This window comes from Palaemon carinicauda, chromosome 25 (genome assembly GCF_036898095.1).
Source record: "Palaemon carinicauda isolate YSFRI2023 chromosome 25, ASM3689809v2, whole genome shotgun sequence".
Lineage (NCBI taxonomy): Eukaryota > Metazoa > Arthropoda > Malacostraca > Decapoda > Palaemonidae > Palaemon > Palaemon carinicauda.
This window is the reverse complement of record NC_090749.1, coordinates 103,253,650-103,318,563: the sequence shown is the minus strand read 5'-3', so window position 1 is coordinate 103,318,563 and position 64,914 is coordinate 103,253,650. Positions and strand designations below refer to the sequence as shown.

Here is a 64,914-nt window from a genome sequence, read left to right as displayed (position 1 = left end):
GCTATAGTTACTCAAGTGATCATCAAATGAGACGCTATAGTTACTCAACTGATTATCAAATGAGACGCTATAGTTACTCAACTGATTATCAAATGAGACGCTATAGTTACTCAAGTGATTATCAAATGAGACGCTATAGTTACTCAACTGATTATCAAATGAGACGCTATAGTTACTCAACTGATTATCAAATGAGACGCTATAGTTACTCAACTGATTATCAAATGAGACGCTATAGTTACTCAAGTGATTATCAAATGAGATGCTATAGTTACTCAACTGAGTGCTAAGGATTTTGTGTGCAATGTTTTTTATTAAAATTTTCCATGCTGCGATATACGAACCGTTGGTTATTTCAGGGATAATTATTTGTTCCTTATCTATTACATGAAGTTTTAGTAGGAATATGAGATACTAGATTAGAGTTTTGTTCATGTTCGTGTGGTATAGAAGGATCATATACAAAATAGGGCATTTAAAGGAGTTGTTTACAGTATTTCAGTTTGTTTTTTAGGAAACAGATAAAATTGTGTAATACAATCTAATTTAGTTCAGTTTTAGGTTATGTGTGAACATGTGGCTGGTTTTTATATTGCAAAACTTTCATAATTTGCCGCATATTTATTTCTTTCTATGAAAAAACAAAATGGCAACTGTCGGTCATTGTGGCAATTACAGTTTCAAATAATAAGGAAGTTTTTGGTAGGACCACGACGTCAAAAACGGCTAACGAAATGTCGTTTGATATTACATCTTCCACTTTAGCCTCTTCTTCCATCGTCGTGTCGACATTGTAAGGTCTCGTACGACAAAAACTATATCTGATTCAAGGTACACACCGTTTACAGTACGGTATATCTAGTTGTGTACGCACTTTGGATTTCTTTGAACTTGGAATCTGTGATGACCATCGCTTATAAGAGAACTACCTGATGTGTCATCAGGTGGATTCGTCATCTGGAATTCGTAAAATACTGTACTTTATCTGCTGCTGCTCTTGCCGGCAGAGTGTCTTTTGACAAGACAGCTTTCTTTCCGTTTGTTTGTTATTGAGAAGTTTAGACTATAGTATGACATACAATCTCCTGCAACAAATAGGAAGTAAGGTCTGGGGATAGTTTTTATCAATTTTAAGTCATTTTTATTTTCAATAGAATACCTCCAGTTTTCGTTTTCTTTAGTACTTTCCAGTCGGACTCAGGAGTTCCTGCCACACCTCTTCCTGCACTATATTTGGTTACTTACATCACAGTGAGGGTGTGAGAGGGTGCACCTTCTCAGAGCGAGGTATGCCAGGAATTCCTGCGTCCAGCCACACGTAGATAAATGCGGGGTCGCCAAATTACTGCAGCTTTTAACTAGAATGGAACTCTAGCAGCTACGACAGGGAAACTTCTGTTGTTGTATAAGAGTGTTGAAGCTGTGACATACTAAAGTGCTCAGTTTTTCTTTATCGTCATTTACTTTCAGGTTCTGTTTTCTATGGTAGCTCCTTGGGCAACTCGCCTATCGACAGTACTTCTGTACGAGGACGTGTCTCAAACACGTTTTGATTCTGGAACTTTTTTTGCATGCGTTTTTCTCGATAGAGATGTTGTTAACTAGTACTTTGTACGGATGTAGGAGGTCTTCAACTTGCAAACGTTCGTAGATACATACACATATACAACTGAAATCATAGATCTTAGATATTATATTAATATGATAATGAAATACTGTAATGAAGCAGTATTTTTTAATTTGATACAGTAAGCAAATGAACATTTGTAATAACCTGATATCACTTTTATATGAAAGACGCTGTTTGTTGACTTTTGCAGCTAAATATCATAGGCATGGGAGTTGGGTTAGTTCTACACAGGCCAAAATTTAACAGAATTTGCCTCACAAACAGTTTCTTGGAACCTAATAAGTTTGTGAGTTGAGGACCTTCTGTTGTACAATGCTTTTCTTGAAAGATTGTTTTAACACAGTGAAGTAAATAGGACGTAGAAGAACTAACACACCTTAATTTAAGACTTCTCCTTTTGGTGGAGGGGATCACTGGTAGCCGAAACCCTCAACGGGTTGCAAGGATATTTTCCGTTTAGTTCATTCTCGAGGTTTATTAATTACTGTGATAGTCTCTCTCTCTCTCTCTCTCTCTCTCTCTCTCTCTCTCTCTCTCTCTCTCTCTCTCTCTCTCTCTCTCTCTCTCTCTCTCTCTCTCAGTATTCTTTTATCGTTCAACCCTTTTGAAGATTAGTCCATGACATATTCTACGTCCAGGTATTTCTAACCCCCTAACGTAAGTCCGGTAATGTAGTAAACTATATATCGATAGAAAAGATATTCATTCAGCTATGTTATGCTTTACAGTATTTTTCTATTCCTAGCTCAAATAGCTTTTGGGTTAACATGAGTCGAGTAAGAAGTCCCCATAAAAGAGCTTGATGCACGAGTTGCAAATATATCCGTAGAGTTACGGCAAAGGATAATCACATGGCCAAAGATACATTTAAGTGGTTCCCTTACATTTTGTTATTCACCACTGTACTGTATTACTTCCGGATGGAAATTAAGCTCCCATAATGTTGAAAGCGTCTTTGAAATTGTATATTGAGAAACCTCTCGGTTCACGGAAGTGTTCTTTTGGGTGTCTGGCATTAGAATATTTATGGCATTTTACCACTATTTTTTTCTCTCTTTCTGTATACTATATATGCAGTACTTACATTAGGTAAGACAGTGAGTTTTTTCAGCAGATTGATCAATAAATTTACATAGTTATTGAGAATGTTTTATTTAACCCTCTTAGTTCAGCACAGTGAAGGTAACCGCTAGAGTGCAAATGGTACGCCATCAGTGATAACTCTTAGGAGTTATCCCACAAATTTATTATCACACTAATACACTTATTTGAATCTTTCTGCAATAAAGGATTTCCGGGCTGCTTTTGTTCTTATGCATATAGAAACCTTTTGTCCTTTGAAATAGGAAAACGCCTAAGTGTAGGCTACTGGATTTATGAACGGTAAGTAGTGCATGAGGGCGAGTGCAGATGCACTGTTGCGATTTTACCAAAGACTTTCTTCTTTTTATTACATCATAATTTCTTTAATTTTATTAATGAATGCTCTTAATATCTTTAGCGGATCACCACTCATTTTTGGTGGATGAAAATCTCGGGCCCGGTCATCGACTGAGTGTGATTATAAGTACGATGGGTAGCTGTTGTATTAAAAGCTATTCAATTTCTTCTTCATGAGATAGATTGCTGTATCCATATCAAATAGGTTAACACAAGTTTTTCATAGTTTATTTCTCTTGATTCTTATTTTTCATTTTAATTTATAGTTTATTCTTTATGTTTACTGGGTTACTTTAATTATTTGGGCTTTTAGACTTGTAGCATTCAGCTTTTCCAGTTAAAGCTGCAACTTGTCATAGAATGAATGCAATATAATATAGATATTTTATTAAGATTTAGTTCATTAAACCGATTACTACTATTTGCAGCCATTTCTGTGATTTTCATTGTTATTCATCCTCGGAAGAGAAAACATTTTCTTTTGGGCTACCAGCGCAAGAGCTTGTGTCGCACATAATAATAAAGCTTTAAAACATAAGCTAGTTACAACTCAAAGAGGTATGGAGAGAATAATGATAGGAATAACACAAAGAGACGGAAAAAGAGCAACATGGATACGAGAGCAAACTAAAGTAGAAGATACTCTAACAACATGTAAGAGAAAGAAATGGACATGACAGGACATATAATAACAATGATAGATAATAGATGGACATTAAGAGTAACAGAATGGGTCCCTAGCAATTATAAAAGAAACAGGGGAAGGAAGAGAAGACAATGGATTGACGAACTAAGAAAGATTGCAGATATAGATTGGCCTAGAAAGACCATAAACAGATGCAAGTGGAAGGACATGTCTGAGGCCTTTGTCCTGCAGTGGACTAGTAATACCTGATGATGATGATAGTTAAAATATGTTATAAGATTCCAATAATCATTTAATTAATAGTATTAATAAAAGACTTCGATATCGATATTCTTTTCCCAGCTCTGGTGGATTCCAATTATTGATACACTAAGCAATTTAACCCCCCCCCCCCCGCAAATTGGGGGAATACCTTACTAGATAGATTGTATGATAGGTACTTCTCTGGAGAGAGAGAGAAATTGATTTGAGGTTTCTATTGTGGCATCAAATATCTCTCTCTCTCTCTCTCTCTCTCTCTCTCTCTCTCTCTCTCTCTCTCTCTCTCTCTCTCTCTCTCTCTCTCTCTCTCTCTCTCTCTCTCTCCAGAGAAGTACCGGAGGCTTTTGTTCACTGCAGGACAAAGGCCTCAGACACTTCCTTCCACTTGCATCTGTTTATGGTCTTTCTATGCCAAGCTATATCTGCAATCTTTCTTAGTTCGTCAATCCATTGTCTTCTCTTCCTCCCCCTTTTCTTTTATAATTGCTAGGGACCCATTCTGTTACTCTTAATGTCCATCTATTGTCTGTCATTCTCATTATATGTCCTGTCCATGTATGTCCATTTCTTTCTCTTACATGTTGTTAGAATATCTTCTACTTTAGTTTCCTCTCGTATCCATGTTGCTCTTTTTCTGTCTGTGTTATTCCCATCATTATTCACTCCATACCCTTTGAGTTGTAACTAGCTCTCTCTCTCTCTCTCTCTCTCTCTCTCTCTCTCTCTCTCTCTCTCTCTCTCTCTCTCTCTCTCTCTCTCTCTCTCTCTCTAATATTTCTGAATATTTGCCCATAATTTTTTTTATTAGAAAATTATTACTTACATTATCCTGAGGTAAAATAAAAAAAAAATATTTATTTATTTATTAATCTATTTATTATCTTCGTATGGAAAAACACCCAAACTACTTGCATAAAACTTTAATAATAATAATATAAAGATTTAATATAGCTCAAATAAAATCAAAATTGAAAAAGAAAATCTACCGAAGTCTACCATGAAACGTTTTCTTTGAAAAAACGTTGAATCAAAACATTAGAATTTCACTGCCAGACGAACGACCAAAAGATTAGCTTTTTAAAATCCTTATTCACAATATACTAGATTCAAAGGCTGTGATGAAATGAATATAATTATGTATAATTTACATTTTACATCCAAATAAATATAATTAAAATGTCTTTATTTGTAGATAAACGTATACCAAATGTGACTCTGTACGACATTTTTCCTTATCTCCAAGCAATGTCATTCGTCTTAAACGTTTATGGAGTTCCTTTTTACCATCTGATATTCATCCAAATTCAACTTTAATATTCCACTAAAGTAAGTTTATATCAATAACCAATCACTTTATGATTATTTATAGTTAATTATTTATATATTCGAATATAGGGGTCAATGTAGTTAGATATCTTTGGGGGTGAATGTATTTCGATAGCACAGCAGATATATTTCTTATTACTTGGTAAATAGATTTTATTGATGGGGAAAATGTTAGTTTTACGATTTACGAAGTATGTCAAGAGTGAAGCCTGGTAGGAAACAAAGGCAGGGTTAAGAAATAGCCTTAGGATAGCCCAAGGATACTGCGGTCTAATGTGGTCGTAGGGACGTTCTCTCCCCTTTAGGTAAGTAGGTAAGGATACAGCTCTTAGGTTAGGTTGGGTGGGGAACCTTAGGTTAGGTGGTGTTCATATTTGTTTCCCTTTTGAAAGGGGGTTTTTCATTCATGACATTTTAAAAGGGAAACTAACTCACACCACATAACCTAAGTGTCTGTTCCCACCTAACCTAACCTAGGAGCCGTGTCCTTACATACTTGCCGGGGGGGGGGGGGGAGGACCGACGGCCCCCTATGATACTCCCGTAGCCTTCCGTATCCTTAGAAACCGGCTTCACTCCTATTAGGGAAACACCTAATCATACAGGGGTATTTCGTAAATTGTAAAACTGCTTCATAATATCGTTTGTTCCGGCACTATATACAAACCTTACGCTCTTTACATAGGGATATTATTTCGGTGATAGCTGAACCCAGCCGTTGAGGTTTTTGCAAGGTGTAACTACCCTCCGCTCACACCAACACTAGTAAACACTGCCACTTTTTTATTTCGGTTTGGTGGAGTACAGACATCTTGCTCTTTGCTAAAACCCCAAAATAAAAGATTTCTATTATTGAACTGACCTAAAAGCAAGAAAATTTCTTTTTGATCTTTTTCTTTTTCAGGTATGACTGTCCATAGGATCTTTAGTCATGAGGTTTTGCCCTGTTAATGAAGGGCGCCATTGCTGCACCTTCATGTAAGCTGAGGAGACGGATCCTCACGGTCTCTGTCCTGCGTGCAGGGATCATTCTTGGGTGCAGGAGTCTCCTGGACAGGTGTGTTGGGATCAGTCGCCCTCCTAATGGTTGAGGTTTAGTAGACGACGGAAGAAGAAGGCGAAGAGGGATCGTCTGACCGGGAAAGAAACCGCGCCATCGATCTCCGTCGACTCGGCCTCTCCATGATGACTCTGCTTGTTCGACTTCCACTGTGAGTCGGAGGTGTACTGTGCGAATAGCGCTCTTGTGACTCCGGGACTACCTTGCGTAGTAGGGGCCTCTGTTGCTTCCCGCTAGGGAAGCAGCAAGAAAAGGTTGCAGGTGGTCTTGCGGATGGAAGTGCAACGGAAGCAAATATCCTCCACAGAGGTTGATTCTTATCTTCTCCCCTGAGATTCTGTATGTCGAAGATCGAAAGAGTCTTGTACATGCTCAGCCAACTTGACCTCAACTTCTTCTCGCCCCAACGTCTCAACTACTGTTCATGGAGTTGATCTTTTAGCTGAGTTTGCTCAACCAGAAGGAAGATGAAGTGACCTGTCCAGCAGTCTGCCTCAAGGTGGTGGACAACCTCCCTTTACGAGGGAGAGTCGTTCTCCACCAGGTGTGGGGTGATCATCCCTGACGAGGTAAAGATTCCCTTCACCAGCATCTGTTCAGCAAGCTCCTCACCTACGAGGAGATTTGCCGTCTGGAGCAAAAGGAGTTGATCGTCCCTCCCACCCGCAGGAGAGATGGCCTGTTCCTGATTGTTCTCCCCCACCCCCTAGGGTTTCCACTGAAGTGCGTTGAATTCTTCTATGCCCCGCTCTAGCCCCTTGGTTTCTGGGCCTTGTCCATACAGTGAAGCAGTGGGTCTTAGGATCGAACACCCGTTTCCCGACAGTTCCTTCCCTCAGCGTTCCTACCATCCAGCTGGAATCCGCCCAAGGGAGTGAAGCTCCATCTTATCCCAGACGTAGTAGCACCTCTCAAGCCTCAGGTGTCCTCTATGCTCTTTACACATACTGATACCGGCATCACCTTCCCCCAGAAGTCCTCCTGCAATTGCACAGTGACGGTTGTTTACTAGTGTTCCTGTGAATGCTGTGGTTTGTTTACCCCGGCTACCCCCTCCACTAACTAGCAAAGTGTAGTTATCCCCTGCAAAAGCTTTAATGGATCAACTAGCGCCAAAATAATACCATGCAAAGAGCCTCAGGTTTGTATAGTTAATAAAAATTCAAATTCAAATTTGTCATTTCAAATCCAATTGAACAAGTCTTTAACGTCAATGTAAAGTTTATGATTCATTGTATACAATTTGTAATGATACTTTTATCTTCTAGGTAATGAATGGCACCTCTTATCTTGAAATGAATTATATGACTTCTTTATCATGCGGATACCTCAAAGGAACAGTACGTAACACAAGATATCCCTGAGACTTACTTAGAAATCCCACTGGGAAAATAGAGTGAGTAGCATTGTAAGTGTGTGTAGGTAACTGATAGTTTAATGATTAGCTTATATTACAAGAAATTTCAGGAGATCAATAACATTATACTTGTCCCAAAACTATGTACAAACCATTCTCTTTACAGTGGAGGTATATTTCAGCGATAGCTGAAACAAGTCGTTAAAGTTTTTAATGAGGTGTAATTACCTTCCGCTAGTGAGTGGAAGGGGAGCGGGGTGTAGACCAACCACCCTGCTCGCACCTGCACTAGTAACAAACCGTCACTGTTTTATTCGGCTCGGTAGAGTAATGATATACAGTAGTCTTGCTCTCCTGTCAAAACCTTTTAACCTTGACAGTGAGACACTTTTTGACAGAATGCCCCACTTTTAGTACCTTAAGAAATCAATATCTGTTTGAGGCTTAAGGTGAGGATGGCAGGTTCATCCCAGCCAAGATTCTCGGACATGGTGTGACGTACCGTGCTAGCGGTATTTTTAGATTTATTTCAGAAGCAGGTCTTCTGAAAGCTATTTAACTTTTATAGGGACATCTTTACTGCTATTATTTTAGATTGAATTTAATTTTACTCTTTATTTATAACAAATGATATCAACGTCAATGACCTTAGATGTCCGGGTGCCAGAAAACTCTCAATCAATCAATCAGTTAATCCTTTAGGTGCGGACTCCATCACTTCCCTTAGCTAAGGAACGGCGGCCACCACCGAGGGAGTCTCTTCCTTCCTTGTAACTTTTTGGTTTCCCTGCTAAGGAATGGTTTCCGAGGGTGCTACAGTTAGCTGCAGCGCCCTCTGCTTCTTCTCACCTTTGTTGTGGTGGTTTACAGACTGCAGTCGGACTTAGTATGCAGACTACCTAGTGTCAGATTGCCGCCCCCTCTCTAACACCACACTACACAAAAATGCTGTGGATTGTTCCCAGACAACTGGACGAAAGTAAAAAAATGAAAAAGGAAATGGCCACTGGGCACCATCCTTTGATTTTATTCTGGGCAAGGGGACACAGTGTGAACCTTAGAATTTCCCTATCCCTTTATTGTCAGTATGCCAACTCCACTTTGTAGCCTAAACTTCACAGAATTACCTAATTAATACTGAATATCTCAAATCTTAAGTAAGATTTAAAAAAGAAATTAATTACAGATCAAATGTGGTTGAGGAAAGAAACCTTAAGAAAGGAAACATACTATACAAATAAAAGTTATCTATTTCAAAATTAAATATCGTGGCATCATTCTTGCAGCTCCAGCGTTGGAACGAAAGCTGTGGCAGACTGGTTCCCTTCAGGGTTTCCAGTTGGGGGATCCCTTTGGGGTGAACCCAGAAACTAGCTTCGGCTGTTTTACAAGCAGCTCTAGATGCTGACCTTCAACTTGAGCTCAGCTCGGTGACAGGAAGCTGAGCGCACTGCCTGGAGGTCTGCCTCCAGGTGTTGAACAACTTTCCCTTCAGAGGGAGAGTTACCCTCCACCAGCCACTGTCCAGCAATCTTCCCACTTGCGGGGCGAACAGCCAAGGGAGAGACGGCTTTCACCAGAGTGATTTCCTCCTGGGGATTCATGTGGCGGAATTGGATTCGTCCATGCCCCACTCCTGCTCTTTGGAGCTTGGCGACGGAGTTAGGCAACTGCTTGTAGTTCCTCCTCCTCGCCGTCGACCCTTAGGGTACAAATAGAGTCTTGTGAGTATTTTCCCTTTGTGGTCTTTGCCGCAGATGATGATGTCTGCTGATCGCTTGCGGTCGCCGCCTCTCCCTTTGACGAGTCTCGTTGGTTATAACTTCGGAATTAGGATCAAGAAAGCCCTTGGAGTTTTGTGAGGTCAGGCCCTTCGGGACCTGCGCATCATAGTTTCAACCTCTTACGAGGGAGAAACTCATATTCATCGAGTTCAGCACAGCCTTTTTTGTTCCTTTGCGAGGGGAGGACGTAAAGCTACTTGCCAACCCTCTAGGGCGGGTGGGTAGGACAAGCATGAGTACTTCGCAAATACCTTAGTCTCACAGAGAAGTCAGGTGCAGCTCTGTGCACTCATCCACTGAGCTCTAGCGACGTGGGTGGCCGAGCTCTTCTGCCTGACCAAGGTCTGCAAGCACTGCGAACAACCCAGCTTGCTCGCCATGGTACCCATTGTGAGTTCAAGAGACCCTACTCGCAAGTACTGGCGAGCGTTAAAAGAACGCTGGCGAGCATTAGCGAGGAGAGAGTTGACTCTCACCTGTAAGAATGGGTACAGGTAGTGTGAGCAAGTACGTGCCACCGAAGTAGAACGCACTTGAGGCAACAGTAAGCTGAAGTTCTTCGTGCTGGTGAGTAAGGTTTCCCAAATTCACAATGGGTACTATGACGAGCAACCTGGGTTGTTCGCAGTGTTCACAGACCTACGTCAGGTAGAAGAGCTCACCGCCCACTCACCTCGGTAGAGCTCAGGGGATGGGTGGACAGCGCTGCGCCTGACTCCTCTGCGAGACTTAAAGTCTTCGCGAAGTACTCATGCTTGTCCTACCCCCCACAGGGCAATTTGGCTGTCTCTGTTACTGGTTTGTTGCTGGCATTATGCATACAATTTCCTGTTTGAAAGTGGATTGAAAGTACATCTTAATCTTGCCTTTCAGAAGAAGTTTCGTGCTATGAATCATTAGCAACTGATCTCTTGCTGAACAACGATAGCTAGGGAGATTTGCTGTAATTCCTTCTACCGCTAGAGAGTACTGGCTACTCTGGTGTTACTGATCCGTATCCATACTTACACGACCAACTCCTATTGGAGTGAAGGCTGTTGGAGGACAGGATTCACCATGTCCCCAAAGAACAGTTGCTTGCAACTGATAGCGTAACTCAACAGCAATCAACTTGAGATGTTTACTAGCTAAGCAATCTCTCGGCCCCATGTGCTCATCTGATGAGAGTTAATCTTTTGCTTGAGTGTCGAGGTTCCTTGTTCCTCTCAGTTGAACTTAACAATCCTTCAGTGTGGAGCAACAGACAATCTTGGGGCAGGAGTGGCTACCCTAATGGGTTATTGGCTGACCAGGTAGCCCAGAGCCCATCCCAGTGTCCGATAGTTCGGAAGGGAAGACTATTTTCCTCCCAGAAAGGTTGCTGGTACAACGCGTCTCCTGCAGCCTTATTTTACTTTTACAAGCAAATGCCTCCTCCTGTAGGAGCACATAACGCTACTCGCCAAGCTTCTGTGGGAGGCAGGTTGTATAAGAGTGCTTTGGGATATACTGTACTGTACCACTTTGTCGCAAGTGATCACAGACCTGAGTCCTGCAAGGAAGTCTTGTGCAGTATTGTGCACCCATTCACTGAGAACTAACGATGTGGGCGGGCGAGCTCCTCCGCCTGAGGGAGGTCTGCGTGCGATCTAGGTCACTCACTAACCTCATAGCCGGTTTGTAAGAGCCTACTCGCCCATATGTCATGCTTCGGCATTGCATTCACCACATGTGCGCATAACCTTGGTAGCACGTACTCACTCACCACTGCAGATTACTGTAGCTGTGAGACAGGAAACGCAGGTGCCCGCCATCTTACCTGCGAATGCCTATATAGTACAGGTGCTCGCCAGTCTTCGCCTCACATTTCTATTGCCAATATTTGCCTTGCCATAGGGGATCTCCGCATTGGAGACGCACCCCACTCTACCGGTTCAGTAGTGGGGCAGGGCACGTTGGTTTGAGATGCATGCGTAGAGCGTACGTGTCTCCTTATGGAGAACTGGTTTATCTAGGAATGAAGATCGATACCAGACTAGGCAAAGTTTTTACGTACAAAGAAAGAATAAAGAGGACGAAATAGGCATCGCACCCGATTTCTGTCACAGGCTGCTTTGCCAGCATAGCAGTGGCAAAGGTGACTGGGGCATCTGGCCACCTTGGAGAAAATGGTCCCCAACAGCCACCTGTGCATTTGCTCTTTACCGTGGCAACTGAAGACCTCTTGGTCTCAGTATTTAGACTCTTCGAACATCCTGGTTCTGATATGGTCAGAGCAAAAGAGGGACTTGAGCTGTTGGGTGTCCGACTTCAATCTGCTCATGGGAATAGACACTCTCTCCTCCCTTGGAATTGATGGTCTTCATTGAGGTCTCAGAAGAAGGTGGTTACGTGGGGCTCACCTGTTCCACCACACAGCCTGCGGGCTCTGGTCCGAGTCCAAGCGACAGTGCCACTTAAAACCCCTGGAAATAAGGGCAACATTTCTAGCCCTCAAGCAATTCCATCAGCTCTATTCAGGGCACTCCGTGGCGCGGGGAAAGCGACAACACCATGGTGATGGCGTACATAAACGACCAAGGAGGTATTTTTGACAGTCCCTCTGCCATCTAGCTGTAGGAATCCGGAGATGGGTCAGATGCCAAGATCCAGTTGGCACGGACTTCCACCCCTCTAAGAGGTGAGTCAAACCCTTTAAATAGCGAAGGTTTGTTTATAGCTACGGAACAAATGACAAATTTGGAATTGATTTGTATTCTTCCTAATGATACAAACCTGCAGCTATTTATACAGATTGGCCCACCAGCCCCTATCCCCCAAGAAAGTCCTGCCTGCAAGCAGTACGTGATCAGCCTAGGTGTGTGATTGAGCAGGGTAGCCGGCTATCCCCCCCCCCCTCCTGCTAACTAGCGGTTGAGGTTGTTATCCCTCGTCTTTCAGCTACGCCAAAAGTAATATTCCCTATAAATAGCTCCAGGTTTCTATCATTAGGAAAAATACAAATTCCAAATTTGTCATATTTCTCTATGTACTGTATGCAATCTTGAGCCCTTTAACACCTCCACCACCCGTTTCAGTTCCGAGCCGGAGATCAAGAGCGAAGAGTCTTTGACAGAAAAGTGAGCATGGCAACTGTGTGCGCTCACATGCACTATGTACCCGATTAATGAATCAATGGCCCTTGCAGCAACGCTGAAGACATACTCAGGTTTGTATAGACTTTGGGATAAATAAGAAACAGAATTAAGATGGTAAATTGTTCCGTACACTAAATACAAAACCCTTCGATCTTTATTAGGGAATTTACTTTCGACAAAGTAGGAAGACTAGCTCTAAGGCTTTTGGGAGGTCTAACTACCCCACCGCTAGTTAGCGGAGGTGTAGGGATAAGTACCGGCTACCCCGCTCACACACACACACACACCTGTGCTCTCTCGTTACTTTTGCTTCTGGCTCTGACGAGTGAGGATGTCCTGTTCTCTCACCCCCGTTACCAACTGGCCTTTTGACTTTTCTCGTTCGGGAGTCTTCCTGCTTGTTGGACTAATGGTATCGAGGGTCGGGAGTAACCATCCTTCCAGAGGGGGAGATTGGTAGACTGCAAAGGAGGTCAATGGTATTTGGCTTCTTCGGGGTTTTCCTCAAAGGCGAAGAAACTCTGACTTCTTTCGTCGTCGACGATCCCTCCTCTCTGAGTCTGCTCGCTTGTGCTCCTCCGGAGGACGGTCAAGTATGTGTGATGGTCCCTCTAGAGGTACTACATCGATAGAGTGTGCGACCCCCGTACGACCCGCAGGTGCGGACATCGTCGCTTTCCTCAGCGAAGTGGCGGCGTGCACCACTTGGAAAGTCTCTCCCGTTGCCGTAAGTCCTGCCTTCCTTGGGGTTTTCGAGTCTCATCGCTAACGAATGGTTTGCCGAGAGTCTTCAGTTAAGGATTAACCTCTGTCATCCTTTCAGAGAATCTGGAGGTGATGAATCAACAGAACATTAGCCCTCGTCAGAGTCTCCCTTGTTCCTCCTAATGCTGGAGTAGGAGGATGACCCAGTAACTATGGAAGAAGTTTCATCGTCGAAGCAGTGTCATCATCGTAGGCAGCTCTTGGTGCTTACCTTCAACTTGAGCTCAGCTCGTTGACGGGAAGCAGAGAGTGCTGCCGGAAGGTCTGCCTCCATGTGCTGGACAACATCCCTTCCGCGGGAATGTTAACATTCACCAAGTGTTGGGGAACTCTGCCTTTCGAGGAATACAGTAGCTTCCCTCCACCATCTATGGTCAGCAATCTTCCCACTTGCGGGAAGAATTGCCGACAGCAACTACAGGGGGTGGTCGCCTTTCCCGCCTGCGGGAGAGACTGCCTTCCCTCCGTACCCTCAGGATACAAAACGAGTCTCATTTGCAACCTGTGGAAGGACCTCTTGCAGTCGCCATCTTCCATCTGTTGCTTTCAAGGGTTCCGGCCCTTTGAAGGCAACAGCTCAGTGGATCAGGGACTCTTGTAAAGCAGACCTCCATGACTCCACTGCTGCCTGCATGATTCGGCAAAGCCATCCATACTAGTCACGGCCCTCCATAATAGGTTGGTTTGCTGTGAGTGATTAGAACTGCATGCTACTGTTGCCACAAGTCGTGCTACTTCGTTAGGGTGCAGCCCCTCACCACTACATACAATTGGGGGAGTTTAGTGCACACTCATATCTACATGCCTAACCCAACACTCGCCAACTGTACAAAAGGCTCAGCACACTCGCCATCTTACCTTTTTAATATCTCACTCGCCCACTTGAAACTTGTGCAGTAGTTAGCACACAAGTACAGTGAGAATGGCACAAATCTCCCTATATGATACACCATATTAGGAATTCGTCTTCTCACTTGAGAAAGCTGTAACTATATGAGCTTTAGCTCGCCATACAGTACAGCTATACAAAAGAGAGATATCGTGCACAAACATTTAAGTGGCCCGTGCATGTGGATACGCAAGTTTCCACATTGGCGCAAGTGTTCTCGTCAGCGCTCACAAAGGTATGACGTGTACGAACATTCGCCTCACTACTGCTACTACTTTTAGTGTATTACTGGGTCATGTACATTGATGATCAGTCGCCACCTCTTCTCCCGGTCTTTAACTATTTAGGTCACTTGATTTGGTATATAGTTACCTACAAGTTGACATCTTCTTATAAATTGTAATTGGATGACGTGAGGTATGTTTATTGCACATGCACGCTAGCCCATATGCTGCCAGACCTCACCAGGAAGGTGGAAACACAGAAATGTACATCGAGTCTCAGACGAAACCCTCAGGGTTTGTTTCCGCAATTGGGAATGACTGCTGACCGCTTGTGGACACCACATGCCACCATTGTGCCTTCAGTCTTGTTAGACATAATCCTACCTAACGATTGCCGCATATAAGAATGCTTTCCGACCGCTGGCGTCTGCCGCATCCCTCCATGGTTCGGAATGAGGCTCGGGAAACATAATCCTTCGTGGTTATTATCTTGAACCTCTGCTCTCTACGGGTTAGAGAACTCGTCATAACACTCACATGGTTTAGATCTCTGATCTCTTGTGATCTCTGCCTCACTCCGTCATGCCCTCAAAGAACAACAGTCTCGTAAGACATAACCCTTCGAGGTTATTCTTTTAACCCTCTATTTCTTAGGTTATGGAATCAGCTCACGCTTATGTTTCCGAACGATAGCAAACAGGCATTCGCTTACGAGTAAACTTGTTCCACCCAAGGCTGAGCAGGGCCTTACTACCGGGAGATATCTGATCGCTTAGCTATATGCTCACGAACATTTTTAAGGTGCACAACGCTGCAGGTGATCTATTCAGGGGCACAGAAGAGGCACATAGGCTTCCTCAGAGTTTGCCCTTGGTCTTCCTCCCGGAGACTGAAGGTATTGTGCACCGACAGAGTCTCTTGTCTCCCTCAGGGCTTGTGCAAGAGCAGCCTCGATTCAGTGCTCCTCGTAGTTCTCCATCGGTAAGGTTAAATCTGGCCAACCCAGTGCTTGACCTCTGTCTTCCTCGTCAGCACGCTGATGACGATGCTCTTCCTCAACCTGAGTTAACTCAGCTGATGGAGGGAGTGATAAGTCCAAAGCATTTTCCTGCTTTACTCAAGGGGGAGCGCCTTTCTCGCCCGCGAGTTAGGTCTTTTCCCGAGTGGTCTCTTCCGCGCGGGATGACTAGAAGGGTTTTGGATTGGTCCTGGCTTTTCGCTAGCCCTTCGGAGCGCTGTTCGTTGGAACAAGACGACAAGGTAGCACGTAGGCAGTCAGACCGAAGGACTTCATGATTACACTGGATTTAAAGGATGATGCTTACTTCTAGATTCCAGTCCATCCGTCTTCAAGGAAGTATTTAAGAATCATCATAGACGATCAGCAGTACCAGTTTAAGGAGCTTTATTTCGACCTGTCCACAGCACCTCGGGTTTTAACAAGGTTTTCCCCCCAACATCAACCTAGACTCACAAGAACAGCATTCGTCTCTTAAGGCACTTGGACGACTGGCTAATTCTAGCAGATTCAGTGGCAACCCTTCTCCAACACCGAGACAGAATTCTCAAGATTTTCCGCCATCCGGGGGTTGTGGTAAATCTTGATAAGCATCCCTACAACCAACGCAGCACTGAAACCTCCTGGAAATGAGGGCAGCCCTTCTGGCCTTCCAACAGTTTCAACAGCTCCTGTCAAGTCACTCCATGGTGTTGATGAGTGTCAACACCATGGTGGTGGCATACATCAACGAACAAGGAAGTACCTTTTCACAGCATTTAGGCCATCTATCTGCGGAAATGCTGATATGGCCAGAAGACAACTCGGTGTCCCTATCAGCTCGCTTCATTCTGGGTAAGAGGAATGTGCTAGCGGACATTATGAGGAGAGCGACTCAGATAATTCCTTGTCCACCTGAGGAATTGCTTTTTGGATCTCTTCAGAGTTCCAACCTAGTGCCTCACCCCTCAGGGTGAGTGCGCGCACTGAGTTTGCTCGGCCCGAGGTTCCTCGCGAACCTCAATAGTAGTACAAGGTCGGAAGATGGTCTGGCCAGCACGAAAGGTCTTCCTCTCCTGAGTGGTCTCCCCCTCTAGTGCCTTGTAAGTGGGTGCATGACTCCTCACCACCTCGCAATAGCTCTTTGGAGCATTCTGGTGATTGTGAACGCCGGCTCCCTGGTATCGGAGTCTCTTTCCACCGTGCCCTCCTGGACTTCATGAGTCTCAACAAGTCCTGCTGGGTTACAGGTTGATGACCCTAGGCTCCTATGGGTGTGAGTCTAAAGTTGGATGAATCCTTGGATTTGGACTTGGATAACTCAAATGGTGTGTTGCCTCCACTGGCTTGCCCTAAAGCTCCTTCCACCGAGCAATGGGAGTCAGACTATTCCTTTATGAAAGTTCTGTCCTGCATATGATAGATTAATGGACTCGCGGAACCCATGTATTCCCCTCCCAAGGAGAGAGAGAGAGAGAGAGAGACAGTTTTAGATCTGTTTCTGCAAAGCCCCACGACCTGGTGAAATCAAGCTTGAGTTGCCTTGGTCTAAGATGGTGTCAGAGTCCATTAAAAAGGTCATATTTTAAATCAAAGATATGAAAGACTCAGTTAGGGCGAGCAACTTGTCTCGTTTACTTCCTTCGCCTTTCGTCAGGCAGATGATGTACGGTACTACAATGTACTCGGTGACAATCCTTCTCCCCTGCCGTTAGATCCGGCAGTGTCAGCATTGGCACGGGGCATGACGGTTGAGAAGCTGGCGACTCAACAAGTGACGTTTTCGACTGCAGACACCGCCAAAATGGAAAGGATTGAAAATGAAACTCTACAAGCCTCTTCATGGATAGACTACTGGTCAGGCTCCGTTGGCTATCTGACCAGCACTGAGAATTTGTCAGATCTAGGTAAACAGAAAGCATTTAAGAACATCCTCCTTTCCAGGGCTACAGTTGTAGAGTTTCTAGCGCACAACGCAGCCAATCAGGGGGCTAGCTGGACCTTGTAAAGATGGAACTCTCTCATTTCAAGATTCCAGAGGCAAGTGCCGAAGAGAAAGGCTCTCCGTCTTTCCAACTCGTCGGTTTCTTGTTCTTCCTTGTTCAACATGGAAGACATCGACGCAGTTGCAGAAGAATGGAGGGAGGAGAGTTCAGACTCCCTTCTCCATAGAGCCGTAACCTCTCGTCCCTCTTCATTGGCTCACAAGACAACGAACGAGTCTTTTAGGCAGTCCAGCGGCAAGGAAGTTTTGAATCCCAAGCAACCCTTTCTTAGTAAGAAGGTTCGTGGAAGAGAAGGCAAGTCTGGAAAACATTGACTCTCCCTCTAGGGGGCCATTCCTCCCACACTACCACAGGTGGGGGGGATGCCTGAGACGCAGGTGACACTGATGGGAGTTGCCCAGGGTCGATCCTTGGACAGTAAAGGTCCTCTGATGAGGGTACTGCGTCCCGTTTACCAGCAATCGCCCTCCTCTGACACGGCATCTTCTCTCGTGAAGAGATCAGTGAAGGGCCTCGCCCTTTGGGCAGAAATCCAAACCACCCACGCTAGGGAAGGGCACTCTCCAGGAGGTTGTTGACGAGTCCCCAGGCTTCTTCAATTGACTATCTTTTAGAGAAGACGCCTGGAGGCTGGAGATCAGTCATAGGATCTCAATCTTGAACGTGTTTGTTCATCAAACTTCATCGAAGATGGAGGCTGCAGACACGGTCAGGCAGGGGGAACTTCATGGTCACACTGGATTTAAAAGATGCATACTTCCAAATCTCGCTTTGTCCATCATTAAGAAGTATCTTGAGATTCGTTTTGCATGAATATATATCAGTTTTGGGTGCTATGCTTCAGCCTGTGGACAGCCCCTCAAATGTTCACAAGTGTTCACTCAAGTCTGAACCTGGTCCTGCCAACATCTTTCATCTACTTAGGTATGTAGATGACTGTTTGATTCTGGCAGACTCGGCTGAGACCCATCTTCTTTACTGAGACAGGCTCTTTGCTTTTTGCCTCGACCTGAGGGTCGTGATGAATTTCGAGAAGTCCTCCCTATAACCATCCCAGAACCTTGTATATCTGGGAATTCAGATAAACACCCGTCTAGGAAAAGTATTTCTGATTCAGAGTTGAGAGATTCAAGGAAGTTGCTCATCACTTTCCCTTACGAGGTTCACAAGCTCACCGGTGACAGTGCCTGTTGATGCATTTGACATACCTGGAGTGTCTGGCCCCCCACGGTCGCCTTTGCATTTGATCTCTCCTGTGGCAGCTGAAGAACTTCTGGTCACAAAACAGAAACCATCTGGACTTGCTGGTTTTTGTAGAACTAGAGCAAAAGAGAGACTCGAGTTGGTGGGTCCTAGATTCTAACCTTCTCAAAATAGTAGATCTTCTCTCTCCTTCGCTGGATTGATCAAAACAAGGATGGGGGACTCCCCTGTTAGCATATGGACTTTGGGCTATGGTCTAAACCTCCTGGAACTGAGTGTAACCCTCCACACTTACAATAACTCCTTTCAGCACACACCGTGTGTTGATGAGAGACAACACCACAGAAGTAGCATATCTAAGTAAACAAGAGGGTACGTTTTCACGGCGTATCTGCCATCTAACCTTGAAAATTCTGTGATGGAGGGAAGGCAATTCGATCTCTCTGTGAGCCCCGTTCATTCCATGCAAGGAAAACCCTCTTGTAGATAATCTGAGCGTGAGGATTCAAATAGGTTAACTTCAAGTGATCTTTGCAACCCCAGATAGACAACAAAGTCCTGACTTTATATGGTTCGCCTATATTAGACCTGTTCGTGACATCTCTCAACTGAACACTTCCGGTGTACTGTTGTCCAGTAGCAGATCCACAGGCAGCATTCCAGGACACGTTTAAACACCCGTGGAACAACTGGACATCTAGGCGTCCCCCCCCCCCACTTCCTGCCTAATGAGGAGACTCCCCATTAAGTCATTAAGTTGAGATCATCTTACAACCTGTTGATGATTTTAATAGCACCACTGTAGCAGGAAGCAGAATGGTACCCAGACCTTCTACTTCTGCTGACAGAGGTTCAAAGGGAGCTACCACCCCTACACAACCTTCTTTGACAACCACACACAGATATCTTTCACAAGACAGTCGCATCCCTACAAAGAGGTTTTTAGCATACAGTGGCAAAACAGATGTCTGGGGGGGGGGTTCCCTCAGAAGGTCTTCTATCACCGTCTACAACGCGAGGTAGAAAATCACTGATCACAGAGTTTTTGTTGTACATTCAGGAGGAAAAACTGCTCGGTCTCGGCGGTGAAAGGCTATCGCTCAGCCTTAAACCTAGTTTGCTCTGTCACTAATACAAAGCAATGCTATTTATAGGGGATATTACTTTCAGTGAACTTGAAAGAGAAGCCGTAAGACTTTCAGCGAGGGTAAATATTCACACGCTGTTTAATGGGAGGATTGGCGGGTCGTATGCTACCCCACTCACTCACACACCTGGGCTGAGTACCCACTTTGCATTTGGCTCGGAGAGAGAGAGAGAGAGAGACGTCTCTCTCCTCTCTCCAACTTATTGCCATTTGACTTGTTTTTTCTTAGATTCTTAAACTTATGATTTTTTCTTTTTATGTATATATGAAAACATTCTGGTAATGTTTTTATACATATTTAAGCTTTTCTTACAGTAAGAAATGAGTTAGCAGCTAGAGCGGATATGAATGTGTTGAGGTGGTTTGGCCATGTTGAGAGGATGGAAAATGGCTGTCTGCTAAAGAAGGTGATGAATGCAAGAGTTGAAGGGAGAAGTACAAGAGGAAGGCCAAGGTTTGGGTGGATGGAGGGAGTGAAGAAAGCTCTGGGTGATAGGAGGATAGATGTGAGAGAGGCAAGAGAGCGTGCTAGAAATAGGAATGAATGGCGAGCGATTGTGACGCAGTTCCGGTAGGCCCTGCTGCTGCCTCCGATGCCTTAGATGACCGCGGAGGTAGCAGCAGTAGGGGATTCAGCATTATGGAGCTTCATCTGTGGTGGATAATGTGGGAGGGTGGGCTGTGCCACCCTAGCAGTACCATCTGAACTCGGTTGAGTCCCTTGTTAGGCTGGAGGAACGTAGAGAGTAGAGGTCCCCTTTTTGTTTTTGTTTCATTTGTTGATGTCGGCACCCCCCAAAATTGGGGGAAGTGCCTTGGTATATGTATGTATGTTACAGTGACTGTTGTTGTTTTTTTGACAGCAAAGGGCGGAGAACCTTCTCTTACGATCTTTCTCCCTTGGACACCGGACAGCCAATAGTCTTGTGGCCTTCCGAGTGACTCGGGAGTCATCATTGTGTGGATACTCCTCGTCCATTCGGATGTAAAGGTCGCTCTTTCCCTGCAAGTTCTTGGAGGAAGACTGCTTGCGGCCTTTTACAGAGCTTTACTTCAGTCTTACTCTTCCTGGCTGACGATGTCACTCTCCCTCGTTACGTGGGCAGTTTGCAGATACTCTGTGAGGGAACACCTTTCCTGTTACATGGGTTAGGTTGCGATCCCGAATGGTTTTCTTCAGTAATCAATTTAAATAATAACTTTGTGATTTAGCTTTTATTTTACAGTATTCGATGCTGCACTCCTTCATGCGGTGATGGGCCAACGACCATACATTGCTGGCGGAGGGAGAGTATAGTCTTTAGCTTGTTCCGCTTCCTCTTTGGGAACTCTCCTTTCCTGCTGGTGGGTTTAGTGGTTCTCGCAAGTGGTTTCTTTTGTCAGATAATTAATTAATTGTAATGTTTTTTTTTCTTTTTTACAGTTCTTACGACGCCGCTCTCCTCACGACAATGATGACCCGCGAAGGGGGAGAACAGTCATTAGTATGTTTCTGTTTTCTCTGGGAACACCTTTCCCCAGCAAGTTAGGTTGTCCTCCCTCAGGAGCTTGTCTTTTATTCTTTGAATTATTTCCTCAGTGCTAGGTAGGCCGGACTTCAATTGGCTAAGCAACCGACGTAGAAAAGCAGAGCTGATCCTTCCTGTGGAATCTGCTGTCCCTGTCTCATCTCCGCCCTGTTGTGCCTATGGCAGCTCGTGATCAGCATGCTGACTACGCCCCTTCCCTCACGAGAGTTAAGCCTCTTTGAGAGTGGTTCAGTCTCTGCAACACTCTGCTTCTGCTCCTTCGTTCCTCTGCTGAGGCATAGGAAAAATGGCATTGGCATACTGGGTTCCTTCGGGTGTTCCAGTCGGGGGATCCCTTTGAGGTGAACCCAGAAACTAGCTTCGGCCACGTTTCACAGGTAGCGCTTGATACCAAACTTCAATTTGAACAGTGCTTGTTGATGGGAAGCAGAGGTGCTGCCCTTAGGTTCGTCTCCAGGTATTGGACAACTTTTCCTCCTGAGGGAGAGTTAACCTCCCCAGGTGTTGGGTGGCTCTCCCTTACGAGGAAGAACTTCCCTTCATCAGCAACCTTCCCGCTTGTGGGTAGAATTGCTGACAGCTACTCTCGTCACAGCAGCTGCCATTTTGTCGCCAAAGATTATGCTGTCCCCCATGCTGAGCCGACTCTTCCATCGGTGGTGGAGCAAAGTCGGAGAAGAGTCTCTCCTGCTAGTGGTCACCTCTCTCACTCGCGAGTGAAAACCCTCATAGAGACTCAGTTCCTTAGACCTTCGATAGACCAACATTTTTCTCCTCTGACTCAGTCAGAACAGGTTTCCTCTCCGAAGGAACCGCGCAGACGTTTCCCTCCTGGGGTTTGTGAGGCTTCGGAGTTCATTACTCCTCGCCACCCTGAACGTTTTTCCGCAGATCGACGTGATCCTAGGAGGAAGATGACAAGAGTCTCTTCCTTTCTACGAGATGCACTTTCAGCCAGCCGTGGTCATGTCTCTTAACTCAGCGTTTCACTTGGGTTCGTCAGGCCCGCATCGGATTCTTTTGAATCCAGCCTCTTCTGGGGCGCGAGTAGGGGCAGGGGTACCCCTCAGGTGCATCCAAAGAAAGGGGGGGAGGCCATGATGTACCGCTCGGCCTCCGGGCTCTGGTCAGAGTATGAACGGTACCATCTCTTAAACCTTCCAGAGGGGGATGGAATCACTGACGCACAACTCAGCGAGACAGTGGATCAATTGGATTCTGAAGAGGCTTGATGCTGTTATCTCCAGGTTCCAAAAGCAGGTGTTGAGGATGGAGACTCTCCACCTTTGGAATACCTCAGTCAAGAGTCCCTCCTCCGCCGAACCATAACGTCTCGGCCCACGGCTCCGGCACCTGCCTTGCCTGAAACTAATATCGTTGCGAGGCAAGCTCATAAGGCTTTTGAGGAGGGTTCTCGGCAGTCCACTGCCAAGAAATTGAACCCTGAGAGACCTCCCTTTCAAGGAAGGAAGGAAGGCCAAAGGACTGTGTGATAAAGGAGGTTAAAGTACCTTAATCTAACTTCCTTCCTCAAACCACCTTTCTAAGTACTGAGCCGAAGTATCAAAGATGAGTTATGAGCCCACACCCTCTCCATTCGGATAACTGCTCGTTATCCATTTCAACGACCGATTCCAACTCTCGCCAAAGTTATCTCCCCTAATTAAAGGACTCAGGTTTGTATGTCTAGGAGAAATGCATATTACTTTTAGAACTTGTTATATTAGTTTAAAAAGTTTTCTTTTTATTTCTGAATACTCCAACATTTCCATCTTGCCTTTTCCACTGATTGCTGTTTTCTATTATTTCAGACTTTTCACCTCTTGTGACAAGATTGTGTAAACTACCGAAGATATCTTGAAGAGATACAGGACTGGCAGAAAGGAAGAAAGGTCTGTGTTGGTTCATGCTATAGGAACTTTAGCCTTAGCTTTATATCTGTAAACCGTTGAAGATAACATTGAAGAGGATGTCATCCAGTGATACGGAGGAGATGATGAACTCGGAATCATTGGAATTTCCAATAAAAAGCGAAATGGAAGAATCGTTTCCACACTCAGAAGTCGAGTTGGAAAATCATGATATTTTTGTGAGTGATGGACTCTGTGATGATGGCTCTAATTTCAAGGATCCAGAAATAGAATTCAAAGCAGAGCCAGAAATAGAATTCAAACCAGAGCCAGACATGGAATTCAAAGCAGAGCCAGAAGTATTTGAGTCAAGCGAAGGTGACATGAAATATCCTTTGGACTCTGATGCGTCAGTGAGTGAGGAGGATTTACAAATCGGCAAGAGGGAAATCAATCAAGAGGAGAAGAGTGTAGAGACAGGTGTGAAAGAGGATTGTGGCATTCAGTTGGGATCAAGTAGGAAAGAGGATGAAGGAGAGGGAAATGAAAAGGGGAAAGAATGTTTACTGAAAGAGGAGGAACAGATCGAAAACAGTGGCTGTGAAAAACCTCTTTGTCAGGAAAGTGAGTCTGAAACTCACACTGATGTTGGTACGAGAGAAAAGTCATTTGTGGGTGAGGATGACAAGAAACAATTTAGTGGAGTAGTTGAACCCAGTTATCACAATCTAATCCACACTGAAGGCGAGTTCAGATGCGGAGACTGTGACAAAACATTTTCTAATGAAATTGATCTTAAAGCACATTATGAAACTCACCCTCGCAGGAAGTCATTCAAGTGTAGAGAATGTGGCAAAGTGTATTTTCGGAAAAGTGTCTTCGTGAGACATTGTAAAATTCACACTGGGGATAAGCCTTTCAAGTGCAGTGTCTGTGACAAAGCCTTTTTACAGAAAAGTTCTCTCGCACTCCATCACAAAACTCATACTGGGGAGAAGGAATTTAAGTGTAGCGTCTGTGACAAAGCATTTTCACGTAAAAGTAATCTCACTGAGCATCATAAAGTCCACACCGGTGAGAAGCCGTTTAAGTGTAGCGTCTGTGACAGAGCATTTGCTCAGAAATGTGCCCTCAAAGTGCATCTTAAGACTCACCTTGAGAACGATCCATTGAAGTGCAATATCTGTGACAAAACATTTTCTAAGAAACATTATCTCGAACTACATAACAGATGCCACACTGGCGAGAAGCCATTCAAGTGCAGTTTCTGCGACAGAACGTTTCGTCAGAGAATGCATTGTTCGGCTCATGAGATGACGCATGCAAGAGGGGTATTGAAATGTCACGAATGCGGCAAAGAATTTACTTTGAAACACCAGCTTAAAATCCATATGAGAACTCACACTGGGGAGAGGCCGTTTAAATGCCATCTCTGCGACAAAGCGTTCTGTAACAAAAATTATCTCGCAGTACATCAGAGAATACACACCGGGGAGAAGCCTTTCAAGTGCACTGTCTGTGACCAAGCATTTGTTCAGAAATGTTATCTCACGGAACATTATAGAAGGCACACGGGGGAGAAGCCACACAAGTGCAGCGTCTGCGACAGAGCGTTCGCGCAGAAAAGTAGTCTTAATACGCATGAAAAAGCTCACACCAGGGAGATGTATAAGAAACAAATTTGGGACTCACTAATGAACGATTGCTAATTAACAAAACATAAATGCTAGAAGACTGTAAGAAAAGACAAATAAACTTTTTTGGGTTCAAGCCATGTCGTCCTGATGGAAGGTTCCTATAAGTAGCTTCCAAGGGATATTTGAACTACAGTGATATTCCCAGAGAATTTACCTTTAGGTCTCCAGAATTCTAACTCCTGCCGTGAATATCCTTAAAATTTCTCTTAAGGATATCGCATGAATCAGGGACGTATATCTTGATACGACACATAGCAATCTTCACTCCGAATAGCGTTTTCACTTCGAGGGGGAAGAGTGGCAAATTAGAAGGCCAGCCGTTTTCAAGGTTACCCTTCCTCCCATACTACTATTGAGTATCTAGATGGCGTCATATCCAAGATGGCGGTTATTCCTGTTTTTGTAGCGAATTCGCACGGTGGTGTTCCCTGTAGATCTAACTTTTTCGATCGATTCTGCAAGGATTATTATGCAATCTCCAGCTTCTTTCGCCTTTGGAAAGTTGAGTATTAATTCTTTACAGTGTATAATTTTTGGCTCCTGCTTCACAGTGAAATTAGAGTAATTTATTTGTGTTACGGAGCTAGGCCTGTTACCGGAGGCGCCATGGGCGCTGTCGTTCGTTATGCATGTGTTATTTAGTGAGCAGAACGATTCCCGGTTGTAATAGGATATTCGCGCCAGGAGTTAGAATTCTGGAATCTGAAGGTTAATTCTCTGGGAATATCACTGTAGTTCAAATATCCCATGGAAGCTACTTATAGGAACCTTCCTTCCATCAGGACGACATGGCTATCTCACCCAAAAATAGATTTTTCGCGAGGCTTGGATAGATTATAAGAAGGCATTTGACAAGCATATTATGATGAAAAATCATGTGTAAGACAAGAGAAGATTCATGCAGGAAAGACATAAAGTGTAGCATGTGGGACAAAGCATGTGTCAGCAAAGCTTGTCTCACAAGCCATTTGGAGATTTGTGCTTGAGGAAACTCGTAAGGAACTGAAGAAGTCGTGTTCTTTTGGAAAGAGGAGAATGCTGTTACAAATTGATTAAATTTCCATTTGTTCCTACACTGATACAAACCCTCATTCTTTACTATAGGAGATATTCTTGCGCGAGCTGGAAAATACGCCAGAAAAGCCTTAACAAGGTCGTTAACGACCAGGCGGGTAGTTATCCACCTGTTAGAAGTAGGGGACCGCCGGTCGGTAGCTACTGTTTACCTTCAGTCGAATTCTAGCCGTCGCAGTGGTAACACCGCTGCTCCTGCTTTTGTTTGACTGGCAGACTAGCCTTTCTTTGTTCTGCTTTTAATTAATTCTTTTTCTTTGTTGGATGTGATGTCCTCTATTCTGAGGAAGTGTCCCGGGATGCCCCAAAAATCCTGTGGCACCTTTGTGTCGCTGCTGGAGGTGAATCCTCATTCCCTATGCCCTGGGTGCAGAGGTCATAGGTGTTCTGAAGGATCCCCCTGCCAAGTTTGTAGAGAGTGGGAGAAGTTCGGGATGAGGGAGAAGAAGAAATCCAAGAAGAACTCGTCACCTACAGGTTCGCCGTCGAAAGGTAAGGAGTCTCGGACCTCTTCTTCGGCCTCTTCCTTGGATCCCTCCTCCGGGGGGAAGTCAAGGAAGAGTGGCACCATTGATTTAACCCCCATTCCTCTTGGTCAGGCAGATCCCCGTTGCCTCCCCCTAGTGGGGCAATGTTTTCCACCACCGGGAATGTCTCCGTTACCGCTTCCATTCCAGATCATGTACGAGCGGTATGGCTTTCCCTTATGCTTCCTGGTTCTCCTTCGGAGGAAGTTTGGAACCAGTTCCTCGTAGGTAAGGTTGAGCCTCAGGTCCCTTCTGTTTTGGAACCCTCGGGAGTTCTGGACCTCGCCTACCTCACGTCAACTCAGTCGGCTCCCGCGGAAGTTTCAGTGGATATAGTAACTTCAGCTCCAGCGTCGCCTACTTCTCACACCGTTTGCGCTTCTACAATATCACAGCGTCACAAGCGCAAACATTGCAGTACCTCCTCCTCCTCTTCCTCCTCCTCCTTCTCCTCGCAGGCTAGGAGGGAGAGAGAAGAGGAAAAGGAGAGCTCGTTTCGCCTAGACGTTGTTGCCGGAGAAACAGGGGATATAGGAAGAGACATCATCGTTTTCGCTCTTCCTCGCTTTCTGTCTCTTTACGAGACATCTCGCCTCAAGACTATAAGCGCTCTCGGCGCAAACCTAAGAAGAGCGCTTCCTCTCGTCATCGTTCTGCCTCGCTGTCGTCTTCCTCTCGCGAGGGATCATCTAAGCGCTTGAAGCGCTTCAAGAAAAAGAGCGCTACATTACTTTCGCTCTTTTCATCGCAACAGAGCTCTTCAAAGCGTAATCAGCGCTTCCCACCGCGGGCGCTCAGATTTTTCATCTAATCGCGCCAGGAGCGCGGCCAAGGGCAAAGCGCGTCCTGATCTCAAACCCTCTCCTTCACATATTAGTTTGAGGGTCTCCAATCGCTCTAGGAAAGTCAGAAAGAGCGCTTCTCCTCGCTTTCGCTCCTTATCATCAGAGAAAAATTGCTTTCGCCCTTCGACTTCTCGATCTCGTAAGTCTCCGGTCATACACTTGCGGGGTCAATCTTCTCGCCCTCGTGTTTCAGACAGGACAACCTCGCACCTGGTTCCCTTGCTTCCTAATGAGTTAGGGATTACGAGCCTCTCAAAAACCTCAGAGGAAGACGAAGGTTCAACTCTTCTTCTCTTCGGTTGAGAGCAGAGGGAAAAGGCCAAATCTCCGATCAATTCGGCCTCTTCCACCGCGTCCTTCAGACCTTTCCAAGAGAGGAATCTCTACAAATTCTACTAGGTCAGTTCCGATAATTCGGTCGCCTTCTCCTAGACCTAGACCGTCTACATCCACGCAAGGTTAGGCACTCACGGCGCCATTATCCAGTGCTCAGTCTTCCCCTGCAACAACGGTAGCATGGTCTCCTACTTTCCTGTTACCTCCAAACTCTCCGACTTCTATCACTCTTCCCCTTTCGAATAAGAAAGATGCGAGGAGTAAGGCAAAAGGTTTGTCTGCTGCTCGCGTCTCCACTTCACCTGTAATAACACGCGAGGAATTACAGCAGCCTCTCACAGCCAGGTTTATTTCGGGTCAGAGAAACATCGTGGTGGATCAGCTAGGCAGGCATCACCAAGTGTTGAGTGGCAAATGGTCTTTGGATCTTTGAGTAGCGAAGGCAGTAATAACTTTGTGGGGTTTCCCCACAATAGACCTGTTCGCCACTTCTCTGAATGCGAAGCTTCCCCGCTACGGTTCTCCAATTCCAGATCATCAGGCAGTGCTCCAGGACGCCCTTCAACATTCTTGGGACAATCTGGATGCATACGCCTTTCCACCCTTTTGCCTGCTGAGAAGGGTGATCAACAAACTCAGGACCTCCCGGAACTGCAATCTAACCCTAATAGCTCCGGCATGGCCAAGCAGAGAATGGTACGCGGACCTTCTTTCCCTTCTGGTTCAGGTTCCAAGGTTTCTTCCTCTGGAACCCCTTCTGCCGACCCAGCCACACAGTAGTGTCCCCCATGGGCGAATTCCCTTGCTGAAGCTTCACGCCTGGAGGCTGTCCGGTCACTCCTCAGAGGCAGAGGCTTTTCAGAGAGAGTGGCTGAGCACATGTCTAGGCACCTGTGCCAATCTTCCACAAACCTCTACCAAGCAAGATGGAGAGTGTTTACAGCTTGGTGTAGAGGGCGAGGCGTGTCTCCACTCGATCCCTCTCTTCCTTTAGTGGTGGACTTCCTTTTGTACCTCAGAGAGGAAAAGCGCCTCTCAGTCACGGCGATTAAGGGCTATCGCTCAGCTTTGAGCCTCTTCTGTAGACTGAGAGGGGTTGACTTTTCCGCCTCGGAAGATATCGCCTTGTTGATTCGAGGTTTTGAGCGATCTTGCCCCCCAGTTGAGATTAGACCACCACCTTGGGACGTGTCTTTAGTCTTACGTTCCTTGAGGGATCTGCCATATGAGCACTTAAATAGGGCTTCAGACTACTTTCTGACCCTTAAGACCGTCTTCCTGGTAGCTCTGGCCTCAGCTAAAAGGGTCAGTGAACTACATGGTCTGTCTTACGACGTCACCCATTCTAGGGGATGGGGGAAAGTCTCTCTCTCAACTTCATACCAGGTTTTGTGGCTAAGACTCAGAATCCTTCATCTGCCGATAAGAGGTTTCAAGAATTTCAGTTTTCCAGCCTCAATAAGGTAACACAGTCAGGGCGCTAAGGAAATACCTGAAGCGCACCAGACCTTTCAGACCACGTTTCCGTCATCTCTTCCTTAGTACCAGCAGGGTAAAGAAGAGAATCTCTCACAACACCATTTCTTTCTGGCTCAAGAAAGTTATTGTGAGGGCTATTCACGGAGACCCAGAGGCAGTACAACCCAAAGCCAATCAAGTTAGGGAGTGGCTGCCTCACTGGTGTTTAAGAGAAATTTCTCAGTCTCCCAAGTCTTAAGAGCTGGGGTCTGGAAACACCAATCTACCTTCACCGCTCACTATTTGAGCGACGTGACACATAGGTTTCTAGACACCTTTTCTATAGGGCCTATTGTGGCAGGCCAACAGGTGCTGTAGCTACCTTATGCCCTTTCAGGGGACAGTAGCCATTGGTGGAGGATCCTGTGTTACACTAGGTTTTAAGGACAGCCATCTATCTTCTTCGTTTCCTTCTCCCTCCCATCTGTGGATCCTAGTTTGTATCCAGTTTCAGCTGGACTCGCCAATGGAAATAAGGTATAAAACTCATCTGATTCCTCTCACAGGGTATAAGTTATACTCGTTGTCATGAGGTTTCCCCTTTTCAAAGTCGGGGTAATCTTAAGTATGAAGAGGTCCGAGTTGAATGTTCCTGACCCACATCATCCTGAAACATTTTTTCCACGAAACTACAAACTTTCAGTTGTGCTAAGATTATGTGGACCTACAAAGAAAGAAGATTTACAGATTTTTTCTTCATGAGAGTCTAGTCTGAGGACTATCTTCCCTAGGAATAGGGAACTCCTTGGCCACCCTAGCCTCGGGACTAAGTCTCCTATAGTAAAGAATGAGGGTTTGTATCAGTGTAGGAACAAATGACAAACTTATAACAGTTTGTATTTTTCCTAACACACAAAACCTGAATTCTTTACACAAATCTTCCCTCCATCACTGCCCCCTAGATAGTCCTAGCTAGAATCTGATTGAAGGTAAACAGTAGCTACCGACCGGTATTTTCCAGCTCGCACTAGAATATCTCCTATAGTAAAGAATGAGGGTTTGTATGTTAGGAAAAATACAAACTCTGTTACAAGTTTGTGACACTTGATAGACTGTAGTTATATTCTCTCTTCATAGTTTAATCAACTGGAATTGAGACAGTTCCTCTGCAGAGGATTCTTTTTAGGACATTTACAAACAAGTTGAATGGAATTTTAATCAAACAAGAGAGACATGTCTGATGGAATGATATCTTTTGCGTTTCCCTGGTGATGTTCAGCTGCTTGGGATGTTGCACTGTGATGGGTCATCTCTTCTTAGATGATTATGCAACTCCTCTTTGTACTGTACCGTTGAATCACTAATTATTCACATCCTTTGTTGCTTAGGAACATTTGACAGTTAGAAACCACTGGCGTCTTTTTTTCCTCAGTCAGAAACTCTGTTTCCCAATACTGAATGTGCTCGAACACCAAAGTACTGTGATACGTTAACATTCTTATGTGGACCGCTTGGTAAGATTAGTCTATTGGATGCACATTTGTTGCTACAAAAATACAAACCTTTCGCTCTTTACTAGATAGACTCTTCGACGTAGCTGGAAAGTAGCCATAAACTTTTTATGCAAGGTTAACATCGCGCCGCTACTTAGCGGGGATATACCAGTCACCCTACTCACCTAGTCTATTGAACGCCTTTGGTTTTTGGCTAGGTGGAGAGAAAATGTCCCGTTGCTCTCCATCCCAAATGATGAAACTCGCTGTAAATAAAATTATTCTCAGGCGAGCTGGTCAGTAGGTAAGGGAAGAATATTTCTGAAAGGGATTCGTCTCCCTCAGGGTTTTCCTCGACGGCGAAGAATTCCAGCGCCTCATTGCCTCCCTGCTGCTGTTGCTCATTCTATCTTCTCCAGAGGACAGACGAGCAAGTGACGTTCGTTGACCCCTGGAGGGCCCAGCTGCTCCTAGTGAAGTGGCGGCACCCACGACTGCAGGGCAGTCTCTCCCATTCACGCTTGTGTCGACTCTCGCCTTCCTTGGGGCTTTCTGGTCACAACGCTAAGGAATGGCACTGATTTGTTGGACACAGCGGAAGCACACATCTGCCTCCGCATGGGTCGGCGAGGTGGAATTGAGTAACATCTAGAGTTGATTCAAAGATTCCTTTGTTCCTGAGAATTCTTGCCTAGACTAGTCACACTGCTGATATCAAACAAATTGTTCAGGCCACTAACCGTGTTTTACACAAATTTAGCGAGGCATCAGGGTTTCTCCCTGTTACATGTAGAGCACGTACGGGAAAACCACGGGTCAAATACCAGCCATTTGGTTCGGACCTCCACCCTCCTTATGGGTTCGTTATCCATATAAATAGCGAAAGGATTTTTTATTTAGTGTCGGAACAAATGACAAATTTGGAAGTAGCTTATATTTTTCCTAACAATAAAAACCTTGTGTTATTTACACAAATTGGCCTGCCATCACCTGCCCCCGATAAGTCCTGCCTGCAATAAAAAGTGACGAGACAACACAGGTGTGTGTATGAGCGCGATAGCCGGCTACCCCCCACAGGAACTAGCGGTATGGTAATTATACATACATATACCAAAGGCACTTCCCCCAATTTTGGGGGGTAGCCGACAACAACAAGAAACAAAACAAAAAGGGGACCTCTACTCTCTACGTTCCTCCAGCCTAACCAGGGACTCAGCCGAGTTCAGCTGGTACTGCTAGGGTGCCACAGCCCAACCTCCCACATTTCCACCACAGATGAAGCTTCATACTGCTGAGTCCCCTACTGCTGCTACCTCCGCGGTCATCTAAGGCACCGGAGGAAGCAGCAGGGCCTACCGGAACTGCGTCACAATCGCTCGCCATTCATTCCTATTTCTAGCACGCTCTCTTGCCTCTCTCACATCTATCCTCCTATCACCCAGAGCTTTCTTCACACCATCCATCCACCCAAACCTTGGCCTTCCTCTTGTACTTCTCCCATCAACTCTTGCATTCATCACCTTCTTTAGCAGACAGCCATTTTCCATTCTCTCAACATGGCCAAACCACCTCAACACATTCATATCCACTCTAGCCGCTAACTCATTTCTTACACCCGTTCTCACCCTCACCACTTCGTTCCTAACCCTATCTACTCGAGATACACCAGCCATACTCCTCAGACACTTCATCTCAAACACATTCAATTTCTGTCTCTCCATCACTTTCATTCCCCACAACTCCGATCCATACATCACAGTTGGTACAATCACTTTCTCATATAGAACTCTCTTTACATTCATGCCCAATCCTCTATTTTTTACTACTCCCTTAACTGCCCCCAACACCTTGCAACCTTCATTCACTCTCTGACGTACATCTGCTTCCACTCCACCATTTGCTGCAACAACAGACCCCAAGTACTTAAACTGATCCACCTCCTCAAGTAACTCTCCATTCAACATGACATTCAACCTTGCACCACCTTCCCTTCTCGTACATCTCATAACCTTACTCTTACCCACATTAACTCTCAACTTCCTTCTCTCACACACCCTTCCAAATTCTGTCACTAGTCGGTCAAGCTTCTCTTCTGTGTCTGCTACCAGTACAGTATCATCCGCAAACAACAACTGATTTACCTCCCATTCATGATCATTCTCGCCTACCAGTTTTAATCCTCGTCCAAGCACTCTAGCATTCACCTCTCTCACCACTCCATCAACATACAAGTTAAACAACCACGGCGACATCACACATCCCTGTCTCAGCCCCACTCTCACCGGAAACCAATCGCTCACCTCATTTCCTATTCTAACACATGCTTTACTACCTGTGTAGAAACTTTTCACTGCTTGCAACAACCTTCCACCAACTCCATATAACCTCATCACATTCCACATTGCTTCCCTATCAACTCTATCATATGCTTTCTCCAGATCCATAAACGCAACATACACCTCCTTACCTTTTGCTAAATATTTCTCGCATATCTGCCTAACTGTAAAAATCTGATTCATACAACCCCTACCTCTTCTAAAACCACCCTGTACTTCCAAGATTGCATTCTCTGTTTTATCCTTAATCCTATTAATCAGTATTCTACCATACACTTTTCCAACTACACTCAACAAACTAATACCTCTTGAATTACAACACTCATGCACATCTCCCTTACCCTTATATAGTGGTACAATACATGCACAGACCCAATCTACTGGTACCATTGACAACACAAAACACACATTAAACAATCTCACCAACCATTCAAGTACAGTCACACCCCCTTCCTTCAACATCTCAGCTTTCACACCATCCATACCCGATGCTTTTCCTACTCTCGTTTCATCTAGTGCTCTCCTCACTTCCTCTATTGTAATCTCTCTCTCATTCTCATCTCCCATCACTGGCACCTCAACACCTGGAACCGCAATTATATCTGCCTCCCTATCATCCTCAACATTCAGCAAACTTTCAAAATATTCCGCCCACCTTTTCCTTGCCTCATCTCCTTTTAACAACCTTCCATTTCCATCTTTCACTGTCTCTTCAATTCTTGCGCCGGCCTTCCTTACTCTCTTCACTTCTTTCCAAAACTTCTTCTTATTCTCTTCATATGACTGACCCAGTCCCTGACCCCACCTCAGGTCAGCTGCCCTCTTTGCCTCACGTACCTTGCGCTTTACTTCCACCTTTTGCTCTCTATATTTTTCATACTTCTCTATACTATTACTCTGCAGCCATTCTACAAAAGCCCTCTTTTTCTCTTCCACTTTTACCTTCACTCCTTCATTCCACCATTCACTGCCCTTCCTCATGCTGCCTCCAACAACCTTCTTGCCACATACATCACTTGCAATCCCAACAAAATTTTCTTTTGCTAACTTCCACTCCTCCTCTAAATTACCAGTTTCTCTTACTCTCACCTCGTCATATGCCATTTTCAACCTTTCCTGATATTTACTTTTTACCCCCGGTTTTATTAGCTCTTCAACCCTCACTAGCTCCCTTTTACATCCACCTACTCTATTCCCCCACTCTTTTGCTACAACTAATTTTCCTTCCACCAAAAAATGATCAGACATGCCGTTTGCCATACCCCTAAACACATGCACGTCTTTCAATCTTCCAAACATTCTTTTACTTATCAACACATAATCCATTAATGCCCTTTCTACTACTCTTCCACTTGCCACTCTTACCCATGTATACTTATTTTTATCTTTCTTTTTAAAAAAGCTAGCACTTATTACCATCTCTTGTTCAACACACATATCTACCAGTCTCTCACCACTCTCATTTTCACCTGGTACGCCATATTTCCCAATGACACCTTCTACCTCTCCAGCACCCACTCTAGCATTTAAATCACCCATAACCACTACATAATTCCTCGCTAAAAGTCCTTTGGCTACTCTTCCAGCTTTGCTGAAAGTATAGTCCTTATAAATAGCTCAAGGTTTTTACCATTGGGAAAAATACAAATTACTTCCAGATTTGTCATTTTTCATAACTATACCATCCTGAGCTCTTTATTCACACTTGGTTGCCATCACTTGTCCCCCTAGAAAGTCGTGCCTGCAATCAAAAGTTGATCAGTAGACTAGGTGAGTCTGGTGACTGGTCTACCCACGCTAACTAGCGGCTGGTTGCTTACCTTGCGTAAAAAGTTTATGGCTACTTTCCAGCTACGCCGGAACAATATACCTTGAATAAAGAGCTCGAGTTTGAATAGGAAAAATACTGATTACTTCCAAATTTGTCATATTGTTTTGTGTATTTCTTCAGTATGACTCTACTCATGATCATTTCATACCTTTCAAACTAATCAGTGATCTTTCTAGCCAACCCAACCGTCTGTGACTGGCTCTCTGACAATCTTGGTATAGACTGTGCCAGAGTGAGTGGTGCGGAACACACTGCGAGTTATTGTACTGTTTGTGCGTCCTCTTCATTTACATAGATAATGTGTCAAACTTTGGCTCTATTTTGCCTACCTGATTTGTGTCCTTGCTTATAGAAAGGTTCCTTTTTTTATTTTGAGCCGGAGGAAAAGTTCAGACTTCCTAAATGAATATTTGTGTTAGTTGGACTATGAAGAAAAGGGAATTTTTTTTGTCTGTAAAATTCAAAGTTAACTGAATATGTTTTACTCATTTTTTTATGTTTATTTGTATGTAATTAAAGCGTATAATGTAATATTCCTTACTTGTAGCTAATAATTGTGAATTTGAGGTGTTGTATTTTTAATATGTATTTTATAATTGAATAAATTATTTTTGTAATAAAGGTTACATATTTCTAATTTTTATTCCTTTCACATTTCCCTTTTAAAAGAAAAGTCATTTCCTATATTATTTAATGCATTTCAAAGCTGAGACATTGGCAGTTAATAAATGAATAATCAAAGAAGAAGAAGAGCAAAAGACATTGAGCTCAGAACCCACGTGGGCAAGTGGAATAAAAGTTAGATTATATTACAATTCCTTTATAATAATCCAGGGGACATTGCTACACTGTTTACTACACGTGGTCCAAGAATTTAGGTGATTTGTTAACACCATGTTTACTCCAAGAAATTAAAATATTTTAGTATTGTTTACATGAGTAACTTTATCTTGCTGAAGATAATTTTCCACTTTACTTTTAGAATCGTTAATCTTTGATGAGGATAGCAAGATTATATTCCCAATGATTGAAATTTATAAACTTGATTTTTCCATTTTCTTTTGTGCCAGCATTGTGAAAATACAGTAATTTACTGTACTCCTGTACCTATGATTAACAAACATTTATTTATATTTCAAGTGGTATACTGTACTGTAATGATTTTAACTCGAGTTTGTAACTAAATAAGCAGAAACTGATGTGTTCATACACATACGACCTTTGTCTCCCAAACTTTGAAGATAGGTTGACTCAGCTGGGTGAAGTATATGATGCTATTACCGTAAGTCAACTAACTCATGATATTTCTGACATAAAACTATCTTACTTTGGGTAATTAAACCTGTTTTTAAATTACCTTTTCTTCTTTCCCACCGTTATCCCTGCATGAAGGTGTTAGTTGCCTGATGCTGATATGAAGTCCCGCCAGCCCAGATGGCAGGCTAGCAACCCGGGTTCTTGATGTTCAGACTGTAAGAAGAGGGAACTATGTTCCTGTTAAGGACTAATTTAAGTATTGGGTTTTGCCTTACCTAACACACTCCCCTCGAAAGGAATGTGTGGCGATTCTAACCACCCGTCACATTGTGCTCACCTCTATCGGTGTCCGTTTCAGCTCCATTTGGCAGAGGGTTTTTACGATTGCATGCTCTTGCAGTTATCATCTGCAGTTATTGGCTGTGGACCTAATCTCTGACTGGATAGTGCAACTGCAAGGCAGCAGTTACCGCAGATATTGGTACTGGGCCTAGCCTTTCACCTGAGAGTTTGCTTGATGCAAGCAAACTCTCACCTCCTCACGAAGGTGATTCAAGCTCTAGCGAGCTTTGATCGCGGCACCAAAAACGAAAGCTTTTCCTTTCACTTAAACTTTGAAGGGTTTAATCTTTTGTGTCATCAAGAATGTGTTGACTAGGTCATGAAATTCAAGAACCATTTTGTCGAATGATTTGTAATGTATCAAGTTTTTCAAGGATTGTGTCAGCCAGTTTACCATTAATCCAATGCCTATCAGATGGTGGCTAGCCCCCACCCACTTGCCAGGTAAAGCAACCCTTATTTTGACTTTAACTACATATCAATACCGTAGGATTTCTCTGCTGCTTTTTACCTGGAAGTTTGTTTTTCTTTCTCTTTTCAGAGGGATTGTTCTTGGCTGTTTTGGATGAAGACTATAGGTGTACATGATGCTGCGCTCTTGTAAACTTAGTGTGAATTGTGGCCAGTAGATTAGAAGAAGTGGATCCCCATCATCTTTGTGCCTTTTGTAGTCTTCCTCCTGCTCTCCAGGATTCTAGAGTCAGCTGTTCCATGTAGAGAAGTTGACCTTTGGATGGAGACCAGTCATCTGAACAAGGTTGTTTTAAAAAGATTTTCAAGATGGAGACATTAAGTGGAGGTATGTGGACCTCAAGGATGCATACTGTATTTTCAAGTACCAATTCATCTTTGCAACAGAAAGCATCTCTGCTTAGTTCTCGTAGGAGTTGTGTACCAGCTCAAAGTTTTGTGCCTCGTACTGTCTACTGTTGCATCCATTCGAACTGGACTCATCCTCCGAGATATCTTGACGATATCTAATCCTGTTTAACTTTATTAGTCACATTTTTAGATTTATTTCAGAAGCTGGTCTTCTTAAAGCTACTTAACTTTCATACTGATCTGTTCGCTTATATGGTTTTAAATTGAATACCCTTTCATAGTTTATTCATAACAAATGATCTCGGTGTCAATGACCTTTGATGTAATGAGGCAAGAAAACTCAGAATCATTTATTCCAAGTAACCACAAACCAAATGGTTTCCAGATCTGCTGATTCTCCTTGTCGAGGTACCGAGAGAACTAACCCAATGACCCAGTCTCCACTATCAGTTCCACCTGCAGAGGTATCACTCTCGGTGGAATTCCTGTCTCTTCACGGGTTGTGATTATCCGGCACGTCCTCCAGCAAAATGTTTTTCGTGAGTCGCAGAGCAATGGATGTCTGAATATCTGTGAAGATCCTCTGCAACTGTGATCCAGGGAGTGAGTGGGCCGTCTTCTGCAAATGGTGCTGTAAATGGGATACTTCTGTGGTCAGAACCTTTCAGCAATTGCCTCTTCCTGAGAATTGTCTGTGATGAGGACCTTGGAGTAGTTCTGTCCTCCCAGAGAACCCAGGCCTCGGGAACGGAACGTCATGAGAGTTCCTTGATCTGCCTTTTTAAATTTCCTCCTCAACAGCAGATCTAGTGTGTTGGTGTGTGCCCTAAAATGTAGTGGTGAATCTTGTCCATTTACATAAGTGGTTTTTTTCTTCCTTTATGTGTGTTTTCCATCTACAGTGAAGGTGTTGCATGCTTTTATTTTTTATATATTCCTCCCATATTTTTTAGTCCATCACTTTCATTACCTTGTCTATATGCTGTACGTTGAGGGGAAGACCCAGGATATTGATTCTATGTTGTTTTTCAAAATATGTCAAAGAACATTTATTTCCCCAATGCATTATCATTGTCTTTCAGGATATATTTGACATAGGTGAGTTTTCTTATATATCTCTGCTGTAGTAACAGGAGGACCAAACTTCTGCACTTGATACGGTGTATACTTTGGAACTGAACTGGACGCTAGAAGCAAGTGAGCCACTCGACTAATTAATTTTTCCTTCCAGCTTCGTTTATGTTGTATTGAAGGCTCTCCCAAAGGAGGAATAGGAAATGTATGCAGACGCACTCTTCATAGACAACCATACATCCGTACATCATATCCTTAGGAACATAGATTCTTCCATTAATGGCTACCAAACTCCTGTGACATCTTCATTCTCAAGAGGTTGACAGGAATCAGGACTTTTGGTCCTATGATGGACAAGAGTGCTTCGAAACTCCCTGATAAGTTAACCAGCCAGTTATAGGGACTTTGTCCTCCAAAGGGAAAGTCTCTTATTAAAGGACAGGGTTTTTTTTTTTTTTTTTTGTAAAGGAACAAATCTATAAATTTATTAATCATTTATATTTTTCCTAAGTATACAAACCTGATTCCTTTAAGTTCCACTGCCCACCTCAACTACCTGCAAGTCTTAGGTCAAGATCACAGTGAGTGGGCAGACCCACCAGGGCCTCCTACCATCCAACCGCACTCAATAATTAGGAAAAATCCAAATAAAAAAAAAAAAGTAGATGATAGAATTTTTTTAGATTTGTTTTCATTTCTTTACCTTACATTAGATGAAGCAGATTCAGAACATTGCAAAGTACTATTGTGTCAGATGTTCCACTGAACTAAAGAAGTGTGTCCTTTTGTTGCATGTTGAACAAACATATTACATTTGATGTAGTGGATGTGTAGGTTGCTTCTTATCATTTGTTTTGTCTAAAATAACTCCTCACTGATTGTGTGTACAAACCAAATTGGTCTTAAAGATATGTCTATTAATGTGTTTGGATTATCTACAAACTACGACCTAGCCATGATTACCTCTGTCAATGAAGTTGGGAGGAGGTTATGTTTTTGCCCGTTTGTCTGTCTGTAAACAAATTCCTGACCACAATTTTACTCATAGAGTAGTGAAACTCTCAGGTATTAATTGCTATGTTGAAACGTGGAAGTAATTCACTTTTGAAAGTCCTATATCAAACCGAATTAACCTTAACCCCAAGTTCACACATGGTTGTCACACAGACTTAAATACACCTACGGTCTAAATTGATTCTGGGAAAAGGCAATTAAGCAGGTTTTGAGAACTAAGTTGCCGTGGCAGAGATCTGCACTCTCAGAATGCTTTCCTAGTTTCAATCTGTTTTGGCACTTCTTTTGAGAAAGGAGATTCGATAAACGAAGTTATATTTGAAGGTAGTTTATCCCGAGAGATTTTTTAATACATCTTTAAACAATATCTTCTACATGGGCCACATCCAACTTGTTCTGCTCGTCAGTCAACATCGGCATTATATTGAACTAAAATCAGGACAATAAGGGTGTCCCAGAGTGGTCAATGTGGGACGGAGGACAAAATTCATAAATCTGGTATGTCCCGGAAAACCAGGACGTCTGGCAACCCTACTCTTGCTTCAAAAAAAAGTGTAAAGTGATAACTATAAAATGCTCAGAAATATTCTTAATCTTGTTAATGAAAAATCACAAATCTCTCTCTCTCTCTCTCTCTCTCTCTCTCTCTCTCTCTCTCTCTCTCTCTCTCTCTCTCTCTCTCTCTCAGTGATTGTACAACATTTTGAAAGGGATATTAAAGTATCTGGCAACACTGGTGCCACTCTAGGATAAAGAGTTACTTCAAATATCCTTTGGTAATGATAATAGTGTGACCCACATGTTGTGTATTGCCAGTGAAGAGACCTTGCTGTAATTACTCCAAATAACTTAAAGACTAAGTTCCCCACATCTGATCTAAAGGAAAATGACTCCTTTATTTGGGTTACCACAACACCAAAACCTGAAACATTCCTGTGAGTTTAAAATCTTTCCTAGTGGTGAAGCGTACCTGATTGTATGGCCTATACTAGTGATATCAACTACCTGATTGATTTCGAGGCTAAAGTTAAGGACACCGTAACTAAGGGTAAGTGTGAATTGTGTTGAATTATATTTACTGTCTGTAATGACTTCAAGCAATAGTAAAGGTAGACAATCTAAACTAAATTGTTATAACTGTAAGGTTGTGGACAGCATGACACGTAGGTTAGTTAGTCAAGATTAAGATAGAATGCTTGCTAATTATATCATTTGGTAGGTCTTTCAATGTATGATATGGCATAAGGGATCTAGTAGGGACTTCTATACTCTCTACTTATCCTAGTTAGTTAGTTTTCCCCTACGGAAAACTAAGGACTTAGGATAGGGGCCTGTGGGCCCCATAGATAAACTGTTTACCACCAGGGGATAATTATGAATAAATATAAATAAATATATATAATTTACGATAAAATAAGCTAGAATAACAACTAAAAGTCCAGGATTTTGGAAAATAATTGTATTTTATTCACACCGAATTTAGTAAGAAGAAGAAGAGTTTATGTGGTTTGTTTACATTTTAAAAAGTAACCTGAAGTCATCTTGCTCTCAAGTAATCTCAGTCAATAAACGCTTTGGTTTCGATGACGTCATCAAACCGACGCCTTCCATGTCAGCGTTACCAACGCCATAATGGGGGACAAGATTGTTCATTTTTATAGCAAATATACGTCAATATAGTAGCGAGTTTTAGATCCTTGACATGTGTGAAGTATTTTTTATCAAATCTGTGTTTTGTTATTCTAAAGTTATCAAGAGAAAGGATCTTTTATATAGTTTATATTTAGGAATAGTAGATATCTGACTAAAGAAACAGAAAAAAATTGTTGAGGAATTAAGTAATATAACGATTCTGTGATTATACAGACCGGTCATGCTTACTAAGGACATGGAGAAATCTGAGATGAAAGATAAGCACATGTATGTACATACGTTTATGAACATACTCATTTGCATGTAGTCATTTCTTCGAAGTGGTGGCTGGTTCAGTGAATGAATAAAGCCAATTGTCACTGTCACATTCATTTTCTAAGAGATAAATCAAGGTTAAGCAACTTAACGAAGCATAACATCCATATCAGTTTCCTCACACACCACAGAAACATCACCGACATCACATCAAATCTTATAGTACCTCCTGGATATATACTGTGGGTCCTTTGATCCTCCCCACGAAGTCCTTCAGTGTCATCTCTCCAATCCTTTGAATGATATCCTCTCTTTCTGCCTCAAACAATGTCTCAATGACAAACCTGATGACATCACCAATTCTTCTCACATGACCAAACCACTTCAAAATTCTCTAATCAATCCTTTTCACCATCCCCAAGAACTACAGGAGTATCCTTTGCAATCATAACCCAACCCTGCCCATTCCATATTCACCATCCATTTTCTTATCCCACAGTAAACTCTGTTCCAGTAGCATCCTCTGTCCTTTCTCCCACAGAGACAGATCTTTCTTCACTCCTTCCACAAAAATGTTGAACAACATCCAGATTCAATAACACAAATTTCTCATCTCCATTTTCATACCAAATCAACCACTTTCCTATCTATAAAACTACACACTTTGTTTCTATTATAAACCTCTCAATTCTTCTCAATTTATTTTATGTTTTATATATCCCCAATGTATTCTATGTCAGTTCTTTGTAGATTATGTAATAAACCTTTGTCTACATCCATTTATTTTTACATACATTTATTCTTTCACCTTCAAACTTCTTACACCTGTTTAATGATAAGGAATCTATGTCTAAATTTACTCTAACATTCCCTTATCAGTCCCTTTGTCACCTGTTACACTTCCTAATAAAATTCGTACCATACACGATCCTTGGTGTACTAAGTAACTTTATATGCCATGATTTTTTTTTACTTATGCAATTATTCCTCTCTTTAGTTCTTCTATTTACATATTTTGGTAATACATATTTCAGTATAAACCTTTAGCAAGCTCCAGATAACTTGGGCATATATATATATATATATATATATATATATATATATATATATATATATATATATATATATATATATATATATATATATATATATATATATATATATATCATAGATCAGATACTGCAATAATATTCTATGCGAGAAATATTGCATAGAATCGATTTAATTATTCAATAATGCACTGCATATTATTCATAGTTGTAGTTATCTGCTATAGACATTGGTAGATTTAGGTTAATGAAGAAATATTACGTTGATTTATGTCATTATTAGTAGCAGCAATAAATAATAATGCTAATAAAAGACTTGCTTATCCCAACATTAGTTGGGAGGTATACTTATCATTGGACTGTTGGTTTCTTTAGAAATTTCTTTACAATTTATACTTATAATTAGGTTTTCACATTTCTTCCAAGAAGAAGAAAACTCGCTATTCAATGCTGCTTTTTTGTTTATACAATGTTGCAAACTCTGGATAAAAACACTTACTATTACTTCAAGTACAATTATTGTTGGGCAATTTTCTAAAATATAGCTGAAAAATTAGACGTAATATTTTGTGTATTCATTAATAATTTTAGTATATAATGGTTTCTGTATATCTGATAGGTTTTAATTTAACAATTATCTAGGTTTTATTAATATATTGGATAATTTTCTGAAGTGATTTAAAGCGAAACAAAGCTTTTTGTCATATATTTCAAAATATAAAAAACGGGGTTATTTCATTGACATAGTGTCTTAAAGATTTATAAAAACAATAGGATTAATCTATCATTATAATAATTAAACTTATATCACATAATTATTTCGTTTAAATCAATTAAAAAGGATAAATTGGTGTATTTAAACTGAAATGTAGATTTATCGAAGTCTTTCCTAAATTTCCTGAGTCATAATATCCCGTTTTCTTTAACAGACAAATCCAGGATTTGTTGTCATTTGAAGGCTTAATGACGTCTATCTTCTTATATATAATCTTTCGTAAGTTGTTTTGCCTTATTAATGTTGCCTTATTAAGTAATTAGTATAATTAAGCAACATTTGTCAGAATATGAAGGGTATTTTACGTTTATGGAGCCAATATATACGTATGTGTATGGCCACGCTGCACCCCGTGTCGTAGGGTTATTTGACTTGTAGAGCCGTATTTTATTTATATTATTGGTTAAAGTTAATCATATAAACTATATCTATGGGGCTAAAGTTAATATCCTTATATTTATATAGGCCAGGACCCCGAAAACACGAGGTTATTTAACCTTCATAGGTTAGTTTTACTGTAAGGTCACGTTGACTTCAGGTCAGGGGCTAAGACATGCTGGCCAAGGTTAAAAAAATGGTATTTTTTTTTTTTAAAGAAACCTTTCTATACCTCTGATTGCTCATTTTCAGGTTATTTTGGTCTCTACATCCGAGCTTGGCTATACTTCACATGTGGTTGAAAGGTTTAGAGCGACCAAAATATCTCTTTATATTAAAGCGCCATTTTTACCTAATTAGAATTCTATATCATCTTATTAACCCAAAATAGGAAAATCTTAGCCCACTGCGGTGTACTTAACATCCCTAGCATGGTCGTGTCCTTTGGTAGGGGTCTGCGCTCATGAAAACACTGATAATTATGGTATTATCTGCCGTAGTGTTTTCGTGTATTTATTTATATAAGATAGAGTCTCCAGATAGCAAAATTTAATTCTAGGCTAAACCGGCATTGTGCAGTAGTATATTAGGACCAAATGCAAATTGTATTGGAGTATTTTGTAGCTTAAACTGCCTGTGAATATCAGCGTCACTCGACGAAAATTTTGTTGTGAAATAATATATTCTCAGAAATCTATTCTCTCAGACTTTGGTTTTTTTTTACTTTGAAATTCTTCTCTTTGACTCGTAAATTCTTAACGCGAAACCTTCCGTGATGACCTGCGTTTAACCTGTCTTGGCCTGCTCATAGATTTGCCTTTAAATATCCTAGAATTGAAAACAATTCAATAATATAGAATATCTTCTTCTCAGTCTAAGGACAGAATCTCAGTTAGGTTAGTTAAGGTTTTGGTCAATTTCAAGGACGGTCCCTTCAGGGAGACGCTGGTCTCGGCATACCGCGCTCAGCGCAAGTAGGCGTTGCAGCCCTTATGGTCTGTTTATTCTTTAGGTTACTTTACTTCACTCTGATTTTGTTATCTTTTTTTCTTCCCATTTTACCATCTAGTTTTCTTAGATTTTCTAGAACATGTCTAAGCAGTTTAGCAGATTGTATAGAAATAATTTACAGTTGTGTAATACTGTACAGTTATTCATTATCATTTTTTCAATCTGGTTTTATGTTTACAAAAAATTCACTTAATTAAAATTAAAACTACAGTATATGATTTTTTTCCCTTATTATTGAGACATTTTCCATGTCAAACTAGGTACTTTATTACCATTTAGCATTACTTGTAGGCAGATGGTATTCTGTACAATTATGTATTTTCTTGAGCAAAGTCAAACATTTCCCTTACAAGTATTCCTCATAATTTTATTATTTTCATTCCCTAAGTTTTTTATGTTATTATGAATTACTTGTACCACGCAATATACAGTTTTTCATATTAATTATTCAAAGTAAATTTCATTTTTGTATTCCTCAGGAAGACTTAAAAATTGTCCTCGAGTATTAAGCTGATTCTCCCAATTCTGGTTGGGGTAGAGGAGAGCAGCTGTCATATCGTCATCATGCGTTCCAATACTTCTTCAGGAGTCTCTCCCCAAAGGGTCCCAAGCAATCACCCTCCAACCCCATGGCAGCTCGGCTTACCGGGTGCCATCGTACCTCTGATTCCTGATCCCCTAGTCTTCTTTGGTGTCAGACACCTCGCTGGAGATACGAGGGAGTCTGCTAATTTGAATTCTGTCTGAGGAATGAAACCAGCTGGTCTTTCCTGAAGGGACACCCACTGAAGACTCCTTTTGTCATATCGGTGAGTATGGGAATCTGTATTGTGGGTATGATGCCATACTTGCATATAAAAGAGAGAGAGATGGGGAGACTTTTTCTTTTATAGTATTATTGTGCTTGCTTTTATGAGTTAGTTCTAGAATATAACTTCCCGGTATTTGCTTTCCCTCTCGGAAATAGATCCTAAGGTGTAGAAAAACAGCCTGAATTTTTGTTATGAAAAAACTTTCACTGAACATCAGCATAACTTTACTTCTCGTCGTTTAATTTTGGTGAAGCTTTGAAATTGAAAATGGTTACACCGACGTATAGCCTATTACAGACTACTCTACTTTGCTCTGATCTTGAAGATGTGGTAATTATGATGATTTGAGTTCAGACCAGTTTTCATGTGAAAGTTTCTTGAACAATCGCCAAAATCCTGGCAAAGAAATTCACAGTCAGGACCTTATGTATTTAGCCTGTCTTAGCACACACACAAATTTTACGACTGAATCTCTAATATACGTTTATATAAGTGCGGTAGATATTGAGAATAATTCTCTTTGGATTACCACACCAATTGTATAGAGGACTGTACAGTACTATGGATCTTTATGGCCTTAGGGCTGAGGTACCTCCGTTTTCTATCTTCCTTCTTGACTGTTCAATATTCTTATTCCCACGTCTCTGCCCTTTAATTAAAAACATATCTGGATTGATAGATCAGTTAGAAAATTTATATAGTACTGTGTAATACTGTACCTATAAGCATTATCAACCTCTTGCTAAGGTTTTAGAAATGGATACCTCTCTAGTGATTTGAAATAAGACTACAGTACACCATTTTATAATACTTTATTACAATTTACCGTAATATCTACGGCTAATCAGATATTCGTATGCACTGTAATGACTGGCCAGGTTATGTTTATGATCAGTTTCGCATAGTAAACGATTATTCTTTAGTCTACCAGTCTAGGGTTAGTTGTAGAGGTGTCGTGTACTGTACTGCACTATCTTAAGATTAGTCAGGAATTTCCCAATATTCTTCATAATCTTATCCTTTTCATTCCATAAGCCTTTTGCTTCATAGAATTGTAAATCACATGTAAACAATTACTATATATTGTATTTCAAGATTTTTAAAATTTGATTTATTTCTTAATCTATTCTCAAAGTAATTTTCTTTTTTCAATATTAATCTTACCCGATGATCATGTAGCTGTCAACTCTGTTGCCCGACAGAAAAATCTAAGGTCGGGATACGCCAGCGATCGCTATACAGGTGGGGGTGTACACAACAGCGCCATCTGTCGAGTAGGTACTCAGGTACTTCTTGTCAACAAGAACTCAATTTTTCCTCTGTCGTGCCACCGGCAAGACCTACTTGGATACGCTGTTGTTCTGGAGTTGTTTTTCACGATTTTGGTGATGTATTCGCTCTAGATTTTAGCCTTCGCTATTCAGGAACCTTTATCATTAGCTTATCAAGCTTTTTGATTAGATTTGGATTAATTGTTAATGAACTTTGCTAGATTTTGGATTTCCCCCTTGACTATTTCTAGAATTCAAGATGTCTGACCATTCTCAAGTCCCTAAGTACAGGCAGTGTAGCGTTAGGGCTTGTTCTAGGCGTCTTCCGAAGGCCTCCATAGATCCTCACACCGTTTGTTCCAATTGTAGGGGTAAATCCTGTCAATTGGAAGATCGATGTGAGGAATGCGCTGGGCTTTCGGAATTCGATTTTAACGAATTCCTAAAGAATGCACGTAGGCTAGAGAAGGATAGGATCAGGAGGAGTTCTTCTCGCTCTTTTGATTTTTCCTCTCCCCATGCCCCTCAACCTACTCCTTCCCCTGTAGTGGTGACTCCCGACCCTGCTACTAGTGCTCAACCCTCCATGGCGGACATGATGCGTGCCATTCAGGCTCTTGGTGACAGAGTGGAGTCATTAGCTAATGACCGGAATCAACTTTTGGCCGATGTCAAAGAGTTGAAAGCGCAAAGTGCAGTGGGAAGTGTAGTGAGTGCAAGTGAAGTGAAAAGTGTCAGTGTCAGTGTTGCGCATGAGGGTACATCTGTTCGTGCCAGTTGTCCTCCCAGTCCAGGACCTCTTGCAAGCTCCCAAGCCCAGGGGAGAAGCAATGTCGAAGGACCAAAGGGTTCGACAGGCCTTGATCAGCGTACGAATGTACCCTCAGTGGTTGCGGACGTATCTGTCAGAGATCGTCCCATCCACATACAGACGAATGAGCCCTATCATTCCTCGTCTGTGGAAGAAGTTTCGAGGAAGAAACGTTGGACCAAGGTCTCACGACCTCTCAAGCGTAAGGTCCCTTCCGAGCGAGTCCAACGGCCCAGGTGTAGCCACTGGGTCAGTTCGGACTCGCCGCAGTCTTCCGAAGACTGCACACCTCCCAAGAGAGGTAGAGTGGTTCCGCAGCAGGCAACTACTCCGTCTGTTGCCGCACCTACCACGGTAGACCCTAAGTGGTCCATGCTGCAGACTATGCAGTCTCAGCTTGCTTCCTTCATGCAGGAGTATCGTGCTGAGAAGGTTGACACTGCACCTGTCAACCTACAACCTGCCACGGTTGTGCGCTCAGCAGATACTGCGGCTGCCTGCTCCCACACTCCACCTGTGAGAGCTCCACCACCGATGCGCAGTCGACCCTGCCAGACGCATGTTCATGCTGCACCCTCCGTTGACATGCGTGAGCTACCGCATCAGCAGTGGGAAGGTGCTGTCAAGCTGCCGTGTTTTGACGCAATGCGGCATGCTCCGCAACCCACGGCAGTCCCTCCCACACACCAGCACTCCGCTTTTGTTGTTGCCAGCTCGCAGACTGACCAGCAGCGGCATGATGTTGGATCCGCAGCAGCTACGCATGCACCCGTGCTGCCGGATTCAGCCGTTCAGCTTTCTGCTCCACCTTTGCCACTTCCTCCTCAGCTTTCGGATGATGGAGTATCTGATGACGACGAAGCTGCGCATTTGGACGATCCGCACTCCGACTTAGAAGAACCCAAGTCTACGCCTCCCTCCTTAGACTTTAGGAAAGTCCTTGCCCTGTTCAGGGAGTTGTATCCGGAACAGTTTGTGTCTGCAACCCCTCGCTCTCCTCCCTCCGAGTTTGCTTTAGGCATGCAGTCAGCAGCTCCTGCCTTCACCAAACTCGTACTCGCACGCTCATCCAAGAGAGCTTTGAGGGTTATGGGAGAGTGGTTGCAGTCCAAGAAGCAGCTGGGAAAGACTGCTTTCATCTTTCCGCCTTCCAAGCTTGCTTCCAAATCTAGCGTCTGGTATGCCACGGGAGAGGAACCCGGCTTGGGAGTTCCTGCCTCTGCCCAGGGCGGCTTCTCAAGTCTGGTTGACTCTCCCCGCAGGCTGGCTATGAGACGATCTAAGATTTGCTGGTCCTTTTCTGACATGGATCATCTGTTGAAGGGAGTTTTTCGTGCTTTTGAGATCTTCAACTTCCTCGATTGGTGTTTGGGAGCGTTAAGCAGAAAGATTTCCCCTTCGGATAAGGACTCTGCCATGCTTATCATGTCTAGCATGGACAAAGCCATTCGGGATGGGTCTGGTGAGCTTGCGGCTTCGTACGTGTCGGGAGTGCTTAAGAAGAGAGACCATCTTTGCTCCTTCTTGTCTGCTGGGATCACTCCTTGCCAGAAGTCGGAGTTGTTGTTTGCTCCGCTTTCCAAGTGTCTCTTTCCGGAAGAGCTGATCAAGGGGATGGCTGCCTCGTTGATCCAGAAGGATACCCATGACCTGGTGGCGTCCTCCGCACGTAAGGCCAAAGCTTTACCTTCCGTGCCTAGACCTAGGATGGACACACCAGCGTCTAGGTTCATCCCGCCCTTTCGTGGCAGAACCTCCAGCAGAGGAGGTACCCGTGCCGACAGTCATCGTGGCAAATCGAAGAAGGGTTCCAAGTCCTCAAAAGGCAGAATCTGACTGCCTACCTCTCCAGACAGCAGTGAGAGCCAGGCTCAAGAACTTCTGGCAGGCTTGGGAGAACAGAGGTGCAGACGCTCAGTCTGTGAAGTTGCTAAGGGAGGGGTACAGGATTCCGTTCTGCCGCAGTCCCCCTCTAGCAACTTCTCCCATCAACCTCTCTCCCAACTACAAGGAGAAGGACAAGAGGCTAGCGTTGCAACAAGAGGTGTCGCTCTTGCTACAAAAGGGAGCGGTAGTCATAGTCCGGGACCATCAATCCCCGGGCTTCTACAACCGTCTCTTCCTGGTAGCGAAGAAGACAGGAGGTTGGAGACCGGTGCTGGACGTCAGTGCTCTCAATGCTTTTGTCACCAAGCAGACGTTCACAATGGAGACGACGAAGTCGGTCCTAGCAGCGGTCAGGAAGGAAGACTGGATGGTCTCGTTGGACCTAAAAGACGCGTACTTTCATGTCCCCGTCCATCCAGACTCCCAACCTTTCCTAAGGTTCGTCTTTGGAAAGGTCGTGTACCAGTTCCAAGCCCTGTGCTTTGGCCTAAGCACGGCACCTCTTGTGTTTACCAAACTGATGAGGAATATTGCCAAATTCCTTCACTTGGCAGACATCAGAGCCTCCCTCTATTTGGACGACTGGCTTTTAAGAGCTTCGTCAAGTCGTCGCTGTCTGGAGAATCTCAGATGGACTATGGATCTGACCAACGAATTGGGTCTCCTGGTCAATATAGAGAAGTCCCAACTCGTCCCATCCCAAACCATTGTCTATCTAGGTATGGAGATTCAGAGTCGAGCTTTTCGGGCTTTTCCGTCGGCCCCCAGGATCAGTCAAGACCTAGAATGCATCCAGAGCATGCTGAGAAGGAACCGATGTTCAGTCAGGCAGTGGATGAGCCTAACAGGGACACTTTCATCGCTGGCCCAGTTCATCGAGTTAGGGAGACTCCACCTCCGCCCCCTTCAGTTTCATCTAGCTGCTCACTGGAGAAAGGACATGACGCTAGAAGCGGTCTCAGTGCCTATATCCGAAGAGATGAGGTCTACACTGACGTGGTGGAAGAACAGCATTCTTCTCAAGGAAGGTCTACCATTGGCTGTTCAGACCCCCGACCACCGTCTCTTCTCGGACGCATCGGACACGGGCTGGGGTGCGACACTGGACGGACAGGAATGCTCGGGCACGTGGAATCAGGAGCAAAGAACACTTCACATCAACTGCAAGGAGCTTTTGGCAGTTCATCTGGCCTTGATAAACTTCAAGTCCCTCCATCTAAGCAAGGTGGTGGAGGTGGACTCTGACAACACCACAGCCTTGGCGTACATCTCCAAGCAAGGAGGGACTCATTCGAGGAAGTTGTTCGAGATCGCAAGGGACCTCCTCACTTGGTCAAAAGATCGAAAGATTTCGCTGGTAACGAGGTTCATTCAGGGCGACATGAATGTCATGGCAGATCGCCTCAGCCGGAAGGGTCAGGTCATCCCCACAGAGTGGACCCTTCACAAGAATGTTTGCAGCAGACTATGGGCCCTGTGGGGTCAGCCCACCATAGATCTATTCGCTACCTCGATGACCAAGAGGCTCCCGATGTATTGTTCACCGATTCCAGACCCAGCAGCAGTTCACGTGGATGCCTTTCTTCTGGATTGGTCCCATTTAGACCTGTATGCGTTCCCTCCGTTCAAGATTGTCAACAGGGTACTACAGAAGTTCGCCTCTCACGAAGGGACACGGTTGACGTTGGTTGCTCCCCTCTGGCCCGCGAGAGAATGGTTCACCGAGGTACTGCAATGGCTAGTGGACGTTCCCAGGACTCTTCCTCTAAGAGTGGACCTTCTGCGTCAGCCGCACGTAAAGAAGGTACACCCAAGCCTCCACGCTCTTCGTCTGACTGCCTTCAGACTATCTAAAGACTCTCAAGAGCTAGAGGCTTTTCGAAGGAGGCAGCCAGAGCGATTGCCAGAGCAAGGAGGACATCCACTCTCAAAGTCTACCAGTCAAAATGGGAAGTCTTCCGAAGCTGGTGCAAGGCGAATGCAGTTTCCTCAACCAGTACCTCTGTAACGCAGATAGCTGACTTCCTTTTACATCTAAGGAATGTAAGATCCCTATCAGCTCCTACGGTCAAAGGTTACAGAAGCATGTTGGCAGCGGTCTTCCGCCACAGAAGCTTAGATCTTTCCACCAACAAAGATCTACAGGACCTCCTTAAGTCTTTTGAGACCTCAAAGGAGCGTCGGTTGGCCACACCAGGCTGGAACCTAGACGTGGTTTTAAGGTTCCTGATGTCAGCAAGGTTCGAACCGCTTCAATCAGCCTCTTTTAAGGATCTCACATTGAAGACTCTTTTCCTCGTTTGCTTAGCAACAGCTAAAAGAGTCAGTGAGATTCACGCCTTCAGCAGGAACATAGGTTTTACATCTGAAACGGCTACATGTTCCTTGCAGCTTGGTTTTTTAGCTAAAAACGAGCTTCCTTCTCGTCCTTGGCCCAAGTCGTTCGAGATCCCAAGCCTGTCCAACATGGTTGGGAACGAACAAGAGAGAGTACTTTGCCCAGTAAGAGCTCTTAAGTACTATTTAAGATGTACAAAGCCGTTACGAGGACAATCAGAAGCTTTATGGTGTTCTATCAAGAAACCTGCTTTACCGATGTCTAAGAACGCAGTTTCTTATTACATCAGGCTTTTGATTAGAGAGGCCCATTCTCATCTGAAGGAAGAAGACCTTGCTTTGCTGAAGGTAAGGACACATGAAGTTAGAGCTGTCGCTACTTCAGTGGCCTTCAAACAGAACCGTTCTCTGCAGAGTGTTATGGATGCAACCTATTGGAGAAGCAAGTCAGTGTTCGCATCATTTTACCTCAAAGATGTCCAGTCTCTTTACGAGAACTGCTACACCCTGGGACCATTCGTAGCAGCGAGTGCAGTAGTAGGTGAGGGCTCAACCACTACATTCCCATAATCCCATAACCTTTTTTTTAATCTTTCTCTTGAAATGCTTTTTATTGTTGTTTTTTGGGTTGTACGGAAGGCTAAGAAGCCTTCCGCATCCTGGTTGATTTGGCGGGTGGTCAAATTCTTTCTTGAGAAGCGCCTAGATTAGAGGTTGTGATGAGGTCCTTTAGTATGGGTTGCAGCCCTTCATACTTCAGCACCTAGGAGTCGCTCAGCATCCTAAGAGGATCGCTAGGCTCAGTAAGGAAGACGTACTTAAAAAGGCAGAGTAATGGTTCAAGTCGACTTCCTTACCAGGTACTTATTTATTTTATGTTTGTTATTTTGAATAACTGCTAAAATGAAATACGGGATACTTAGCTTCTAATGTTAACATGTATGCTGGTCTCCACCCACCCCCCTGGGTGTGAATCAGCTACATGATCATCGGGTAAGATTAATATTGAAAAATGTTATTTTCCTTAGTAAAATAAAATTTTGAATATACTTACCCGATGATCATGAATTTAAGGACCCTCCCTTCCTCCCCATAGAGAACCAGTGGACCGAGGAGAAAATTGAGTTCTTGTTGACAAGAAGTACCTGAGTACCTACTCGACAGATGGCGCTGTTGTGTACACCCCCACCTGTATAGCGATCGCTGGCGTATCCCGACCTTAGATTTTTCTGTCGGGCAACAGAGTTGACAGCTACATGATCATCGGGTAAGTATATTCAAAAATTTATTTTACTAAGGAAAATAACATTTTTCAGGGAAGCACAAAAATCATCATCGCATAAGTTGTTAATCCGAACCCAATCAAAGCAAGGAGACTGCAGTGGCCATATTGGTATGTACATCTTTCCTCTTCGCAAGTGCCGCAGCGTTGGAATCTATCGCAGTCATCTGCCTTGGAGCCGAACCCCAGCTTGTCCTTCTTTGGTGTTGGTAGAGAAATATGTCTCACTGGAGTACTGTACAACCTTCTTTGATCCCTGCATTCAAATTCACAATCTCTTTCTCCCACCTTCATTCAATATCAGTGTAAGAGGAGTTTAATCCCGAGTCTGTTCCTACGTGTTAACAAACCTTCTCTTATAATAGGAGTGTGCGTTCATCAAAGTTGGATACTTCTGTTAGATCTTGAGGAGGTGGCGATAGTTAGCGGGAGGGTGGTGGGTAAGCCCCACCCACTTGATTAGCCACTGAGTTCCCACTTTGTTTCCAGCCACGAGATATTATAGACATTCTTTAATCTTCTGTTTTTTTTTTAGATAAATTTGTTAGTAGTTCATTGTGTGCAAGGGATGTTAAGAAGGAAGGATTTGCAATTATTTCCTGATAACTGTAGCTTTGTGACATTTTTCTGTACAGACCTGCCGATATCCACATTCTTGTTCCCATTGGAAAGCATTCCCTTGCCTTTGTGGCCTTGTAATGACGATAACAATGTAATCGTAAGGTGGTTGGCAATTCCTAGATATCGATATTCTCCGTCGGAGGAAGATGGTTTTGCAGCTTTCAAGTGTGAACGGATAGGACACCATCTTCCATCTTAACTTCACCTTCCTCTGACCTTCAGTATCTTCCCGATCCTAGAAAGGCACTAAAGAAGACTTGCCTGACTAGTTTTCTCTTCATAGTGGTCCTGTGGTCTCTGCATGACCTGGTTGAGGAGAACTTCAAGTTCTTCCTCCTTCTGTGCCTTATCTTTGTGAAAGTCTTTGCTGTTACTTCTAGAGGGGAACAAATTAAAGACATAATCAAAGATGTCCAGGATACATCACTGATGATGTTGTGGTTTGCGGAATGTGGCCAGAGGTAGCACCCTAACTGCCTAGTGTCCGAATCCCGACCCCAACCCGACGTTCACTACACAAAAGATATACAACTGTTGAATACCCAAAAATCTAGGTAACAGGTCAAGAGAACAGAGCACTGGGCACCACCCCTTGATTTATACTGGGCAAGGGGACACAGCTAGAACCTGACTTTCCCCTTTGCTTCTCCTGCCTTTAGCTTGCTGATCATAAGTAAGAGTACAGTGATACCTCGGTACTCGACCATAATCCGTTCGAGATCCGTGTTCGACCTCCGATTTGTTCGAGTACCGAATTTTTTTTCCCCATAAGAAATAATGGTATATATTCTATTCCGTTCCCAAGCACTCGAACAGGCCCAAAATATTAATAAAACGTGTACCTAAACAACAATAATTATCTAAATGTGTATGAAATTGGTCAGAAAATCCTATAAAACAATTTTAAACCATTTACTGTACTAAAATAAAACAATTTTAAACCATTTTCTGTACTGTAGTGAACATACCTTTGAGCAGCGGTTCGATGGCATACAGGGATGGATGTGGAGAGGATGGAAGGGGGAGGTTACTGCTTGGAAGGAGAGTCCCCTTCCATGATGTGGCGGGGTAGTTCTCCTTCAGGAGTTGTTTCTCTCTCCAATGAAAGGGTGGGCAGATCTATTTCAGGGGTTTCTTCTCTTCTTTGTCTCTTCTTTGGAGGAGAAACAGGCTTTGATGTAGCAGCTTTCTTTTCTTTTGTGAAAAACTGGTCTATTGTTAATTGTTTCTTCCTCCTCTGCAGTATTCTTCGAAAATGATACATGACACTATCATTAAACATATGCACTGCCCGGTTTGCTACTGCAATTTCTGGGTGGTATTTTTCAGCAAAAGCCTGCACATCTGCCCACTTGGAACAAATTTCATTGATGAGAGAACTTGGAACATCCTCCCTTACCTCATCCTCTTCTGAAGATTCCTGCTCCACAATCAGATCCTGCTGCTGTTGTTGTTGCAGGTGCAACAATTCCTCCACAGTCAACTCGGTAGAATGGCTTTCTACAAGCTCATCAATATCATCCTTGTCGACCTCAAGCCCCAAACTCCTGCCCATGACAACAATTTCCTCAACGACATCAGTGTCATCAGAAATTACAGGGGTAGCAGTGCTTGGACCCGCCTCTGGTTGGAAACCTTCAAACTCCCTCTCTGTGACACATGATGGCCACAGCTTACGCCAGGCAGAGTTCAATGTCCTATAGGTCACACCTCGCCAAGCTTGGTCAATCATGTTAACAGAGTTGAGGATGCTGAAGTGTTCCTTCCAGAATTCCTTTAGGGTCAACTTCGTGTCACTGGTCACTTCAAAACACTTTCTGAAAAGGGCCTTGGTATAGAGTTTTTTGAAGTTTGAAATGACCTGTTGGTCCATGGGCTGGAGTATGGGAGTAGTATTGGGGGGCAAGAATTTGATTTTGATAAAGCTGTATTCTTCTTTCAAGTCATCCTCGAGACCTGGAGGATGTGCAGGAGCATTGTCCATAACCAGAAGACATTTCATTGGCAAGCTCTTTTCAATGAGGTAAGCCTTAACCTGGGGGGCAAACACTTCGTTTATCCACTCAGTAAAGAATTGTCTTGTGACCCAAGATTTAGTGTTCGAGCGCCACATAACTGGTAGTGCACTTTTACAAATATTTCGTTTGAACACCCGGGGGTTGTCCGAGTGGTACACTAACAAGGGTTTGATCTTGCAATCGCCACTTGCATTTGCACACAGCAACAATGTTAGCCTATCTTTCATTGGCTTGTGACCTGGCATCTTCGTCTCGTCCTTGGTAATGTACGTATTGGCTGGCATTTTCTTCCAAAATAACCCAGTCTCATCACAATTAAAGACTTGTTGTGCGATCAAATTTTGTTCATTTATGTACCGATCGAATTCCCCCACGTATTTATCGGCTGCAATTTGATCCGAACTAGCTGCCTCCCCATGCCTAGTAACACGATGAATACCTGTTCTATTACGAAACTTTTCAAACCAACCCCTGCTCGCTTTAAATGTAAATGAATCACTTTCACTGGTACTCGGACTTTTCTTCACTAATTCTTCATAGATATGCAACGCTTTTTCACAAATGAACGCTTCACTAACACTTTCCCCGGCCAACTGTTTTTCTTTAATAAATATTAAAAGCAACTTTTCCATCTCCTCAATCACTTGTGGCCTTTGCTTAGTTACCGCCGTAACTCCCGTTGCAACATTCGCCTTCTTAATCATTTCTTTATGCTTTAAAAACGTAGAAATGGTCGACTTCGCCATTCCGTATTCTACCGCTAAATCGGACACTCGTACACCATTCTCATATTTCGCTATAATTTCCTTCTTCAACTCGATCGTTGTTCGCACTGTTTTCCTCTTCTCCTTCCCCTTAACACTCATTACTTTCTTGGGACTCATTATGAAAGCTAAAAAAGCAATTAAAAGCACTGAAAATCACTAAATCACAACGAATGCTGATCGCGCGTTGTCTGAGTGACGCTCTCGAGAGAACTGATGCTTCCCGAACAAGCGAGAGTGGCCGAGATGGCGCGATCATCACAAAGCCCATGCGGTCGTCACGTGTTCGGCTGGTCGAGTACCGAATTTTTGGTCGAGCACCGCAGCAAAAATTTCTCGAAAATTTTGGTCGAACTCCGAATTGTTCGAGTATAGAGTCGTTCGACTACCGAGGTATCACTGTATAAGTACATTAGGTGAAAGGGAATATTATGGTTTTTTAAATCGTACAACAGAATACAGTGTGGGAGAAAAAAAAATTATGATAAATAACTCATGAGAAAGATTAAAAAAAAAAAATACAGTGGCTGAGAACAGGACATCATGATGAAAGATTCTGAAATGAAATGCTGTATTCATAAAAAAACAAGCAAAAAATATTTATTTGTAAAGGGAAAAAAACTGTTAGGAATACATTAACATTGTTTTGTCATTTAAAATAATCAATTAAAGGCAAAATTAGCATTCCTTTACATTCCAGCTCCACAAATAACAAACAAAAAAACAAGAAATTATTCACATGTGGGACACTCATAAGTGTTCCAATACGGTACAAGTATAAACAAAGGCACACCTAACCGTGTATCTATTTGGGCAAGTACCAGTAGCTTGCCTCATGATCAAAGGGTTCATAAAACAAGGATTGCAATTCATGTGGCAAAACTAGAAGATCCCGGCAAACTTGCCTATAACCGTCTTCCCCCAGGCTGACTAGCAGCATACTCAGGTGGATCATGCAGATTTATTCCTGACTATGACAGAAACAAACTTCAAGCTTAACGGAGAACCCCCGCAACACTGTGGTTCATAATCTGCATGAACAATCCATTGGGTTTAGGAATTGAACACACTTAAAAGTTTGGCTATCTCTGCAAAAAAAACTGTTCTATGACACTTTATGCTCACTTGGTTTTGGGGCAGACATTTGAAAAAACTGTCCATCACTAAGTTCCAGTATGGAATCACATTCTGTGATCTGATGATGTAGAGTAGCGATATCTTGAGCCTTGTTGATGTAATCTTGGAGACTCAAGTTTTCCAACGCTCGAAGCCCTTTTCCAACTGACTGAGAATACTGACGAAGATCCGTGCCTGATGTCAAAACTTCTCTAATGACAACATCTAGTTGAGCCTTGAAACTTGAGTTTATATCTTCACTTTCTCCCGTTTCACCCATTTTGATCAATGCATCATTTATTTCTATCAAAGCAAGATAATCATGTTTTACGATACATTGGATTCCAGGGACAGATGTACTCACTCTTTTCTATGTCCTGTACATACAGTACTCTGAAGAATAAACTTCCCTTACACTCCCTACTGAGTGTAGGGGGCTGCTGTCAATACCTGGAAAGGAATAATAACAGATTAAGACATATTTTTCAATATTAATCTTACCCGATAATCATGTAGCTGTCAACTCTGTTGCCGACAGAAATCTACGGTCGGGATACGCCAGCGATCGCTATACAGGTGGGGGTGAACACCACAGCGCCATCTGTGGTCAGGTACTCCAGTACTTCTTGTCAACACCACCTCAATTTTTCCTCTGTCGTGCCTCCGGCTAGACCTACATGGATACGCTGTTGATTCTGGAGTTATTGCTCACGATTTGGTGATGTATTTGCTCTAGAGTTTAGCCTTCGCTATTCAGGAAGCTATATCATTAGCTTAGCAAGTTTTTGGAATTAATTTGATTTAATTTTTTATTTAATTTTGGTACGAAGAGAGTATGAACTCTCTTTCACTTTTAAATGGCCGACCCTTCCCTTAGACGGAAGTGTTGGTGTCGAAGAGAGTATAGACTCTCTTAATTTTGCTTAACAAAGTTATAGATTTATTTTATATCTCTCCGCCTTTTATAGGCCTCTTCGATTAACTTCCTTTTATTATAAACTTATTAAAATTAATTTTTATATTTGTTTATATTCGACCTTTCCTAATAGTAGGCGGTCTTTTCTTGGAACCGAAGTTAATTAACATTGAGCCCGTCATTTCGTTTTTACCTGTTAACATATTATGCTATTTTAATGTTTTTGAAAGAATTTCTTTGATAGTCTTGTACTGTTTTCAAAGTTGAACTAACGTTTTGTTTTGTCTCTGCAGTTGTTGACGTTCAGAACGTTCAACTTGCGCTCTATCGTTACGATAGAGAGAGAGTCTATCACGGTGTCACGTTGCAGTAAGAGTAAACCGATTCTAGCGTTTTGTTCATTCTTTCTTAGCTTAAATGGTTTTAATTCTAATAAAGGAACTTTTTATTTGGGAAATCTTTCAGTTTTTTTCCTTTAACAATAATATGTTTTAACGATATATATAATTGGGCTCTTCTCTCAGGTGCTAAGTCAAGAGAGAGAGAGAGAGAGAGATAGAGACGGAGGGAGAGAGAGGAGGATAAACGTTTCGTTCAAGCGGGTAACGTTGTTATCGTTTTTGCTCTTCTCCCTAGTCTCTTTAGGGGAAGAAGGTAAACGTTTCTAGAGTTTTATTCTTGTTCTCAGGCTTTATGCGGTGAGAGATTTTAAACGTAGTTTATTTGATCTAGTGTTTAGTCTCTTTTCCAGCCACTGAATTATTTATCTTTCATTATGTTTTTCTGTTACATTGTAATACTGTTTTCGCAATTACTAACTTTTAATGAAGGATAGAATTGCGTGTTTCAGGTACAAACCACTTAAAGTTTCGAGTTCAGTGAAATAAGTGCAAACAGAAAATCAAAAGTGATAAAGTGATAAGCGCAAAGTGTTACAGTGTTGCGTTCGAGGGTTCGTCTGTTCGTGCCAGTTGTTCGCCTAGTCTGGGACCTCTTACAAGCTCCCAAGCCCAGGGGAGAAGTAATGTCGAAGGACTTATGGGTTCAGCAGGCCTTGATCGACGAACAGACGTTTCCCTCCGTGGTTTCGGGTGTTACCAACTCACGTAGCCGACATGATCACCCCACCCACACAAAGACGAGAGAGCCCTTTTATTCCTCGTCTGCGGAAGAGGTTTCTCGCAGAAACCATGGACCAAATCTTGCAGCTTTAAAGTGCAAATCGGTCCCTTCCGCGCAAGTCCAACTCCTAGGTGGTGCCATTAGCACTGGGTCAGTTCGGACTTGCTGCAGTACGACAACTGCACACCTCCCAGAGAGGCAAGGTGGTATCGCAACAGACAGTAACTCCTTCTGTTGCCGCACCAGCTGTTTTAGACCCTCAGTTTCACGGACAGTAGCTCCGTTTGTTGTTGTCTTTCTTAAACTCTAGTGGTCTATGCTGCTGACAATGCAGTCTCAGCTTGCGGTGTTGATGCAGGAGTTTCAGGCAGAGAAGGTTAGCACACCTCCTCCTGCGAGCGCTCATGAGGCAGCCGCCTCAACTCCACCTCTGCGCAGTCCACCCTGCCAGACGTATGATGTTGAGGTTCCTCAACCTACCTCCACGCGTGAGCTGCCGCATTGGGAGTTGCCAGATACCAGCGCTGTGCAGCAACCTCCACTTTCCTTGAGGCAGGAGCCTCTTGCTATGCGGCAACCTCCTCAACACTTGAGGCAGGAGCCTTATGCTTTGCAGCAACCTCCTCTACCCTTGAGGCAGGAGCTTCATGTGTTGCGACAACCTCCTCCATCCTCGAGGCAGCAACCTCTTGCGTTGCGGCAACCTCCACCATCCTTGAGGCAGCAACCTCAACTCTTGCGGCAGCCACCTCCACTCTTGAGGCAAGAACCTCAACTCTTGAGGCAAGAGCCTCAACTCTTGAGGAACCTCATGCTATGAGGCAGCCGCCTCAACGCATGCAGCAACCGCATTCTTCACAGCATGAGCCTCTCTCTGCGCAGCTACCTCCTCAACCCTTGAGGCAGACGCAACTCTTGAGGCAGGAACCTCACAGGAGCCTCATGCTATGCGGCATCCTCCTCAAACCATGAGGCAGGAGCCTCATGCTATGCGGCATCCTCCTCAACCCATGAGGCAGGAGCCTCATGCTATGCGACATCCTCCTCTACCCATGAGGCAGCCTCATGCTATGCGGCATCCTCCTCAACCCATGAGGCAGGAGCCTCATGCTATGCGGCATCCTCCTCAACCCATGAGGCAGGAGTCTCATGCTATGAGGAGCCTCATGCTATGCGGCATCCTCCTCAAACCATGGGGCAGGAGCCTCATGCTATGCGGCAACCGCCTCAACCCATGAGGCAGGAGCCTCATACTATGCGGCATCCTCCTCAACGCATGCGGCATAAGCCTCATCCCTTGCAGCTTGAGCCTCATCCCATGCAGCATGAGTCTCATACCATGCAGCATGAGCCTCATCCCATGCAGCATGAGCCTCATCCCATGCAGCATAAGCCGCACGCCATGCAACATGCTCTGCTTACCTTACAGCATGCTCTACATACAGCATGCTCTGCATACAGCATGCTCTGCATACCTTACCGCATGCTTCTCAGTCACACATCTTTGGTTGTTGCCAACTCACTAGACTGTCAAGCAGTTTCATAACGTTGCCTTCTAGTCTGCTGCTTTTGCACCAGTGAAACCCTCACTGAGAGAACTTAGCTTTTCTCGGATATGGTTCCTGTAGATGAGAAAGTGCTATTCTCCCTCCTTCTGATTTTCCCTTGAGGACTCTGTCATTTGGAGAGGAGCCTTTAGCTGCTTAGCCTCCTATGGACTTTTATTTAAGCATAGCATGCTTCCAGGGAGGGTAATGGTTCCACTTCAGTCGCTAACCCCGTCTGTTACCACACCTGCTCCCATAGACCTTGAGCTTTGTTGCAAGACATGCAGTCCAAGCTTAGTCCTTGTTAGAGGATTTTTTGTTTACGGAGTCAGTGTGTCTCTGGGAAGACGTTCAACAACCAGCAGAAGTGACTTGTTGTGACGCAGTGCGGCAACCTCAGCAACCCGATAAGGAGTTGTCTGTACGACCCAGACAGTCTAGACAGCTTCGGGTTGTCACTGTACTTCCTCGCTTCCCCATGGTTGACAGTTCACAGACTGTGCAGCAGTACCATGATCTTGTGTCCGGCTCCGTCAGACGACTAGCTTTTAAGAGCTCCCACAAGTCGTCGCTGTCTGGAGATTCTCAGATGGACTATGGATCTGACCAAGGAACTGGGCCTCCTGGTCAATTTTGAGGAGTCCCAGCTCGTCCCATCCCAGACCATTGTCTACCTGGGTATGGATCTTCAGAGTCGAGCTTTTCGGGCTTTTCCGTCGGCCCCAAAGATATACTAAGCCCTAGATTGCATCCAGAGCATGCTGAGAAGGAACCGATGCTCAGTCAGGTAGTGGATGAGTCTAACAGGGACACTTTCATCGCTGGCCCTGTTCATCGAGTTAGGGAGACCCCACCTCCCCCCCTTCAGTATCATCTAGCGGCTCACTGGATAAAGGACATGACGCTAGAGACGATCTCAGTTCCTGTTTCCGAAGAGAGGAGGTCTACTCTCACGTGGTGAAAGGACAGCTTTCTTCTCAAGGAAGTCTACCTTTGGCTGTTCAGAAACCCGACCGCCGTCTCTTCTCTGACGCATCAGACACGGGCTGGGGTGCGACTTTGGACGGACAGGAATGCTCGGGAACATGGAATCAGGAGCTAAGGACACTTCACATCTATTGCAAGGAGCTGTTGGCGGTTCATCTGGCCTTGATAAACTTCAAGTCCCTCCAGCTTAACAAGGTGGTGGAGGTGGACTCTGACAACACCACAGCCTTGGCTTACATCTCCAAGCAGGGAGGGACTCATTCGTGGAAGTTGTTCTAGATCGCAAGGGACCTCCTCATCTGGTTAAAAGATCGAAAGCTCACGCTGGTAACGAGGTTCATTCAGGGCGATATGAATGTCATGGCAGATCGCCTTAGCCGGAAGGGTCAGGTCATCCCCACAGAGTGGACCCTTCACAAGAATGTTTGCAGCAGACTTTGGGCCCTGTGGGGTCAGCCAACCATAGATCTGTTCGCTACCTCGATAACCTAGAGGCTCCCGTTGTATTGTTCTCCGATTCCAGACCCAGCAGCAGTTCACGTGGATGCTTTTCTGCTGGATTGGTCCCATCTCGACCTGTATGCATTCCCGCCGTTCAAGATTGTCAACAGGGTACTTCAGAAGTTCGCCTCTCGCAAAGGGACACGGCTGACGTTGGTTGGCTCCGCTCTGGCCCGCGAGAGAATGGTTCATAGAGGTACTGCAATGGCTGGTCGACATTCCCAGGACTCTTCCTCTAGGAGTGGACCTTCTACGTCTACCTCACGTAAAGAAGGTACATCCAAACCTCCACGCTCTTCGTCTGACTGCCTTCAGACTTTCGAAAGACTCTCAAGAGCTAGGGGCTTTTCGAATGAGGCAGCCAGAGCGATTGCCAGAGCAAGGAGGACATCCACTCTCAGAGTCTATCAGTCTAAAGGGGAAGTCTTCCGAAGCTGGTACAAGGCCAATGCAGTTTCCTCATCCAGTACCACTGTAACCCAGATTGCTGACTTCCTGTTACATCTAAGGAACGTAAGATCCCTTTCAGCTCCTACGATTAAGGGTTACAGAAGTATGTTGGCAGCGGTTTTCCGCCACAGAGGCTTGGATCTTTCCACCAACAAAGATCTACAGGACCTCCTTAGGTCTTTTAAGACCTCAAAGGAACGTCGGTTGTCACCTCCAGGCTGGAATCTAGACGTGGTCCTAAGGTTCCTTATGTCATCAAGATTTGAACCTCTCCAATCAGCCTCTTTTAAGGACCTCACATTAAAAAAACTTTTCCTCGTGTGCTTGACAACAGCTAAAAGAGTAAGTGAGATCCACGCCTTCAGCAGGAACATAGTTTTCACATCTGAAACGGCTACATGTTCCTTGCAGCTCGGTTTTTTGCTAAAACGAGCTTCCTTCACGTCCTTGGCCTAAGTCGTTCGAGATCCCAAGCCTGTCCAACTTGGTGGGGGACGAACTGGAGAGAGTACTTTGCCCAGTTAGAGCTCTTAGGTACTATCTAAAAAGGTCATAACCTTTACGAGGACAATCAGAAGCCTTATGGTGTGCTATCAAGAAGCCTTCTCTTCCAAGGTCTAAGAACTCAGTTTCTTACCTATTCAGGCTCCTGATTAGGGAAGCACATTCTCATCTGAAGGAAGAAGACCTTGCTTTGCTGAAGGTAAGGACACATGAAGTGAGAGCTGTGGCTACTTCAGTGGCCCTCAAACAGAACCGTTCTCTGCAGAGTGTTATGGATGCAACCTATTGGAGAAGCAAGTCAGTGTTCGCATCATTCTATCTCAAAGATGTCCAGTCTCTTTACGAGAACTGCTACACCCTGGGACCATTCGTAGCAACGAATGCAGTAGTAGGCGGGGGCTCAGCCACTACATTCCCATAATCCCATAACCTTTTTAACCTTTCTCTTGAATACTTTTTATGGGTTGTACGGTCGGCTAAGAAGCCTTCCACATCCTTGTTGATTTGGCGGGTGGTCAATTCTTTCTTGAGAAGCGCCGAGGTTAAAGGTTGTGATGAGGTCCTTTAGTATGGGTTGCAGCCCTTTATACTTCAGCACCTAAGAGTCGTTCAGCATCCTAAGAGGACCACTACGCTCAGTAAGAAAGACGTACTTAATAAAGGCAGAGTAATGGTTCAAGTCGTCTTCCTTACCAGGTACTTATTTATTTTATGTTATTTTTGAATAACTAATAAAATAAAATACGGGATACTTAGCTTCTTTGTTAACATGTATGCTGGTCTCCACCCACCACCCTGGGTGTGAATCAGCTACATGATTATCGGGTAAGATTAATATTGAAAAATGTTATTTTCATTAGTAAAATAAATTTTTGAATATACTTACCCGATAATCATGATTTAATTGACCCACCCTTCCTCCCCATAGAGAACCAGTGGACCGAGGAAAAAAATTGAGGTGGTGTTGACAAGAAGTACTGGAGTACCTGACCACAGATGGCGCTGTGGTGTTCACCCCCACCTGTATAGCGATCGCTGGCGTATCCCGACCGTAGATTTCTGTCGGCAACAGAGTTGACAGCTACATGATTATCGGGTAAGTATATTCAAAAATTTATTTTACTAAAGAAAATAACATTTTTTTGGGGGGGGGAGGGATTTGAGCGCTACAAAACACTGTATATGAAAAATAGAATTTTTCAATATTAAACTTACCCGATGATCATATAGCTGTCAGCTCTGCTGCCCGACAGAAAAACCTACGGGCGGAATACGCCAGCGATCGCTATACAGGTGGGGGTGTACATCAACAGCGCCATCTGTCAAGTAGGTACTCAAGTACTCGATGTCAACACAGAACCAATTTTCTCTCTGTCGTGCCACTGGCAAGACCTACTAAATACGCTGATACTAACTGGATTTGTTTTCACAACTATTTGTTGAAGTACACTATTCCAGTTTTGAGCTTTCGCTATGCAGGGGTTTTATCTTCATTTCAAAACTTGAACTCA

At 43.7% G+C, this 64,914-nt stretch overlaps 1 protein-coding gene across 2 annotated transcripts; it reads left to right on the top strand.

Moving 5' to 3' along the window:
• Positions 1–5,167: 5,167 nt before the first annotated feature.
• Positions 5,168–31,755, top strand: LOC137618774 (zinc finger protein ZFP2-like). Of its 2 annotated transcripts, XM_068348961.1 has the most exons (4): positions 5,168–5,303; positions 7,632–7,759; positions 12,561–12,691; positions 23,192–31,755. In XM_068348961.1, the coding sequence occupies exon 4, from the start codon at positions 23,350–23,352 to the stop codon at positions 24,937–24,939; it is 1,590 nt and encodes a 529-aa protein (XP_068205062.1). In that variant the 5' UTR covers positions 5,168–5,303; positions 7,632–7,759; positions 12,561–12,691; positions 23,192–23,349; the 3' UTR covers positions 24,940–31,755. The 2 variants fall into 2 exon arrangements, with proteins under 2 accessions (XP_068205062.1, XP_068205063.1); XM_068348962.1 differs by lacking the exon at positions 12,561–12,691.
• Positions 31,756–64,914: the final 33,159 nt, after the last annotated feature.

What these genes read in the sequence shown, in the direction of transcription:
- LOC137618774 (XM_068348962.1), top strand. Translation starts at nt 23,350, where the DNA reads ATGTCATCCAGTGATACGGAGGAGATGATGAACTCGGAATCATTGGAA.